This window comes from Acipenser ruthenus, chromosome 6, assembly GCF_902713425.1.
Source record: "Acipenser ruthenus chromosome 6, fAciRut3.2 maternal haplotype, whole genome shotgun sequence".
In the NCBI taxonomy this organism is placed as follows: Eukaryota; Metazoa; Chordata; class Actinopteri; order Acipenseriformes; family Acipenseridae; genus Acipenser; species Acipenser ruthenus.
In genome coordinates, this window is record NC_081194.1 from 24,253,901 (window position 1) to 24,325,989 (window position 72,089).

General features: G+C 38.5%; 2 protein-coding genes across 3 annotated transcripts; one reads left to right on the top strand and one right to left on the bottom strand.

The window, feature by feature from the left end:
* Positions 1 to 4,144: 4,144 nt before the first annotated feature.
* si:ch211-225h24.2 (uncharacterized protein LOC564539 homolog) lies at positions 4,145 to 23,129 on the top strand. Its single transcript, XM_034017558.3, has 4 exons — positions 4,145 to 4,658; positions 6,457 to 6,516; positions 13,930 to 14,033; positions 21,583 to 23,129. Exons 1-4 carry the CDS (start codon positions 4,575 to 4,577, stop codon positions 21,932 to 21,934), a joined length of 600 nt encoding a protein of 199 aa, XP_033873449.1. The 5' UTR covers positions 4,145 to 4,574; the 3' UTR covers positions 21,935 to 23,129.
* A 1,802-nt stretch (positions 23,130 to 24,931) lies between these two features.
* On the bottom strand, positions 24,932 to 40,556 carry fbxo25 (F-box protein 25). 2 transcript variants are annotated; one of them, XM_034018326.3, is made up of 11 exons: positions 40,148 to 40,556; positions 39,884 to 40,018; positions 36,550 to 36,653; positions 36,038 to 36,087; positions 35,851 to 35,943; positions 35,261 to 35,354; positions 32,026 to 32,210; positions 30,287 to 30,469; positions 29,258 to 29,401; positions 26,644 to 26,670; positions 24,932 to 26,225 (listed from the first exon to the last, which is right to left on the bottom strand). In XM_034018326.3, exons 2-11 carry the CDS (start codon positions 40,009 to 40,011, stop codon positions 26,136 to 26,138), a joined length of 1,098 nt encoding a protein of 365 aa, XP_033874217.3. In that variant the 5' UTR covers positions 40,012 to 40,018; positions 40,148 to 40,556; the 3' UTR covers positions 24,932 to 26,135. The 2 variants fall into 2 exon arrangements, with proteins under 2 accessions (XP_033874217.3, XP_033874218.3); XM_034018327.3 differs by lacking the exon at positions 26,644 to 26,670.
* Positions 40,557 to 72,089: the final 31,533 nt, after the last annotated feature.

The following is a 72,089-nucleotide window of genomic DNA, read 5'->3' on the forward strand; positions in this document are numbered from 1 at the left end:
TGTAAACTTAACATGCTGATTACTACTTCTTATCTCAATATGCTTTCACACGTCTTGATGCAGTTACTTACAATATGTTAAGGTAAAAACTATTTACTAAGTATTTACCAGTATGAACAACATTTATAACGTGCTTTGCCAACCAAATCTGGAGGAGCTGAATAATCAGGAAGATTGTGATACTAACCTTTACATATTTATGAAGAGTGAATGTAAGAACATTCAAACATAATAAACGAATGTGAAGAGGCTATTTGGACTGTCAATGCTTGTTTTTTTTCTATATCTTGCTGTGACAGGGCTAAGCATGGAAAGAGTGTGTTTTGAATTTTGTTTGGTTTGTTTGGGTTTTGTAAAAATACTTTTTTGTTAAATATGGCAGGGCTGTTTACTAAAACACGTGCGGAATGTGGCCATTCACAATTTGATTAATGTGTTGCCAATTTGGGGGTGGCCACCTGTACATAGGGGAGCTGGAAACCAGTTTATTTGTTCTAATTCAGGTTGAGCAGACTGTGGGCAGTTGAGATTACCCTTTGAAGTCCAATTCAGTTTCGCGTGTGTCTAACTGCAATCTGGAAATTAAGTTTAGTTGAAGTCAAGGGGATACGTTTTTGGTGGGGACCTCTCTGTGTCGGGGGAATAGTGCAAGGCCAAACTATTTTTGTTTGTTAGCTGTGTTGTATTTTGAATGTTTTGTTTAAAAAGAAGCAACACCACCCCGAGTTAACAATTTTCTGTTGCACTGCTACAGTAATGTGGTCACTGAGATGAGGTCTAACATGTTCCCTTTCAATTTGAAGACGACCACCAACCAATACTTTTGGGATATCCCTGCCTTAGGTAGGTATTCGCTGAGCATTTTATGTCAGAGCTGCTGATAGGCCCCTCTGTGGAGTGGTCCTCGGTCCCGCCTCCCGAGGGAATAAGTAGTTGCTCCGCGGAGCTCACTTCCTCATTTGCCTCTCCTGGTCCTGGAGGTCCGATGTCCCTCCTGGCTTTTGTTGCAACTGTGCCCTAAATTACTTATTTGGACCAATCAAGCCCTTATAAGAAGCTTAATTGGTCCAATTAATCAATTTAGTGTACAGTTTGAACAAAAACCAGTAGGCCATTGGCCCTCCAGGACCAGGATTGTGCACTCCTGCACTATGGTAAGGTAAGCAATCTGAGTCACTAAGCTTAGTGTGTTTCTGAAAGAGCTCCTCTGAGTTGACTGCAGTTCCCTTGCATTCTTGCTGAGAGCTGGCTTGCCGCTCTCATGGAATCAGCGGCTCCATTTGAGTGTCTTTTTTCTTTCTCATGGCCTGCTTCACTTGTGTCACAGGCCGTCTTTTCTTGGCTGTCCGTCGTATGAGTGTTACTGTGTGTGCAGTATTGGTGTGTGCGTGTGTTGTCTTTCAACCTACACCTTCAGGGAGAACACCGTTCCTCTGCCGGGGCTCATCTTGCCGCCCCCGCTGATGAGCAACAACAGCCAGTCAGCCGTGTGTCCTCCATCGAGGCTGTGTTCTAACCTGCCCCACTTTCGAGTAGACCTTCAAAAAAAAAAAAACAAGGTGTGTTCTCCCTTCTCCTTTTTTCTCTTACTAACAGATCTCTTGCCCACCGTGACTTCGGCCTGCGTGTCTCCCCTGGTGCATGCTGCGCGCTGACCAGGTAGCTGACTACACGCGGTTGGGTAGGCACTGCTGCATTACCTGCCCCCCGGTTCTTCTGTACCTCGGTGCACGCTCAGCCCTTGGTACTTTGGTGCCTTGGTGCTCAGTGCACGTGGTGCGCACAGTACTCGGTGCACTTGTTGCACACGGTGCTTCGGTGCCTCGGCATGCATAGCGCCTCGGTGCTCAGTGCACTCGGTGTTCAGTGCACTCCGTGCACACGGTGCTTGGTGCGCATAGCGTCTTGATGCATGCGGTGCTCGGTGCTCACGGTGCTTCTGTGCCTCGTCGCGCATAGCGCCTCGGTGCTCGGTGCACACGGTGCTCGCTAAAGCACAGGCACGGAGCGTCTACGCACTGAGGGTGCCGAAGCACCGAGGCCTCGGCACGCATAGCGCCTCGGTACTCTCGCCCGCTAGGGCTTTGGCCTGTGTGTCTCCTGTGGTGCATGCTGCGCGCTGACCAGGTGGCTGACTATACGGCGTTGGGTAGGCACCACTGCCCCGGTTGTGTGACTGCACGCAGTCCAGGCTAGACACCCTTGTCCAGTTGCTGTGTGAAACAGCTCTCTCACATTTTCTGGAGTTCCCCTGCAATTTATTGCTGGAAGCCGGCTTGCCACTTCCCTGGAATCAGAAACTCCACTTCTGTGAACTCAGTTATAAACGCTGCACAACTGCGCTACATTTAATCTTTTTCTTTTCAACAGCCTACATCGCTTTGCGATTGTAGTCTGCTTTTCTAACCTTACAGCGCTAGCTGTTTTGTGTTTTTTCCTCTGCTATTGCAGCTAAAAAAAAAAAAAAAGAAAACAAAAACAGATCCTGTGCTCGGCGGCCGTGTCCCCCCTAGAAAGGACGTCCTCCCCGAGTGGTCGGGACATGGTATTGGAGGCTCTCACTGAAGCCCAGTTTGAGCGTATACCTTCCATAGAGCTGAAATATCTCTCTTTTTATCACCATCACCTCCGCTAAGTGGGTCAGTGAGCTACAGGCCCTGTCTGTGCACAGTTCCTGTATGCGTGTCTGGGATAATGGAAACAGGCTATCGTTACGCACAAACACTGCAGTCTGACCAGCTCTTCTTTTTGCTATGGTAAAAGGACCCTGGGTCAAGCCCTCTCGAAGCAGCGACTGGCCCACTAGATTGTGGACACAGTATTGACTGCGTACAATAATGCCGACCTACCTCCACCCGGGAGGATGGCCGCGCACTCTACCAGAGGTGTGGTTGCGTCATGGGCTCTCTTTCGAGGTGCCTTATTGACTGACATTTGTACTGAGGCTAGCTGGGCTATACCGCATACATTCACCAGGTTCTACCGACTTAATGTGGTAGATCTCTCTATGCCTTCATTAGGCACAAGAGTCCTTGAGGTTGTACGCACACATCGTCCCTCATATGCTGTCCGCTCACGCTCCCTCACGACGGCTCTGGTATACTTTCCCAAAAAGTATTCATTGGTGGTCGTCTTCGAATTGCAAGGGAATGTTAGGTTACTTACCTGTAACCCTGGTGCCCTGAAAGAGAAGACGACCTTGCGAGGTTGCATCACTCGCAATCGCGGGTTCGATGCAAAAGAGGATGTGAGCTCCGCGGAGCGACTACTTATTCCCTCGGGAGGCGGGACCGAGGACGTCACTCCATGGAGGGGCCTATAGGCAGCTCTGACATAAAATGCTCAGCGAATACCTATCTAAGGCAGGCATATCCCAAAAGTATTGGTTGGTGGTTGTCTTCTCTTTCAGGGAACCAGGGTTACAGTAAGTAACCTAATGTTTTCTTCAGTCTGTCGATATCACATACAGTTTTCTCAAGTCCCATCGTGGTGGTGAGCAGCAGGACACAGCCCATTATATTTTTTATTTTACACTGGTTCAAATTTTTCAAAGCTATTGCAGGAGCTATTGCTAGGAGACAGCAGTTCACTTGAACAATCGAGACAACATTCCACCCCAAAACAATTTTCCTTTCAAAGTATGTTAACTGAACATAGATGACTAAATGGAGTGAAGTTTTCTCACAGTGCCCCAAAACGCTTCCATTTACAAAACGTTCTGAACAGACTTAGTAGGTTTGTGTTGAGCTATTATTTAATTAATGAATAATATGGTTTCTGTAATATGAAATAAAGTGTTATATTCAAAACTTTTCTTAACTGGTGTTGGTCGCTGTAATGACAATCTATGACAGTTTAATGAATATCAGACTTTATGTAATACATCAAAATCAGACTTAAATAACTTATGGATTAAAGCTTTTTGATTATGCCCCTATAGTATGTTTCTTCTGTGTTTAAAAAGAAAAAAAAAGTGTGATATACATTAACACATTCACAAGTCATATAGTAATTTCCTAAGGTTTTTTTTTTTTTTTTTTTAATCACAATTAGTACCTTTTCAGTGCGTTCCTTTCACGGCTTTATTGCATTCCGAGATTTCTTCATGCAATATTACCTCTTACCTTGGTAACCACTAAAAGCCAATAATGATCGTCGTTTGACGACAAGAACCGTGTCAGGGAGGAAGGGGATTTTGTAAAGGCCACCACAGGTGTCTCACAAACACTCGTGAACGCGTTTTCCACCCTTGAACAAAGCGATCATTTTTATTCGAGTGACTGTTGGAAGTAATCTTCCTGAGCACTGTCATCACAGTTAGTTAATCATGTGACGAGGCATTAGAACTTATGTTCCTGGAAGGTTTTTCAAGATTAGAGCAGCTACATTATTTTTGGTGTTTTTTTTTTGTTGGTTTGTTGTTGTTGGCGGTGCTCTTGCCTCTGCTGGAGAGCATTTGCAGTTTTGCAAACTCCTGGATGTAGCAGAAGCCTGTGTCAAGAAGACTACGGTACGTGTACACTGAAAGCACTGAGTGAAGACAAACACACGGGCACAACAACAACCGAGAAAAAATGTGGAAGATTAATAGAAGCAAAGTACTGATAGACGATACTTCGGAGGAGGAGAATAATACATTACAGCAACAGACATGTGAGGTAAGACCTGAACAACATTAATGTAACGTAGAATCGTGTGGTGTGTTTGAGTTTTTTTCTGGCGGTGCGGTATAACTAGTTATAAATGTTCATGCTTATCGTTGTACTGGAAGAAATATTGCCAAGTGTCTGCTAGTTGGCCATACAGTGTTTTTTTTTTCTTTTTTTCTGATTCTAACAGTTTGTTAGTCTGCTACACCTTTGTTCCCAGCAAGTTTTACTTTGGCAGATTAAAAGGACATGTACAGTAACGTTACAGTTGCATTACATTATGTATTATTTATTGTTTTGCTTGTTAAGTGTTACTTTTGATATTTGCCAGTTTCAGTGTTACTGTTTTTGCCCATGCGTAATAATAATAACAATATTAATACTTGCCATTATTTGTTTAACATGGGATTTATGCTTGTAATAAAAAGGGCCCATGCTATAGACGCAAAGAAGTAACACCACTAAATGCATTTTCATGGCCATTATAAACTGAGAATACATCACATACGTCATTAAAACCATATTGTATTAGTAAGTAAAATATATTTGTTGTAGTTTTTGTAGAAATTAGGATTATAAAAATTCAACAGATGAGGAACTTTGTTTTGTTGTCCCACCTGTACTCATTTTCGCTTTAATTCAACGTGAGTACTGTAGCTGACCTGCTTCAGATACTATCATTTTATTTTATGGTCAAATGTTAATCAAAGCTGCATTAACATTTAAACATGTTCTGACCAGCTGAACTGTCCAGGTATTGGAGTGGCCATAGTGATGGGACCATTCCAAAATGTCAGGTGTGACAATATGCCTTTGTTCCCATTGTTCCCAGCACTGACCAAATGAGTTGTATGGCATAATTAAGATCAGAAATAAGGTTTGGAAGCTATGACATAATGTAAGACTTACACTGGATTTACAACCCCTTTAAAAAAAAAAAATGTTTGTTTTTATAAAAAGTGTGTGTTTCTCAGCTTGGCAGTTCTTCACTATACACTATGTTAATTTACATTTTATGAATCATTTCAAAAATTCTTTAAATCATCTAAATGATTATTCACTGTCTTGCTCTCCAGCGAGGTGGTATTCACAAAGCAGGCAGCCCTCAGGCATGTCTTGTACCTCAAACACTTAAAAGAAATGGCCTTGGGGGTTCTAGCAACCTATTATTGATCCATTAATAGTGTTGTCTTCGATTTATTCCTTAAATAGTGACTCACAAAGCACAAGCAGCTGGTGTTGGCTTATTAATTAAGCTAACTGCTGAATGTTTAATGCAAACTGTAATTTTAGATGTCTTAAAATATGCAGCAACAGGAAATGGAGGCCGTTGCAAAAGTGGTATAATGACCTTTTTATAAGTAAAGTCAAAGTTGTTAACTCCTATTGTCAAAGCTGTTAACGCTTGTCTGTTTTAACTCATTTTGAAAGGAGAACAATGATTAAATCATGCAAAGAAACACTTGTGAGTGCAGAGAAATGTTCAATTAAACCACTTGCCTTTGTTGTTTTGTTCCAATTTTACAAACTTAACCAAAGCAAATTAACAGATGATGTAAAAAATATTAAATTACTACAAAAATACTGAAAAGAAAGACAAAAAGGTTCTGACTAGCCACACTTACAGATGTAAGGTACTGAAGTTCACGCATAAAAAGGAACATTCGACAACTGTTTCAAACTCAAGTTTCATAAAGAAAAATGTTCCTAATATGCTGCATTTCCCCCTTCAGGAAGAGGCCTGTTGACAAAAGTCTTTGTTTATATGCTGTTCAGTTATTAATTATTGAATGGCTTTTGTTTTCAGAATAAAGACCCAGCAGTTGAAGAGGAAACCACAAGTCCTGTTTCACAGCTTGCTTCAAAGGTAACCTTTTTTGTTTACTTTATTGGATACATTGACATTGACATGGCAGCTTAGTCAAAAGTTTTCACTGGAATTTTTAATTGTAACTTATGTAACTCACTTTTAATTTTTGACATTTTTAAGTACTGTTATTGGCATTTGTCCAGATATAGGAAGTCAGCTCTTGGATTGAAGCAGCAGTGTATTTCCCTTGAGTATTATAAACACAGTGTGGGAATTCGGTTATTGTTCTGTTTCAATAAAAAATGCTTTTAATAGAACATTTAAAAAAAGAAAAAAAAACAACAGGCACTGTGAGACAGTGTAATTAATGCCTATTGTTCCAATTCAGCTTTAAGGACACCCCAGTAAAAAGGCCATCTCACAATTAATGGATCTTTTTATAGTCCTGATTTACTCCTTTTGACAGCAATATAAAGTCACCATAATATTAAAGCCACCGATGCTGTAAAACTACCTAACCCCATGAAAACTTGGATGCAACATGATTGGCACATTTGGTTTAGATTTTTAAAAAAATCTGTAAAAGAGTAAACTAGAACAGTTTGCAACTAATAATAATTTGCTTATTTGAAATATGTGATAAATAATAAATTGAGAATGATATTTTGTGAATTGTGAAGTGGTTCAAATTTTGTCACAAAAAGTTCAGTTTTATATTTTTTTGTTGATGTAAAATCAATTGAGACTTGAGCTTTGTTTTCTTTTTTCTGCTTTTGGCGTAGTAAGCTGGCTTATCCAGGCCTGTTCTACATTGTTTAATTGAACCAATTAAACTTCCATTCAGACTCTAAAGTAGTTAATGATCTAATTTTACCTGTTAAACCTGGAGTGGAATGGCCCTCCATAACCATGATTGGGCACCCCTACATTAATTCATGTAGTTTTAGTCTTTTACCCCCTTAGGACAGCACTCATTACAGTATTGTTTGTATTGTAGCTGGGAGCTCCAAGTTGCCAATCCTCCTGATAACATATTCTGGTGACCTGCGCCTGTAAAAAGTTAATTTAACCTGTGGATTCAACGTCTGTGTCTACCGTCCTTTTATGGCTTTAGATAGCTTCAGGGTGAGGAACTGTCGTGTGTCCTGGGCATCAGACCATGATTCTGCCTCCATCTTCCTGCAAGCTAGTGCTTGTGCTAAGTACATTCCGGTGCCTATTGTGTGCTGTTGTAACTGGCATATGCTTTCAATTAGAACATTTCTTTTGCCAGTATACCATTGCAGTTTCCCATTGCTTGCCCCAAAAATACCTTGAAAGAGTGTAACTTAATACACAGTAAAACAAAATAAATGTTATGGTTCAGTGGTTAGATCTCAGCCTCTCCCCCCCCCCCTCCCACCTTTCTCTCTCTCTGTAGATCTGAATGTGCCTCCACCAACATCTGTTAAGTTTATTGTTTTAACAAAACAGATGTTCCAGAGCAACACATCAGAATGTATTGCCACTTTAAATAACTAGCATTAGAGCTTGTCAGTGTAAGGAGCATGCTTATCTCGAGGCTGTGCATTCTTTTCTGATTGTGCAAAAGTCTAAATATTTTGGTTTTGACTCAATGTTAGTGACTGGTTGGCACAGCCTCCACATTTCCGAGGAGCCACTGCACTGAAACGTAGTGTTGCAAGTTAAACAAGCCTTACTTATAATTGTATAATGAAACAGTCCTGGTATAATGTGTGTAATTTATTAAGTGAGTATGCCTTTTAGTGCCAGGAATTTAATTTGTTTGAAAGGAGACAGCATTTAAAAAAAAAAAAAAAAAAAAAAAAAGATCTTTATCTAGTTTGGTACAGTAAAATAAAACCCTGTTCACACTTTCATTTTGATACTGGTATCACTGAGGATCAGTATCGCAATGTCTGTTCACACTGGAGTTGTTACCGGCGTCGTACTGGTACAACTGTACGAAACCCGGACAAGAGCAAATTTCGTGCCGGTACAGTTGCGATATGACTCTGAACAGATCAGTGTGGACAGGTCAGTACAACAATGGAATAGATGAGTCTGAGACATGTGCACACTTACACCAAGGATATTCTATATGACCAACTCTGCCTTTACTTCCGTCATGCTTGTTTAATTAATTAATTTTTAAAAAAAAATATTTACAGATAAGTTATAGTAGTAAAACCATATAAAATGGATGGCTATTACCAATAGTTTTATAATTGCACCCATCTACTCTAGTACTTTGTGAAACACTCATCTATGTTTTCTGCCCATGCGCCATCGCTGGTACTGCATTCAGAAAAGTGCATTTTCCATATAGATTACAGTATACCATCATTACCACGGGTTATGTTTTTAGTCAAGACACTCTGGGCAAGATTGCAAGTTTGTTATATTTTTTAAACAGCGATAAAATAAGCTCAAAGCAGCTAAATCCAAAACACAGCTAAAGTTACAAAACATGCGACGAACAATTAGCCTACTTTTTGTAGCATTACTGTTTTTATCTTATATTCTAATGGGTATTTTCTTTGTATGTTTAAATATGTAAATGAGTAAGTGTAGATTCATGGGTTCCTTTCCCTTCTGTATATATATATATGTATGCAAAATACATTTAGACTCTCCAATTATTTTTACCCCCGATATTCTCCCAATTTGGAATGCTCAATTATTATTATTATTTTTCTCCTTCACCGCGGTGATTCCCCACACAGCTCAGGGACCCGAGTCTCAGTGGGCGTCCTCCGATCCCACGAGCCAATCGGCGTCTTTTTACACCAAGGAACTCGAGAGCGGATGTCTGCAAGCTACTGGCCTCTGGAGGACAAAGATCAGCCCAGCAAATCTTCGCCCCCAAGCTCACTCCGCACCTGGCCTGTAGGGGTCGCTGCGGAGCGGTGAGGAGAAGCAGTCAAAGCCGGATCCCACCTCCCCAACCCCGGGAGCGCCAAAGCCAATGCGGTGCCTCCCCCTAGAGTCACCAGGGAAGACTGGCTGCCTCCCACAACCAGGATTCGAACTTGCAATCTAGTTGTATGACTCGCCCTGCATGCCGCGTGGCAGTGCTTTTACCAGGTGAGCCATTCGGGGACTCCTCCTTCTGTTATATTTAAGCAGACAATATACACCATTGCCCAAAATGTGTTTGTTCAGAAAAACAGTTAAGGTGGACATAAACAACGAAATATTCTACAGTTTAGCATTTACTGTTTTTCATGTAAGCATTTGAATATTTAGGAACATTTGTTGTATAATAACTGTAGAGAAAATGATCAATTTTGAATGTGACAATAGTATTTTTTCTGTTTTAGTAAATATTATGTTTAATTTGCTTTTTATATACTGTATGAAATTAGTGTTTTCGGTTAAAAATAAAAATCTGAAACCCTACATATACTGTACAATAATGTAATATTTTCTTCTTATATGCCAGTTTAGTATTAAATAATGTATTCATTTGTATGTAATCATATGAGTTACTGACACTAGCATTACATTGAGTTTGACTACAGGACAATATGCTAATTAAGTCAATATATCTGCAAAGGAGAACCAGTTTGCTTGCCAAGTCTGCACTAGCTGTGAAATTAATGTTGAATTTGTCCTTGGACATGACAATATGCATGCATGCAAAATTGTGGCAAGGACAAAATGGCCTTCAGTTCAATAACCACTAAACCTAAGTCAAGGCCAAAGTGTAGGATGGTGTGTAATTTTGCTTAGAATTCATATATGAAGCAAAATATTGGCCACAATAAGAAACAAACACGGATCAAGTTAATAAGAACTATTTCTTTATTCAGAAAATGCTTGTGGTGGGTGGGTGGGCGGGTGGGGGGGAAGCAGGTTGGGTTGCGAGGACACAGCTCCCTGCGCTGAAGCCAGGCATTGGCTTTTATCGCTAATCCATGGGACTGTTAATGTTACATTTTATAGCATATGTTCTACTCGGTTTAACATAAACTAAACTCAGAAATCTCGGTCCCACGTGTAACATACAAGATGCAGAGTCGCTGTGTTGTATTTAGGATAAACTGAAAAACACAAACTTATTGTTATCATAAGATGGACAAATAAGGATGTATAACGCTGTAATACAATTTAGAATAGTATTTCCTAACGTTTTGGTTTCGTTGTGGTAAGGACATTAAAATAAGGGGATAAGAGCCAATGAAACATATTCAAGTTAGTTACAGAAAATATATATTTTTAAAAAACCTGAAAGAAAACCACATATAAGTATCATAAGCATTTCTAAACTACTGACCAGCAAAAATTAAGTTTTTCAATTTATTTTACAGATTGTGCAAGGCTTTCTACTTTTTTTCTGGACTCTTTTCTGAGATAGCATTATTATTCTGTGCAGTAGAAATCCATGTGCTTGAAAGGGTAGTGCTTGTTGTTTTGTTGTTTTTTTTTTCTGCTGATGTGACTTAACCAGACAAATCACGCAGTACAGGCGTCTCTAGCTGCTGTAGCTGAAAGGGCCGTGAGTAGACATACGTTTTTAGAGGCTTTGATGTAGACAAAGTACATTTCCATAAATCATCTTAATAAGAGAAAAATCACCTAATCAGCCAAGTGGCAAATCAAAGCATTTCTTGCACTACACTTACTGCCTGCAATGCAAGTTCTGACGTTTTAGAGCTCCCATTTTAAAAATAAGTGGTCCAGGTAAAGCATTTCAGACCATCTGTCTTCAGAGACATCTTGTAAGAGAACAGTGGACTTCCAACAATATCAGTACCTATTGGGGCTTTGCTCTGAGAAACTTGTAGAGTTCTCGCCTAAGTTATTATTAGCCTGGGTTAGTATCCTACCCAAGCCCAGTTAAGTAAATACCTTACTTATTTTCTTTTGCTTACTTGCTTGCGTGACATTTGACTCAGATCAATAGTAATTATTAGTCACTTTCACAATATTTTATTAATAGAAATGAGTCTGCCTTATGATGTCATTATGTTTTGCTTTTTTATTTTTAATTTGGAATCGCCAATTATTTTTTCTAATTTTCTCCCCAATTTGGAAAGCCCAATTATTTTTATTTCAACCCGGCTCACTGCTACTACCCCTATGCTGACTCGGGAGAGACGAAGATGGACACATGCGTCCTCAGAAACGTGCCGTCAGCCGTCCGCTTCTTTTCACTCTGCAGGCCTACAGCGTCGGAGGACCACGCAGCTCTGGGCAACTTACAGGCAGGCCCGCAGGTGCCCGGCCAGTCTAGAGGGGTCGCTGGTGCACGGTGAGCCAACGACACCCTGGACGACTTAAGTCCTCCCCACCCAGGCAGTGCTCCGCCAATTGTGCGCTGCCCCCTGGGAACTCCCGTCCACGGTCGGCAGTGTAATAGCCTGGACTCAAACCGGAGACGTCCAGGCTATGGGACTCACCTGTACTCCATGCGGAGTGCCTTTACCGGATGCGCCACTCGGGAGCCCCCTGTTTTGCTTTTTAAAGATGTAACTTCAAGAGGTTTTTATTAAGCAGTGTTATTTTATCTGAAATAAGAAACATTACTTTGTCTTTGTGTGCATCCTATGGAGTGAAGAGTCATAATTGCTTTGAAAGGTCATACATCCATACTGGTATATGTGGCCTCTCATTCATATTGGTAAACCTGTTCAAGCACCTGGACAGAGCTTTTTTTATGAATCAATCAAATATCTGCTCTCCACTATACCCTGTGATAGGAATTGGGAATCAGTTACCTATTTATGATTGAAATTTTGATGAATTTGCATATTCTGTGGTGTCAGTTGAAGTTTTCACATGTTGGTGAGATTTTTATTCCTGATCTAAAATGAAAATATGTAGTCACTAATTGGTGAATTAAAATATCTAAACAATTGCAGATCTTCACTAAGGACATAGCTTATTTTACTGTCAGACCAGTGTTCCATGTTTACTTTTCTTTGCCAAGAAAAAATAAGATTAAATTAAGGCATGTGAACTATGCATAAGGAACAGTCTTGACCAATCTTTTTGCATAACCACTTTAAAAGCACTCTAAATACACTTTGAATTATGTAGTTTACATTGTTATGACAGTTGACCAAGGGCTGTGGAGTTGTTTTTGCAAGTTTTACTGGTTGCAAGACCAATTTATATGACTTAAGCTGTGGTGAATAATAAAAGAAAACATGATGGTTGGGTAAAATAACATTTAGAGGGTGAATTTGATTATTTTCTTTAGGCAGCTGCCTTTTTTTACAACATAATTAAATCTGCTGTCAGTTATTGCACTCTGCAGTGTTACTCTGTAACCAATCTGACCCATGTTTCTTAACAGGCATTAGGCTTTTATATCGAAGACATATTAGTTCATAGTTTTGGAGTTTAGCCACACATAATTGCTGTTTATACTTGCAACAAAATCAGAGAGACCCTTGGTCTTTCTTCATGTTTGTTTTGCACTGGGATGCATCAAGTTAAAGAACACAAACATCTTTGTTCATGTCTGCCTTTGTTGCTTTAGTAGCTGAAGAGCCATAGGGTGAAACCAAAACATGAATATAGGATTACACTTTCTTAAATTTATTAGGCTGGTTTCACAGACAGTGATTAGCATTAGTCTTGGACTTCCATACCTGAAGTAATATTAGGTATTCCAAGACTTGTGCTAATTGGGATCTGTGAAACCTTCCCATTATGTGTGTATTTCGCACTTTGAAGTGTACTAAAAAACAATGGACATTTTAAATTTAAGATGTACTGTACAGCAGTAATTACTGTATTTGAATGAAATGGGTGAGACATTTTATTTAGTGTCATTAATATAGTACCTAGATAGCATATATGCTTTTGTAGTTTTGGTTTTGTCTCAAATTGCTATTTGTGTTTTTTTTTTTCTGGAAAGTTTATGGGATGACACTATAAATTGAATGGTTATGGTCATAGGGTCGCTTAAAGGCAGCTACATATGGGATTGTTAGAATGGTACCACAGGGGTAGCATTTTGTATTTTCATTTAAAGTATTAATGATAGCCACATTAGCTTGGGTGTAAAGGCTTCATTTTATCATTTTGAGGAACATTGCCAAATTGAGACCCATTCTATCTGATAAAGATGCTGAGATGTTGGGTCATGCTTTTGGTATGTCTCGTTTCGATTATTGTAATGCTTTGTTTGCTGGCCTTGCCGATTCTAAACTTTTTATTGTAAAGTGCCCCGGGCATGCTCCTCATGAGGAGCGCTATGTAAAAGCAAATTGTATTGATATCAATGGAATGTCTTGTACATTGTACCCCTTTTCAGTTGACATTATTACCCTGTATCTGTTTTCACACCCTTTGTTTTTGTTCAAGCCCCTTGACAGAAACAGTTAAACACAGTAAAGCACAGATTGTCATTTTTTAAAATAATTTGGCATGGGACTAAAGTTCGACATTTTGAACTTCTGCTCTCTACAAAGAAATGTCTTTGTATTCATGTATGCTATGTGTTCTTTTCTGCAGGTTCAGGGTGCAAGTTTTAGGGGTTGGAAGGAAATGACCTCCTTGTTCAATAAAGATGATGAACACCAGTTGTTGACAGAAAGTAAACCAGCAAAAGTAAAAGGGTAAGTTACTGGAGTGTGCAAAAGAATAAGGCCTTTACAAATGTAGCAACTTAATTACCAGGTTGTTCTAATTTCAGCAACTCTGGTGTCCCTTAAGGGCTTAGATACATGTAACATAGAGTAGATTAACCAAAGTGCTTTATTAAGAGCCTGTACATTCAACATTTTAAATGTGTGAATGGACATGAGTGAGTTTATTTGCCATATATCAATGTTATGACAAAAACCTCAAGCCAAGCAAAATTTCTGCACTTAAAAAAAACAAAAAACAACATTATCCAGCTAGTGTCTTCCCTTACAGTGTAGACTGGAAGTCTGTGTTTTAGGAATACCTGTACATGTTTAACGATACACAGAAAAAAATGTTGTTTTTCTGTACTAGTAGGTAATACTTTTCCATGCCCTTAGGGGCCAAATGTTTGTTAAGTGTTGTAATTAGGCTTGCCCCTGTTCAGTGTTTATTTTGCAGGAGCTCAAGTACCATAAAAAAATAACTCACCTTTTTAGGAACATTTAGAGTCAGCTCAAACATAAATGTTACTCGATTAAGTGAGTGATTGTGTGTTGTTTTTTTTTTTTTGGTTAGCCCCTGTGTGGCAATGCGGAGGAAAAACCCCTGCACATATGAAAGTGTTTATTTTTGAGCGGGTGTATTATTTAAAACAAATATATTGTATTGTTTTATGTTTATTTTAGAACGGGGTATCTCTCTGCCCCTGTATCTAATTTGTATTATTTTATATTATGATTTATTTATGTATATATATGACGACGAAAACTGTGTTTGTTATTGCTTGGCAGCGTGGATGGGAAGCCCCATCCACACAACAACCCGCGCAGAATGTGACCATCTCCAGACTGATTAATTGAGTGTTAATCCAGAGATGGTCACATGTATAAAAGCCTGCACCTCTCTGCGTTCGTGGTGGAGTGTTTAGGAGAGAGAATGAGAGCGAGAGCGGAGAATCCAAGAACAAGAACTAAAACGAAAGAAAAAGAAATAAAGATCAGTGAAGGCAACTGCCCAGCCTGACCTTAGGTCTGCTTTATTTTTGTGTTTGAGATTTGTTTTCATTTACCTGTTTTATTTTCACTCTGAGCAGTGTTTTTGTGTAAACCTTTTATTTTATTTTTGTTGTTTAAAATAAACGGTGCCGCAGCGCCGTTTGCACCGCATTATCTTGCCTCTGTGTTTTGTTCCTGCATCTGGCCTGACGTCACCACTTAGCTGCCCTGTCACACTCTGAAAAATAAACATGGAGGTATATCTCATCATAAGCAATAACTGTTTTGTTCTGAAAAAAACAGAAATGTTTGCTACCTCATGTATTTGTGTGCACAAAGCCACCAGAATTTGGAACTGTTCTGTATTCTTTAAACTGGAGTTTGCATTACATTTTGTCCGGATAGATTACAGCTATGGCCACAGGTTTTGCACACCCTATAGAATTAACTAATTTTGCTACATAAAGTTAAATGAAACCTGCTGAATAATGTTACGTAAACATTGCATACCGATTTGTAGTTTTCTTAAAAATATTGTACTTATTAAGTTTATGTTATCAGTATGCAAACATTTTTTGATAGATAAACAGCAAGGCTGAAAGGACGATGCAAAAAGAAAATCTTATTCTTTGTATACCTGCTATCAGGTGGATCGTGGAAAACTGAGGCAATTATGTAGAACCGACCACTAAATTAACTGAAAGCTCTTTGAAGATTATTTTTGAATGACTTGGTGATATCACCAATCAGAGGAAGGGTTGCAGGAGTAAGCCCTGCGACTTGAAATGGGAATTATGACTAGGAAGATGACATGCTTTCCCCTTGGCTTGCGGAAAGCCACCCTCACGGAGGTGAGACCGAACCGATCTGCCTCCAAGGCTGGGATGCAAGCGTTACTTCCCCCAAGGGGAAAAGGAAGAGAAGGACAGTGGATACATTGAAGAAGACTAGAAGTCGCCCTGACTAACAAGGAACGCCTACGCTTCGGGAGATCGGCTCGGCCAGACCTCCGAGACAGAGCCACGCGGGGCGACAGGAATTCTGAAAGAGAGAATGAAATGAACATGTAAAGAGGAACACTGGCATATTATTATTATTATTATTATTATTATTATTTATTTATTTATTTATTTCTTAGCAGACTCCCTTTATCCAGGGCGACTTACATTTGTTACAAGATATCGCATTATTTTTACATACAGTTAGCCATTTATACAGTTGGGTTTTTACTGGAGCAATCTAGGTAAAGTACCTTGCTCAAGGGTTCAGCAGCAATGTCCCCCACCTGGGATTGAACCCACAACCCTCCGGTCAAGAGTTCAGAGCCCTAACCACTACTCCAAACTGCTGCAGATGAAAGTAAGCTATTCGTAAATAAGACAGGGTTTCCCCTGGCTCAGGCAAAGCATGTATGCTGACCCCAAGGGGAACAAGTGAAAGAAAACGGAGGTTTGAGAATAGAGTGCAGGGTTGCCCCCAGGGGAAACCTGGAATGATAGAGAGACTAAGATAGATTTGGTTGGGGGTCCCCTCTGGCTCTCAGAGGACCTTCCTCTCTGAGGTCAAGGCTAGGTCGGCCTAAGGTTGGGAAGTGATTTGAGAAACACTGATCTGTGCAGAAATAATATTGTAGAGAACACATTTCATATTAAATAAGAGGTATGTGTATATTATAAATATTTTAGCCATTCATCAACAAAGAGTATGTTTTGGGGTACTAGCCAGACTGCCACCGACCTGAGACTGAAAACAAAACTAAGTTGTAGCAGCTGTAGGGCAGAATGCAGACCATCCTTCTGATGTCAGTTTGATATGGTCTTCGATATTAGTTTGAAAGATACCCAGAATGGATTTATTAATCTGCTCCAGTGCAATGCAAGTAGTGGGATAAAGTCATATACTGCAGTTGAACTGTGAACCAGTATCATGCTGTGGAAGAGATTAGCAGCTTTAATCAAGGGCTTCATATCTGTGGGCTGTGAGACAGCAGGGTGTCCTTCTGGCATTCTAAAGGAATGCCTTTTTGTGACTCATGGTGATTGAGGATTAGGGGTGTGTGAGAATTATTTGCCTGATGTTTTTTGTAAAATAATTAAAACATTTATGTGCACTTATAAACTACCATGGAAAAGACAGGTGTTAATAAGGCCTGGATGTTCATCTGATTATTCTCACTTATGAACCATAAGCTGGTTCATATACACTAGCCTTGTATTTAATTTGGGGGGCAAAGTTTAGGCCCTATTGTAAATTTCACAGCCATTTTTATTGTCATGTTCCACAGTCATAAGCAATTCTGATGAAACTACAGCTATGGCCAAAAGTTTTGCATCTCCCCATATAATTAACAAATGCTGCTACATAAAGTTGAATGAAACCTGTTGAATAATGTTATGTTAACGTATTGCATTACATACCGCTATGTAGTTTTCCATATACTTAACGAAAAACTGACAAAAATTAAAAAATGTGACCTTTCGAAATCTAAAATTAAATACTGTACTATTATGTTGGCTTCTGGTAGACTTTTGCAATATCATTTTGTAGTTTATTTGATCACATGATACTAAGTTGTTTTTTTTTTTGTTGTTTTTTTTCTCAATCTTAAAAATCTAGGTAAATCTTTTGGCCATAGCTGTAGACATTCGCACTCTTTTGTATTCAAGTAAACATTGAAGCTATCCGTGAATAAGCAGGGCAAAACTGTCCCAAGGGGTTTTGTGTGGTAGATGTTTGATATATGCAGCATTGCTGCTAAAATATATTTAATTCTTGTAAACATCCCATTTATCCTGTTATTAGTACAGAGACGGAATAATCCTCAAATCCTGTGGCAGTATATTCACACATAGCATGTCTTTCGATAGAACTGCCAGTCGTAGCAAAGATTTAGTCTGAGCAGGTGATTAATTTACCACCCAGATCCGGGATACCAAACTTTGAACATCTGCCTTTTGAACAAGTTCAAAGCACTCAGAATCAGCCTAGCATTATTAAATAAACTGGTCTCAGGAAAACAGCTCATACATTTCAAATAAATTACAATGTGTGTAAGATTCAAATTTTTGGTGCAACACAAGATATCAATCCTATGGAATGTGTTTTTTCTTTAATTTTCTGTAACGTAAACATCTGGGAAAAAAATACCTAAAACTGCAATCGTTACACATGTTTTTTTTTTGTGTGTTTTTTTTGGTTTCGAGTAGTTCAGCCTTTTATCTGAGCTTCAAAAGGACACTACAGTAAGTAAATCAACACTTTCCCCTAGTCTCCTACCCCTAGTCATTAAAGCTGTAAAACCACAGGCTTGTACATGAAAATATCCGTGTTGGTAGGTTGCATTTTCAGTGGTAGTTTCAGTACATGCATTAGTAAATGGCCTAAAGTTTTGCATCATAAAGTCAAATGAAACCTGCTGAATAATGTTACGTTAACATATTGAATTGCCGAAAAATGTGACATTTCAAAATCTAACATGAAATACTGTACTACTGTTATGGCTTCCAATAGACTTTTCCAATATAATGTTGTTGTTTCTTTGATTACATGGTGTTAAATAAAAGATCAAAATTATGTTCATCTAGTTTTTTTCTATTTTTTATTTTAATTCTGTCTCAATCCTAAAATTCTAGGTGATGCAAAACGTTTGTCCATAGCTGTAGCTGGTTGGCACTTACTTATTTTGTAATAGTCTGACCTCCTCCTTAAAACATTATACTGGATTCTGATATACTGTGTGTATAACTAACATTGTTGTTGACCAAGTTTCTGATACAGCACATTTTGTTTGGACAAAAAGAATATATTATCAAGGCCATGATTTTTGTTTAAATATTTTTTGTTTCACTACTTTTAAATGTAATAAACTGTCCTACTTGTCTTGTTTACTTCTTTGGCTGAAGTTATTCAACATTTTATCCGTTCCAGTTTACAAAGAGGAAGCTTTATTTCCAGGTTCCTAATGTTACGCAAGTCACACGTATCCAGTGGCACAGTGTCTCTCACCTCCTGGAATCCAATCTGATTACTTTTTTCTAGTCTGATTTCCCTTAGGCATTGGCACATTCTTATAAATAGCTTCAGTTTCCACTGGAATTTTACTGTTCGAGGCCCTGGGTCAGTGGGTGATTTTAATTACTAAGCCTTCTCTTAGTAATTCAAATCACCCACTGACCCAGGGCCTCTGGACTCTTGACCGGAGGGTCGTAGGTGCAATCCCAGGTGGGGGGGACACTGCTGCTGTACCCTTGAGCAAGGTACTTTACCTAGATTGCTCCAGTAAAAACCCAACTCTGTAATTGTATGTAAAAATAATGTGTAAAAAATAATGTAATTGTATGTAAAAATAATAATAATAATGTAATTGTATGTAAAAATAATGTGATATCTTGTAACAATTGTAAGTCGCCCTGGATAAGGGCGTCTGCTAAGAAATAAATAATAATAATATATTATGGACACTCAAACTTGGCACTACTTTTTTGTCATACGTGTTCAGAGGTCGTGCTGGCTTTTCTGTTCATGTGTTCCTGAAACGCACATGCCCAAAATGTTGCGTCTCATCCATAAAATACTAAACAATCAGTGGCTAACACGAAGGCTAATAAACAAGGCATTTTGGTACATTTTTATGAGCATTTAAACTATATGCTATATCGTAGTTTAAACAATCTCTGTCTGAATGGGAGATGAAGCACCCGTGGCTTGTTTATCGAGATGACACTTCTTTTTTTATGCTAGTATTATAATGGCACGATAGTGCTGTTATAGTAAGAGTTACAGACAGTTTCTTGTTTAAACATGATTTTGAGGGGTATGTTTTCTCAGCCATTTCAAAACCTATCAAGACGCCATTTGGCACGCTTGGTGTCCGTGTCACAGAGAATTCTTTTTGGTATAGGTTACGAAAATCCGTTCAGCTACAAGTTTAAATACCTCCTTTGGTAGGCTGGTAGAACTTGTTAACAAGGAGTGCCTTTTTGTGGAACCAACAAAATCGATCAAGTAATTACTGAGATATTTGGGCTTTTCTTCACACATGCGTGGTTAGGTTCTACTATGAAAATACGCCTGCGCACTTCAGTCAAATGTTAGGACATTCGGTCGCTCATTGATTCTCTTGTTAACTTATGTCTGAGCTGAGCTGAGGAGTGATCCAGAGTGTATAACTGCAGGCCAGAGACCAGCTACGCAGTGCCTCTCTTTTACAAAGCAAAGGCTGCATTAAAAAACAAAATAATTACAAACTACAAACCTGTAATAAAAAATAAAGACTTATCAATTGTTTATCCAAGTGTAAGCAGAAGTATAAAGCTGAACAACGTATAGCAGCAACGTGTGTTTATGGTAATAGATGATTTGGTGATTCACCCACCCTTTTTAGTATGATGTGGTGTTGTACATTTTATAATGGCTTGGAATTGCTGAAATATTTAAGTAGTGTATTGTACTTCTATAGTAAAACAAGTTGGTTTATTGGTAGTATTAATATTACAAATACATAATGCGTTATTTACTTACTGTTTCTGCAGTTGAGAACTCAATGTCAAAATGAAAATATACATTGCTGTCTTATCATATTGAAGTGATTTCATGTTGTATTCAGTCTGGATATAAAACTGATAAAACAGTTATATGTTTTATCAGTTTTATATCCAGACTGAATACAACATGAAATCACTTCAATATGATAAGACAGCAATGTATATTTTCATTTTGACATTGAGTTCTCAACAGTTATATTTTATTTGTATACTGTAGATTAATTCATATGTTCTTAATTTAATAAAACTCATTTACAACGGCTAAGTTTTTTTAAAATAAAATATTGAAACAGTTTTCATGTTTATAATAATGCCATTGAAACATGTTACAGTTAGTACATATGGCAGAATTACATTATCTTGGCGCGATCTTTTCCTAGCTGATAATATTGTCTAAATACAGGAAAGGTAGGTATCACTTGGAGACATAACTAATATGTAAGGTAATGTAAAAAAAAGCTGCAAAATGTCAGATTCTCCAGCAGCAAGCTTTATAAAATGCATGTTCAATTGGATGGTTAAAACTTGAGCCTCTGGTTTGTGGTTTAAAATCCCTTGTGGATTAAATCTGAAATACTTGCAGTAGTAACAGCTACAAGGTTTATGTAGCTGACAGAGTCATCAGAGGAAGTACAAGTATTACTTGACTGGCTCCAGCTTGGACCTTTTAGGAACATTTCATCAAATCTACCAGCAACTTGTTTTCCATCATTCTTATATTGGTAACACACATACCATTTTAATGCAATGGCCCATCAGTTTTCGATAAGTCCCAATGTTTTCTTAAGCCTTTTTTTGATGGGCTTTATTTTAATAGTACCATAACTACCGGAGGGGTTTGACACTTGATGCTTAAGTACTTCCAAAACTTTGTATTTCTCATGTTCTTTTTACTTTAATATTTAAACATTTTAGAAATGTAAGTCATAGTATTTCACAATGTGTAGAATTAGCATTTTATGTAATTCCACTAAATGACTTACATCACTTCTGTCTTGCAGGCCAGGCACAAAAAAGTGTAAAGAAGAAGTAAAAAGTGAAAGGCGTTCTAGTTTCTGGGACAGCGTCGGTATAAAACAAATATCACCTACCAAGAAACCAGATGAGAGTGAAGGGTGGGAACCTCCACACGTAACTGAAGAGGACACTGCTAAAGACAATTGTAGCAATTTAAATGACTCTGCTTCCTGGCCTGGTTGGGAGGATGAAACAAGAGCTTCTTCTAAATACACAAACTTGGCTGCATCAGGAAACCCTGGCTCTAGGTGGAGTATAAAATCAGCAGGGAAGCTGGTTAGCATGAGGAAACGAAGCAAAGGAAATCTTACTGACAACTGGGAAGAACTAGAATAAACTACTGCTGATTTTAGAATTCAAATTTCAACACCTGCCAATGTTTTGTTTTTTTAACCTTCACAATTTATATGGATACAGCAAGCTTCACCTTTGGTTGTAGATTTGATATATGAAGTGTTGTTGCAAGCTTCAAGAGAACAGATATATAAATGCAGAATTCAATAAATGCCTTATATGCTGTTAAGTACTGTAGTGAAATTGCTGTAGAGTGAAGATTTATATTTGATCATGCATATTTGCCACTGGAAATACTTGCTTAAATTGTGTGGAAATGAACATTTTGGCTAAAGACACTCGCACACACCTAATACTGTAAACTTTATAGTGTTTGTTTTCTGTTTGTGTTCTGTCATGACCTGTTGCCTTAACTAATTTCAATTTGAAATGATCATTTTGCTCATTTTATTTAAAAGTAAACTTGATTTTTCTCTTGCCTTTACGGTAATGAATTTTGAATAAAATATTTAAGGGTAAATGTCATTGCTGTGGTGTTTAGAGGTATAATGGAACTGAAGAGTCAGTAAAGCAATGCCATTACCACTATTATACTACAATGTTTTAAGGTTATTTATTTACCTTTGTTTATCGGAAATCATGATTGTAGTCCACTGGAAGAGGTTGTTTTTTGCAAGTGTGGCTCAATCATCAGGGATGAGCATTTCATCAGTAAATGGTGGTTTTATAACAGGTGTTGTTAATTAGTGTCACCATCGCTGCCCTCATCCGTGTTTTATTTGTTGACTGTTTTTGAGAAATAGCAGCACAGCTGACCTCCATATAAGACAATGGGAGAGTAGTGTTCGGTTGTTGTGTGATTAGATAATACAAAATTAAAATATATAACCAGGAAAACTGAGTAAACATGAGGTGCATCAGTAACATTTTCTGATATAGCTGCACACCGGCTCTGGGGCATTTTGTCATTCCTGCAATGAGTTTGTTGTATTAAATGCTCCAATGGATAAGATGCCTTGTTTAAGCAACACCAGTGCTGGATCTTTCCACAGCCTTCCATTGCATACTTTATATACTGTAACAATAAGCAGTACTAACTTACCTTTGAGCAAGAAATATGAGTTTCTTGTTTTATTATAATTGAATAGAAAAGCAGAGTTGTTTTTACTGCAATGCCTTTCCCTCTTATCTCTTCATTTTCTCAGGTTTGTACCAGCGATAAATCTAGTTAAAAGCTTTCTATTGTCCATTTTTTTTTCACATTTCAAAAGACTTTTTATACCTTTGCAAAGTTTCCAAAAGGTAAATAAATTGCTACTGTACTATGTCGATACCATTGCGCTATTTAAAACACAATCTTGTGGATTTTAATACTGAACAAGATTGAGTTACAAGATTGTCCATTTTTCCAGTCACGTAGCTTAGTAATATTCATAGTTTACTTTTTGCAAATATAAGCTTATGTATCTACTTAAAAATCCACTTATGTCAGATATAGGCATACATGTGTAGGAGAGCTACAGCAAATGAACCAAATACTTTGCATAACAAAATACTAGAAATGTGAGTTTCTGTGAACAAAATCAAACCCCAGATAGCATAATCTAATGGGTATGTCCTATCAGATAAAAATGCTTTGTAAACATGAAGTGAAAAAGATTGTATCTTTGTTTTGTCCAGAGGTTAAAAAAACAAATTTGGCAGTGAAACAATTAATTTCTGCTGGACACCGCTGTAATGAAACTGAGATAATCCTAGAATATATTAAAGGCTGTCTGAAAATTAGTGGACTATGTCAATAATATGGTCAGATGTTAAAATAATTTGGCACTGAAATGATTAATGTTCACTGCAGCGGTGGCAGACTTGTGAAAAAAAGACAGGAATGGGTTTTTATAGTATGACACCTATGATCAACAAAGCAAATCACATACTATATAATTGTACCCAGTAGCAAGCCAGTATCTCCAATAGTTACCATCCAAAAATCAAAGTCACATGACCCTAATATGGCAACCATCTTGGGTCACAGGACAAAGTGAAGGGTACAGTTAGATTTTGCCTGAGGAGTTTTCCCAACATTGAAAATATGAAGTTTAAATGTCCGATTAAATATTTGAGATATTTGCAGAAGCAGATGTGGTGGCAGGTTTGTAAACTCGTACAAGCTCCTTAATTCATAACAATCAATAATTTACTGTGGTGTTTTGTGGGGCGAGTCGAAAAAGTGCTTTTCGCTCCGGTGCATATTCGAAATGCAGTACTTACTAAACACTATATTTAATGTATTAATCGTTCCAACAGAAGTATATTATAATAGCCTATATCTTAATTCTAAGTTATAACTTTGTTACATTCTGCATTTCATTTACAGGCAATAAAATACTATAACTGTAGTCGATGTACATTGATTTAGATTATCTTGTTTTGCCTGACTTTCGTAATCAAGTCACAATGCGGGTAACTTAATTAAATATTAAAACACCACACAAATAATGCAAGAACAAATACATTTGTTGTTCTCTATCACTGAGGATAGTATTTCTAATGCAGTCTTTTGACTAGCTGCTCTGCCATGATTTTCAGCAAACCTATTTATTTTCATTGTGGGATTACTATTGTCTCCTGCATTCATCTTGTGTTTAAGGACAGGCTAGAGCAAAGTTTGAAAAAGTGCAGAGCAAATCACACAGAACATTCTTTGATGCATTCCATACATCCATCTTGATCTTCAGTAATATGTAAACAAAATTATAAGATGCATGACCAAACATTACATATGTAAAGCCAATTCAGTTTAGTTTCCATCATAGGGAAGCTAAAACACATTATTGCAATAGGGCAGAAATACAGTAGGAGTAATGATGTCAAGGGCACCAGCACATTTTGGCACAAACTCAGAATATAGAGTAATCTGATTAGAATTCAGGGCATTACCAAATCAAATAATATATTCAACTTGTTTCTGAAATATGAGGTATTGAAAGTAAGTACAAATAACAAAAAAGTCAAAGCAAAAACAACATAGGACACTAAAAATGGAACAAACTATTTTAATACACAATATAAAGCAACAAAATGGGCTACATGTTATTGAAGCTTCTATTGCTATACATTATTAAGTGAAGCAAAATCCTATTTCTCAAAAAAAAAACAAAAAAAACACAAAACAAACAAAACAGAATAACACATTCTGTAAATGAAAAACAATACTGAAATTTTCCCCTGTAACTTGCATGGGAATTATGATGGAAATCTTAAGATGTGAACCCTGAAAAGAGGTGTAGACTATGGTAAGCAGCGCCAAAGTTACAGGACATGGTGTGTAAGAAGATATTAAACAGAACTTGAATTAGGGTGAATATCAAAGTGCAATATACTCTGCTTGTATAAACAAGGAACAGAGACATAAATAAAGCAAATGCAAAATTCCACATCTAATAGTATAAATGAATAACTTCAAGTATCTTCAAAGCATTTTCCCTTGTATGCTCTTAACTACTTATTTGATAAACTACTCCCTTAATACTACATTTCTGTGGTGTATTGAAATGTCCACAGGTTATAAAACAGAGATGACTCAAGTAAAACAATTAGGAAAATCAAATTAAATAAAAAGCCTCAGAAGTATTAAAACAGAAGCAAGACCCTTTTCATGAAGTCCTTTTTCATAATTGGCAATGGTATCGCTCAATAAAGCACTCACTTACTGCCATTACATTATCTGTTGCTAGAATTATACAGGTAGGATACAAAATATTTAACAAAAGGATACAAAATGCATTTTCATAAATAATGGATTATGATTTTTCTTTGTTCCATTTTTTTTTTTTGCAGTTTTTTATGGTAAATTAATAACATCATCTTAGTGTTAATGTAAGATTTAAACACCTCAATGAAATACACAAAAGTAAACATTTTAAATGTGTAAACTGTGCTTCAGTCTACGTGCACTCATTACGAAGGAAATAAAAGCCCATCCTTTGATCGCCACCATTTACCCCCCCAAAAAAATCTTTTTCAACATCACTTTAAACTGGATTTACTCTTCACACAAATGTTTGTGTGTGTGTTCCAGGGCCCACTGCTCCACTGCCTTTCTGTCACTTGCAATTACCTTCACAATACAACATATTCACAGAGCCCTTTTATTTTATAAACAGAAATATTGCACATAAAACATGACAAGCAGCCAACAAGTTTGCCTTTTTCTACAACAATAACAAAAATGTAACAGAATGGACTAAAACTTAAATAGGTCAATGAAGTGCTGTGGTGAAACTGGCATAAAGCAGTTATCTGGATCATTAGCAGTGCAGGGATGTCCCGAATCCTATAAAAGAAACATACTGCATCGTAAATCTGTTCAAGAGTTAGAAAACACTTCCAGTGTATATCAAAACAGTATTGCTTTAGATTTAGGCAAAATGTCAAACCACAAAACTAAAATCCTACAGTGTGTGTTCAAGTATTTTCACATTTGAAACATTAGGCAGGGAAAGCTTATTTTGATTTCAAGGATGAGGGCTGGCACTGTAGAGAACGTTATCAGAAGCTTTAGAAGCTGTGTACGAAGGATAAGTTCAATTTCAGCACCTTTTTTCGTGTTTGTTTGTTTTTTTTACAACAATATAACAAAATGCACACATGTATAAGCTATAACATATTTCTAGACAGAAGTATAGGACAATAGGATTTCTCAAAATTCTAAACAGATTTAAGATGAACTGTGATGAAAACTGATAAAGTACCTTGAATAATAAAGCAAGATGACAGTCCTTTGAGATCAGGGAGAAAGGAAAAGAGAAAGCATGAAGGGAAAACAGGAACAGGTTAAAGGGAGGGCAGCTTTTCTGACATATAATAATGTTAGGAGTATAATATTTGTATGTTACAAATATGGAGACCTAAATGATCCTTAGCAATCCTTGTAAAAGATTTGTATTAATTAAAAGCAGGTGTGCTGTGACAAAATCTACTGGGATAGTAGAGTCAACGCCCACCTCCCCTGTTCTGAATCTTGTTAGAGGTACCCGAGAATACTGTGGCTGTTGACAAGCGATTGCTTAACATGCTGTCGTACTCAGAAATCAGAGAATGTAATTCCACATAATTACCTCTATTTTAGGAATTGGTGCCTTCATCGTACCCTCTGAATGCCAGTTCTTGCTTGCCAAGGTAAACAGAATCAATCAAGCATTTTTTCTTACTTGCCCATTGTGATGTATTGTACCCCAACACTTCTGCTCATCCAGTTGATCATCAATCCGAGTTTGTCCAAAAGGTTTTAGTGTTATAGTGGCTCGCAAGTGGCTTTGGGTATGCTCGTGTTTTTGTGCTGACTTTGTTAAGACATCCTAGATTTGCTGTAGCCAGTGCTGTTCAATATCGCCTTTTCTACACTGAACAAAAGACAGTTCCAGCAGTTTAATTTTTTTAATTGACAGCTACTGGTAAGCCACGGATACCTTTCATAATTAGAATTTTGGAAGTGCCGAGTATCCCTTCCCTTCCTATGTCAGTTCGGGGATACCTGTGGTGTATACCTGCCTTGTTAACAATCTCCAGTTTTTTGGAGAAAGTTCTTCTTGAAAATTGATTTGTAGCCAAATTGACTACGATGTCTCTGTTGTCTGATGACATTTAAATAAAAGAAATGTGTAAAAAGCAATTCGAAACATTACTTCGAAGTTTAATATAATTTTTAATAACAGTCTCTATAATAAGCAATGTCGTGCGAAATTCAGCTATTCTTACACCGCTTACCCTATCATATTTATGTCCCGCCTCATCACTAATGATAGGACTGCCACGGAGAAAATGCAGTTCTTCTATTGGTTGATCGCATCACAGGCCCTTCAGGAAAGCATTAGAGTATGTTGCACAGCATATAAGTAAGCACTTTAAATTGACTGCTGTTGATGGTTTAGCTGGTGCTGTCTGGTAAGCAGAGAATACCTTGAAGGCCCTGATGGCACACCCCTGATTATAAGCAAATTCAGGACAGGTGGAAGGTAAAATGTGTTTGGTCCTTTCAGGTAAGTCATAAGGCTGTATGCAAATATATTTGTTAATAAGTAAACACAGACCACTATTTATTTAGAATGCAGTAACTTATCTTACGGCCCATAATATATCTGACCTATGGATTTTAGAATCAGAAGCAGCAGTTAATATGCAAAATAATAAAGTGGCAGGTTTAAATGCTGCACACTGACTGTTCAATAGCCATGTTCTGATTTTCCTACACCTACAGGCAGATTTATTTGAAAATTACATACTGAATGTATTTGGATAATACAGTATGTGAAAAAATTCCTTTAAGAAGGATTTATGGAAAAGGGATATAATTACATGATTTAATTCTGCTGGAGTAGGTTACAAAGAGAACCCTTAACTTGGAAACAAAGCACTACCTTCTGTCTATGTACGATGCACTTTTCACATGTTACACACACAGGGCTGGTCTGAAAATGCAAGTTGTTTTCTAGGAGAGTAGCAGGCTGACCAGCAGGCGAAATTGCTGTGGAGGCAGGTATGCTCTTATTTGCACTGCTTAGTCATCCATGCACAGCAGGTAAAGCTATATAATTGAAAAAATCTATACTTTTATAAAAATGGACTATAAAAGATTATTATGAAAGTAATTTAAACAGGAAATAGGATCAGAGGCTTTATGTAATAGTTCAGAATCTGGGATGTAATAAAATTGAAGGGCAACCAGAGTAAGTTGGCAGGGCATGGTAGACTAGCAGGAATGCAGCACAATGGAAAAAAATACAACTAGACAAGTAGGGGATAGTGGCATAGTAAGAGCATGATGCCATATTTTCAAAAAGTTAAGCAATTTGTTATTTGCAATCAAATGCAGAGAGACATTAAAATTGTAAGTTTGCTGCAAACTCACGATTATGAATGCATTATTTTCAGAAAGAAAGCAAAGGCTGCTATAAACCAGATGCTCTCGTTTAGTTGTCCTTCATGTGACAACTAGGGAAATAAGCAACAGGGTGAAGCAGTATCAAAAATACCCAGAACTTTATGACAAAGATCATTGCAATTATAAAGATACAGAGATGAAAGATAATATATGAGAGTCCATTTAGAAGGAACTGGATAAGCCTGCTATGTATGATTTATTGCCATATATGTCGAAATACAATCAGAGAAGACACTCAAATTTCCACATCATACTTTTGTCAATTGCAAATTTTAATAGTTTTATAAATCTGGCAGTTTTCAAACCTCTCACATTGCGGCTGGCATGTAGCGGCCTTAAGAATGCAAAAAGCACCACTAAGGAATAAAAAGGCACTCCTAGTATGACACTGCTGTTCCTCTAATACAGCATTTCATTTTACCTACCTTCCAAAAGAGAATGCTACAATGTCTGCAGAACTGCAACGTGTCACCATACTGTTCCTTCTTTGGGTAATATTTCTGAAGTGTGAAGTACATCAGTTTCCAGTCCACATGTCCCTTTTCTGACAACATTAAGTGCCTGCAGAACTAAAAAATATTTTCAAAAGGCATTACCTATATGAAAGACCAAAAGACAAAACAGTTTATATCTAGACTAAGCTATTTGGCCAATTCATACTGTGATCATTATATTGTTTAAATTTAACAGCTTAGTAATGTATAAGGAATAAAGCATATTTTCAGGCCACTCTTGTTCCCGATTTCCTAAGTAATTTAATAAGCAATCAACACCAATAGATGGGGGAAGAAGTTTTAACATTGAAGACAGTAAGTATGGCAATTGTTGTCATTTTAAATGTATCATGCAAATTTGAACCAAGCACAATATGTATATGTATTACAATATTACAAGTTACATGTTAAGTAGTAGCCGATGAAGATTACAGCCCTGCAGCTTCTCTAATGAAATGTTACAGTTAAAAGGTTGCTAAAAGAAAATAAAAAGGTTTTACCTTGCAATTTTTAGAATGTTGCACTCTATAATATGCCATGATTTCCCACATTCCAGAAAACACTTCTGTCCAGAGACAATTACACTGGTATGTGATGATGACTTACAAACATCTTAGTGGTGAATCTCTTGTATAGCTAATGGATCATTTTACAATGGCAGATGTCAGATCTGTCAGCTGTGACTTTTTTTTATAAAAGGGTGAATTATTATATGATCTTCTGGATACCTGGGATGTTATGTGATCCAGTACTTGACAGGTTTCACATTTGAAATGCACACTTTTCTTAAAGAAACAATCCGTCTGCTATGCTATTTAGCAGCCCTCATGGGTTCAAAGCACTACACGTGAAGTCTGATTTCCATTTTGCATCATTTCTATTAAACCCTTTATTCGATTGGTAAAATAATAACAAAATTAAAAAAGAAACACAACATACTGAAAGGCATGGTGAGCTTACTTGTTTCTCTGCAAAATGGTACTGGCAAAGTTTTTTCCACAGATGCCAGTCTTCGCTGAGCATGTGCAAAGTTGACGTCACTTGACCAAGGTTAACAATATCCCAGCCATCAGAAAACTTGTACAAAATGTTGTTTTGCATATGGAGTGGGAGGTCGTCAAGTGTAACACCATTGTTTACTTGCTGAATTAAAAAACAAAAACATGAAAATGAATGTAGGCAACTCACTGGTGGGTAATAAACATATACTACATTTTTATAGATATGTTACAGAAAATATTGCAATTTTTTTAATCGATTATGTAGCCTTTGTGGCTTTTTTTGTTGTTGTTTTTAATTCTCAGACCACAAAACACAACACCAAAAAGGAATGCAATGTGCAAACTCAAAAGCCCTTGTTTTGCAATTTTGAACAGAGCAAATTATCACGACTTGGTTAAGCCAGGCCAATCAATGGAAAATGGGAGGCAGAAAGGGTTAGCAAATTAAGAGAAACGGATTTCCCCTTTAATGTGGAATATTACTGTGCATGCATCTTCTATGTTTTTTTTTTATATTAACCACTTGAGCCCCAGGACAGGTACATCAGAAAAGAAAGTATTTGCAGTGCCATGCCGTACCTATACGTCAAGACCTGACATCTCTTTCAACCTGGTCTGTCAGTGTACATGCTGTATTGGCTGTGTTGGCACTGTGGAATGTTTGTTTTGCAGTTGGGGGGGGGGGTTGTCCAGTGACATTTTTATCCAATAGCATTTCATGCAAACATCCCATGCATATGTGAGTGCACTGAGAAAAATGGAAGATACAGCAGCATACCAGCAGCAAACTAAATGTGTCTATATAGTATTTAATTTGGTAGTTTATTTGCAGTATTACTTGTTTACCTTTATTTAATATTGGTATAACTTGCTTGTTATTATTGCAAACGACATTGTATGTCAGCATACAAGTTTGACTTAGAAACCGTTAGTAAAGAAGAGTCTGATGCATGATTAGGGGAATTTGAAAGCAATTGCCTACTTTTTTATTTAGTGAAAATGATAATGATGACGGCAAAGACAAAGACATAGAGCCAAAACCATCATTTGGTAACCACTCACACCAATAACAAAAATGGGAGTACTTCACAAACAGACAAAATAAATGAAGTCAAATAATGTAATGCGTTTTAGCTGATGTGATTGTATAATAAATCATAAATACTGAAACCTACAAGCTTTAAATGTGTTAATCTAAAGAAACGTATCTAGTAACAAATGTTTGGACATTAGTCTTCCGTGTTATGTAATATTTTTTCCTAGAAACAATGCTTCTATTTCAAATAGTCCACTTATATGCAGTATTCAATTGTTTTACATGATTTGTAGTTATTTTTACATTACAAAAAAAAAAAAAAAAAAATGGCAAGTTAAAAAATGGCAGAAGTCCAGTTCGTAAAGCCGATTTATCGGCTAATGGTGTTTATAGAGTTAGATGATTAACTTTTAGTCTGTCTTCAAAATCGCTTAGGTGAAAATAATAATGGGGCTACTCCCAACATTTCTTTGATGACACCAGATGGTAGAGCAGTCGTAAAAACTCAGGGATGTCTGATTTGCACCATTTGCACACACCCAACACCCCATAATTGGGAGCTAATAACCTTCAAAACTGTGCCCAAGTCACATTGTATTTTAGAGCATTCAATATATTTATTACCAAATTGACCAAAATTTAAAGTTTAATGAGTTGGGTACCTTGGGTATCTGAAAGTTGCTCAGCTGTTGCTGCCAGTTGAGTATTGTCTCTAAGCGACAGATCCATATATTGATGTTGCCCACCAACACTGACTTGCCTACTTCTCTGATAAGAATACAGAGTGTGGAACCAAGGTCTTGAAGGAGGTCTTTGATCAACCTAGGATTCTGCTGGTCTTCTAGGACTGCAAAACAAATAGCACATGCACCATGATCAGATTTTCCTGAACAAGTCCTGACCAAATTTTACTTCCTTTTGAATTTATAAGAAAACACCCTTTAATGCAAGATGTCTCAATGGTTTGGTTCTGGCCTCTCAAACTGTGCAAAATGAGGTCTCTTATAATACAGGATACTCTTCACACAAAATAACAATATAAAATTAGAAAATTGATCAGAGATTTCCTTTAACCTAACTTGTCAGATTAGGCGTTCCCTAATCTCAAATGTCATCATTAAAATTATGATTTATCTCTGTTCCAATTCAATCCACTGGTAAATATGCAAATACAACAGTTATGTAATTTACCTATTTTCTGCTCGATTAAAGAAAATCTCTGTTCTAGTACACACCCTCTGAACATTGTCTCTCAAAGTAGACTAAAGTCTTCTTCTCGCAACAACAATAGTGTTAATACACTAACCACAGCAGCAATAGCAACTAGTCTCCAGTTTGAATGGCAAGTTGTAGAAATCAAACAACTGGATGCAGGCCGATTACTTTCATCAACTTTATTTCAGCATATCACAATGACACAGGCATTTGTTCTCTAACAAAGCCAGGTGGCTTTTACGTGTTTCACATCTAAGAGGTAAATAAAAACAAATAGATCACAAAATATGTTCATATTTGTGTACAAAGTGCCTGAACCGATTTTTAAAATATTAACTTATTATTTAGGCTATTGGAAATAGCAATGATGGGGCATTGTCCACTGCTGGTAATTAAAAGCTTGATACAGCATATAACCCAGAGATTAACAGTCTCAGAATTAACCATGTCAACTGGTATAATGAAGCCTGAAGGCTACCAGACCACAGCTGGAATTCTGAGCAAACCGTTACTTGTGGAATATTGAGGAAAACATTTGCATTCATTAGGAACTAAAACTAGTACTGTATACAATTACGAAAAAAACAAAAAGAAAAACTTTAAATCTAAATTTGTTTGAACACATTTTCCTCATAATAGGGTTTTACCATCTGTTAAGGCCCTTCTCATTGCATTAAATGCCATTGCCTTTGGCTCGGGCAATTATTGTTTAATTACGAAGTAGACAGGAACTACTCAGAAAACACAACTGGTTGCTTTGACAATGTATGACTCTTGAATACATGGCCATGACAGGCATGTTTTACCTCGATAAAACAAATAAAATGGCAATCTAAATTACAAATGTTGGAATTGGGCAGGCTGGACCTATGAGGGCAGTTAAATCCTGCCCACATGGAAGGTATGAGTACAACACTCATCTCAAAGCATGCTGGCCTGCAGTACTGACCTTTCCAGAAGTTAAACCAAAGTGGAAGTGAAACAGTTAATTTTAACTGGCCAACACCTGTAATGGAACTTGACAGAGGATCATGGAATACAGCTGTTTATCAAATACAAAGACAATATCCATCAAAATCAGAGGTAAGCATCAGGGTCACCAACATATTTAGGGGCCGATGTAAAGATATGTTCCAAGTGATTTGCGGTTGCAAAACACAAATATTGCTGCCAAAAAATGTGTTTACTTTAGCAGTCACAAAAAATGCGGTGTTATGTAAACAATGTTTTTCACCTGCTGTTCTGTACCCGCTATCAAATTAGCACTTTGCCATCATTAATCCATTTAAATGGTATTGAATTACATACAAATGAAGAAATGAGCACTAAATTGGGTGGAGGTCTGGAATACTAAGTGGGCACAAACATTATAATGAGATGTAAGGACTTAGCCTTGCACTTGGGCAATTGCTGACCCTCCAAAAACGTATAAGGTGCAAACCATTGTAGAAGCAAGTAATTAAGAGCTCACACATTCTGGATTCTCTAAGCACCTGTAAAATAAATGCAGATAATTCACTGCAAAGAACATATTAATTAAATTAGGACGGGAGAGGGAAAATCTTCAGTGTTTTGCACCGCAGTGATTCTTCATGAACACAACGCTGCTACAAATGCAATACAATGACAACATATGTTCAACAAATCGCACTATTTGAACCTGAACTACATGCAGGACTGTTCTGTGTACTTGTTCATTTACACTTTTGATAGTTCTGCGAGATTTGTAGGCTTCAGACAGTCTCAGCTGAAAACGCATAACTTAAAAATAATAATAATAATAATAATAATACAAATTTTAAAAAAAAGCCACAGCGTTAAAATCTTCCACCCCAGGTGTATACTGTAGATGTAAGCAAGCCAAAACTAAATGAGTCGTTGCACAATGGAGGACATTGTTCTGGCTGAAAAACAACCGGACTGCTTTAAAAAATCCTGCAACAGAACTGAGAGGGTAAAGTCAGCAACGTCGGCTGGTGTCTGATCTATTGCAAAGTACTGTTTAACATCCTTGACAGAAAGCTTGTGAGATTTACCTTAATGAGTAACGTTTGTTTACTAAAACAAATTCTTTATTTCAGTTTTAAATTTCCATTTAATCAAAGCGTATCTTAAGGAGACAGTTTTAAAAATGCACCAAAACATTCAAAATTGTTATTACAAGACAATATAAAAAAAATGTAGACACATCTTTTATATGGCAAAATGTCAATTTTCTATGTTGGGATATAGTGGCTATGGCCTGCGACACTGGGTGATGACACTAGTGAGCAATGCAGAAACCGAAGCTCAAGTTTGCTACAAACAAGCCCATGTAGCAACGCAACGTGTCATCGAGAGAAGTTTTGGCAAGCAGAAGAGTCTGTTTTTCTGCCTGGACCATAGTGGGATGCCCTCATCATGTATGCATGTATTAAGGTCTGTACAATCTCATACAGTGCCTACTGCTCTTTGTACTCTTAACTCGCCTCACCTCTGGGCTGTAAATGTGGCCGCTATTGCGACCCTCATTATCATGACTGCGGCTCATTATTTGTGCGTGTCGAGTAATTAATCCAGTAGATATGACGCGAAAGTTTATGTTGAAGTAGTGATTTACAAAAACAAATATAGTAATGGGAAGCAGGGAATCAAAATGTATCGATCTTTGATGCTTTTTTTTTTTCTTTTTTTAAGTCTTACCCTTTCGAACAATCTTCTCCAGAACATTGAAGTAGTTTTTTTGAGCAGCTCCACTCAAAGATGTTAACTGGGATTTTGCAATTAGCTGCACCAACTAAAAACCAAACAAAACATATGTTAAAACAGCAGGCTCGGCATCATGCAGATGTAGCACTAGAGATTTCAGTATTTTTTAAAGCACTGGTTATTGTTGCAATTACTACCTTCACAAAGTACTGACTTGAGGATTCCTCATCTGTGTTTGGGGGATTTGCTGTAAACTATGTTGAAATATACTGTATAATATTGCTTTAAATGGTATTAAAAGTTCTATATATATTTTGACCTGTCCTAATTAAATAAACAAAAATAAAAGCAACCTGTTATATTTAACATAATAATAATAATAATAATAATAATAATAATAATAATAATAATAATAATAATAATAATAATAATAATAAAAAATTTATTATTATTATTATTATTATTATTTCTTAGCAGACGCCCTTATCCAGGGCGACTTACAATCGTAACAAATACATTTCAAGTATCACAGTACAATTAATAATACAATAATACAATTAAGAGCATAATAAATAGCCACTTACTTTAACAACATAGTTGAACCTTCGGATATCTTTTATAGCACTGGAAAAATCCAAGCGGTTAAAAGCTTCTCCTAATGTACAGTAACCATGTCTCTGAAAACAGGATTAAAGCAGAATGTTTGACTTCAGAGACTGGATTTACATTAAAATAAAAGCTTGGAAAATGTGTTTATATTGGAACACTCACTTCTCTCGTGCTTTCCTTTTGAACATAAATCCACTTCTCCTGATAGTAAACTTAGGCAAAAAAAAATTATGTTAACAAAAAAAAATATATATATATATAATAAACTATTAAATGTATCAAACAGCTGGTAAAAATAAAATGTTTCACCTTGAGAGAGCTACATATTTCATCCCTTTCCTATTTATAGTAAATACAATATTAAGTCACTATCTCAAAATGCTTCTGAAATATGGTGGTGGCAGCTTTGTAAAGGTCATTTTTCTTGCACGACAGTCCTTGACCATGAGGACCGCAGAATACAAGCGAGTCCCAAGATTAAAACTGAAATCTCAATAGATTATTTTTCACAGTGTTTGTTTATTTTCATTTGTTCATTTGTAAGAGCCGCCAGAAGAGCAGCACTAGAATTAAAATGTATTCCTACAGAAAGTGTTCATTGAATGAACCTGTGTTTTTGAAGGAAGTTTGCTCCAACTCCTTTAAAAATAAAAAAAAATAAAAAAAATACTTACATTGGGATTTTGCATTGTTGTTGAAATGATCTTTTTTTCTTTTTTTGGCTGCAACTTCACAATCTTCACCAGTAAACAGATTTTCCTTATTTTCATCTTGCAACCTAATTGGATACATAATACATTGAACATTGATCAGTCCATGTAATTTTAAATATCAATACTTTCCAGCACTTTGAATTTTGAACTTTAAAACTGCATCAAGTTCTGAAAATAAAAAAGGAATGTGTGAAACAACCATGTGATTACCAAGCCCCCAGTGGCAGCAATCTCTTACCAGAGATCTACTTTAAATTACGTAGCTTGCTGTGGAGTTTAAAATGAGTTACCAAGGATATTTTATCCAGTTAAGAGACAAACTAATCTTGGTTGACATTTGATGAAATCTGTATTGTTGAAGATACAACAGCAGGGGAGTTCTAACTATCAAAATGTAATGGACAGCTGGCAGTAACGAATCTAAGAAGCTAAACAGATTTCAGAGATTCTTTCTCTCATATATAAATATTCAATCATTAAAAGTAATTGACCCCTGTTGTACAGGTCAAAAAGCACGCAAGAATACATATTATGGATTTGCCACAATCTTCAAAACAGACATTTGTGGATTGATGAATTGTATGGGATACTTCACACATGCAGCACTACGGACAGGTGCATCATCTTCCTGAAACAAGCTGTCATCTTAAATGTCAAAATTATCCATAAAGTAGTCATTTTACCAGCCAGAGCTATCAGTCCATGACAGCAGAATGTTGTTACCCATGCTAATTGCTACTGTAGACCAGTACAAGAGAGATAAAAAGCACCCTCTCCACAGCCATTAATACAATTTATTTTTCAATATATTCAAACAAATATATACCCTACTGTACGGGTCAATTTGCATGAGAAATATCCACTTTTTTTTTTTTTTGACCAATTCTTTATTTCTGTTCTGTACCACAGGTTAAATACAATCTGTACCCGTTGCATTAAAACAAACATCCTTCATATGGACTGTATTAACATTTTCAAAGTTGATAAGCCTATGAAGGTGTGGTAATAATTAAATGGAAACACAGTACATGTTCTATCCCCATTCATCAAATAAATTACATGAAAGGCATACCATGCAAATTATCAGCATTCTGAAGATCAAAAGTGTTCAACAATATGCAATAAGTCAAACACTGAATTAAGTGCAGCTGACTGATGCAGTAGCAGCTGTTCTATTACATAATGAACTGGCTGATCACTAAAATCTGACAGTGATTTAACAAATTTCAAAAACAAACCACAGTGCTAATCCAAGCCTTTATTTTTATCTGCAAAATGAAGGTTGAAGGACTGTATAATCCTGGTTTGGACAGGAACCAAATCCCTCAAATTAAAATGTACTAGATAAATTTGATTTTCAAAAATGTTAACCAAATATATTAAACTCATTAAATAAGTTCCCAATACCATAATATTGGGGGGGGGGGGGGATACATAAAGGATGTTATGTGGGTTAAAAAATGAGTACACCGTAAAGCGAAAGCGAGATATACTACATTATGTTTTTATTGTGTTTTATCATTAACAATACCAAAAATCTAAGGTGAACCGTGATGTGTGTTTCGTTTTGGAAACAGAAAAGTCATAGAACAGTTAATAGCCCAAGTCTGTCAGATTAAAAATAACAAGCAAGATGCTAACCATGCTGCCACAGCTCTAAATACCCACGCCATTTGGGCTGCCACTTTCAAACGTGTAAAACTAAAAAAAAGTTTGACACACAAGCTGCTGAAAAGTAAGAATCATTTAACTGTAGCTGAATGTACTTACTCAATGGCATCCAAATTCCCATGTTCCCTTTTCTAAAATAAAACTAGGTTAGTTAAGATTAAATAGTGTAGGCAGCATTTAAAAAACAGTGGTGTAATGCTGTAGAAAGGAACTCCCAATAATTACAGGTTACAAATATACAATTTTATCAAATTGTATCTGAAAGTGAAACTGATGATGTGGTTATGTTTTTCCTGTACATCAACACAGAACCCCCTGGTCTGAGATTAATTTTAATTTAGAGTATAAACATATATAAAATAGTATACCCTAATCCAAAAATAATTTTCCCAAAACAGTGAACTGTACTTTATGTTTTTAAACATGACAATACTGCAGTTGAGTATATTCACCAAACATAAATTTGTTTAAATTTTGCATTAACGCAACCTGTGTTTTATGCTTATTTTATAAGTTAACTATCTTTATGTATGTGGGGTGCATTTGCACCCCATTACGCCTTCTGTGTGAGCTCAATTTTTGTCACCAACAAAGGGTTAATCTAAAAAGCTAGGGACTGGACACATGACCTTGAAATACAAAGGGCACCTTTGGCAAGCATTATGCTAAATCTTAGAAAACATATGTTTTGTTTGACAAATTATTTATCCACAAACAGTAACAGCTGAACGAAAAGATAAGTAACCTGCTGTCAGACCGCTTCCTTGTTTTTATTTTAGGTATGTATGTTTCAGTGATGTGAAAATATTACCCATACAATTGCAATGGATCACATTGTCAAAGTGTTTACAAAACTAGAACTACCAAGTAGTACCATGAAAAAGTACTCTCAAATTGGTTGTATTTAACATGGTTTTGTTTTCATTTCTGTACTTTGTAGCACAAAAACTGTTCATGGCCTTTAACATCAACCACTTGATCCTTATTCTGTACAATATGAATTACTTTCTCAGCTTTTATGCAAATAATTCCTTAGCCCAACAAATTGCAGCCTAAAAAAAGTTAGCCATTATGACCTAAATCCTGATACTCACAAAACCGGTGCTGTATTATGTCTATAACAAGTTTTAAAGGTGCATGGGTATGCATACCGAGACAGTGGATAACTACATCTGAATAGTACTGCTAACGCAAGTTACAGTGATTCTGTTAATGTCTATGGATGGGGGTGCAAGTAGAAAAGGAGGGGTTATTCAACCTAAAGTCAATGTGACAACATTGCTGTTTTTGGCATCTTATGGAGGTGTGACTACATACTTTTCTTTTGGTGACAGCCTCCATGTGCAGATTTCCATGTTGCTGCTTGTGTACAGTACTTTATGCACCCCCACTTCAAGATAACTTTGAATGTCAACCCTAGGCAAAGGTCAAGTGGTGTTCAATGGGGGCTACATTTACAACAACTGAGTTCACCTTGACTCCTTAAAGAAGTGTCTCCTATTGGGTGAATATAACATGCATTTAATGAGGCGTGTATTTTAGGAACTCAAGAAAAAATGTGCACAACTTCATTTTTAAAACAAGAAATGCATCAATTATTTCTGATCACACGGTTACTACTTACTCTTTCAGTTCTAGCTCGGTATTGTTGTCTTCCAAATCATGGTTAAAAAACTCAAAGCGTTTCCAGCCATCCTCAGTTTTTACCCAGCTCCATCCAGGAGACCTCCAATCCTGACCCAAGAATGGCATTCTTCACCTACGAATACAATTTACACGAACACAAAGGAAAATAAATAAATAGCAATCTTTATCTCCGTGCACAGGAAATTACAAGTTTAGGTGGACACAGTAAAGCCATTATTAGTAGGAAGTTATTTTGCCGTACCTGTTACGTTATAAAGCTTTTGTGATGACAAAATTGTAATTTGAATCAAATTTTGCGAACAGATTCAACCTTCTGGCATATAGTACTTAGAAATACACTGGTTACAGTCGTTCACAAAAACATCCCGTCTAGTCTGCAAAAAACTGAAATTATATCATTAAAAAAAAGACAGCATTGGCGGACTAAGAAAAACAAAAACGCAAGGCAGCACCAACCCATGGGTTGTCAGCATAAAGAAAACTTTATATTACGTCTTATTATAAGGTAACGGTTTATAAACTATTTGTGATAAATAACACTACTGTTTTTAATACCACACTATCTATCTTTGTAGTTTCTCAAACACTTTGTCTTTCTCCCACAATTGTTGACGGAAGTAAACATATCTGCAATGGAATGTGTAACGCCTACTCGCTTATTTTTATTGGCCAGGGATTCCCTATTTACGGTGTTGCTACCCGATTTCGAAGTTCTCATTGGGCGGTGGGGTTCTCAATCATGTGGCGTTCAACGGGCAATGTTTTGTTAAGAGATCCGTGGCACACGTGACTTCAAGTCTTGCACATATCACTGTGTTTTGGTTGCGTTATGGGGAATTAGAGTGATCTTGCGATTTGGTAAATGTACGATTTCTTGCTGCCTATATTCACATGCACAATAAGACATTAACAAATGCAAATGGTTTACTTGATTGCGGAAACGAGTACATACACAATCATAGCAGCCTTTCTTTTTGTTTTAGTATACTTAAAACCACCATTTTGTTTCCCTGTTTCGCAGCACAGCAACAACGAAACCCAATCCAAGCTTACTAAAGTTTTTTAAAGTAATATTTTATTATTTAAAAAAATAACTAAGACAGTTTAAAAACATACTTTTAAACATATAGTAGTTTTAAATTAATTATATTTAATTTTAAAATGTAATTAAAGCTACCATACCCCCACAAGCCAGATTTTACAGATAAATAAATATACCGATGTCATTCACAGGCATTGTAATCCTTGGTATTTATTTATTTATTGTTTTTATTATTATTTCTCTAAACAGTGACTCTATTAAGATCCAATATTCATTTGAACAGACCACCAAACAAAGATCTAAATACTCTGTTACAAAAGGGAACTCGAAAAGGAGTGATAAGTCCAACCAATGCTTTTAAGAGTCTTTATTAACATTGTCACTGGCTCTTTGTTAATAAGTTCATAATGTGTCTTGGAGGTACATGTTTCAGATTTAACGCTATCCTCATAGTGTACTAGGTCACGTGGTCTGATCAAAGAAGATCCACAGGGATATTATTTCAGGTAACTATTACTATTATGATTAACATTGTTGATCATCGCTTTATCGTGTGGGACTTTGATTACCAGTATCTTTCAGAATGAGCTGCCTTGTTGAACTATTTGAACTACAGATCTGCCTTGTTGAACTATGTTGAACTACAGACCTGTTTTAATAATGTAGACACTGCCCTCTTGTGGTAATTTTGTGTATGAAGTTCAAATCCCTTCAAAGCAAGATGAAATTACACCAGGAATTTAAAAAATGAAATAAGTGTGTTTTTCTGTCAGCTGTCAGTAAAAGCTGATGTAACAGTCAAGGCGTATGATTTTATATTGGGATTGTCTGAATTTATAAAAAGTGTTGTGTACATGCTTAACTGATTCATTAATATACTATATGTAGTATATGTATGATTGATTCCACTGGTATTATTCCTTGCTTTACCCCTGTAATTTTAGCATACCAGAGCAGCGTGCTTTACGAGAGGAGCATGTTTTACAAGGGGTAAGTATTATACGAAGGGGGCACACAATGCAAGTGATTGTAAACTGCTCAGTCACGAGCACAATGTGCACTGTACTAAAAAAGATGGTACTGTAACTCAGGAAAGTATTCAACCACCCATGCTGGTTTGGGATACTTGATCTTTATTTTACTTGCAATAATTGTACAGGCCTTCCGTCATCAGATGCCTGTGAATTTGATTTAGTGAAAAAGGTTTGTCTCTCAGTGGACAGCAGTCCGAATCACAAAACCATCACACAATTTAAGACTGGGTACTGACAGGAAGGTTTAAAAAAAACCAAAACAACAGTGATGCATTGGATGGATGTGGAGATTAAGTTTCACCAGGGCAGACTTATTTGTGAAATAGTGTAGGGAAGTTCACCTGGCCACTGCTTGTGCTATGCCTGTTCTTTGGGTTAACAGAATGGACTTCACATTCCAGGGCTGCCAATCATCACAGAAGTCACTTAAATAGAGTAACACTGTATCAGTTAATTCCATCACAATTAGAAGGATAACATTTTAATTCGTCAAGTCACATCACATAATTAGATCATAATACCATTATTATTAATCACATTAAAAACATCTCTTTAATAATTAAGCAATGACTAAAGGTAGTGAACAAAAAAGTCACTGACAAAAATCAGTTCATAGGATCAATCACATATAGGACGTAATATCATCTTCAAGTATACGTTTTGCAGTTATTTACCCAAATAGTAACATCTCTTTAAAAAAACTGATTAATCTGTTCTCATAGTGTCACACAATTCCGAGCAGGAGCCTCATTTTATTACTCTGTCTTATTGAATGATATGTAAAAGCCACAACTAGAAGTAATCATTTCCATCTACATGGTAATACATACCGGTGCCTGCTTTGACCATCAGCTAGAAATGACTTTTAAATCACCACTGACCTCAAAGTAAATTATTTCATACCCCATTGCTAATCCACTGAGCCGTCCGTCTCCACTTATATGCATTTGAATGCTGAATGCTGAGTTACAGAGGGTGCTTCTTCAAGGTCAGATACCACATGTGCTATAACAAGTTAAGGCTTTTTTTGCTGCTCAACCATTTGCTGGGGGTTTCTTTTTTCATTTTATGTTGTTGTAAGTTGTAGTCATATGTTTATATATTAAGTAAGCTAGAATACTTAACAACACTCAACCTCAGCAACTCCTAAGTAATGGAAATCAGGTCAAAGGATCCAGCCATTGTGGTCATAGTAATATTTTTTCACATGGAACTTTACCACTGCCCTTGATTTATCCCAGCCATGTTGAATGTCCGTTGTGGCCCTTTGTGCGATTAGAACCTTAAACTTTAACAATAACTAATACCTATATTTCCATAATGGATATTATAGGTTAAATACTAATTATATTACAAATTAAGCTTTAAGAGACATGGAATTTGACTTTATGCACAATGTACACTGTCACCTTCAGTCGTTTGTACGCATATAAAATGTTATCTTATAATACTGTAAGTGTTCGGTGGCTACTTCTATTCATGTTGAGTTTATTTATCACAGAGGTGAGCAAAGAGTACCAGAGAAAATGCATGATTAGAGGAATTCACCGAACAATTCATTACAAACAAATTGTGTATTGGGTAGGACAGCGGTTCCCAAACTTTTAATTGTCACGTACCCCCTTCCAGACCTATCAACTGTCTGCATGCCCTTAGGATACAGCTTTATATTTTAATGTTATTTTTAATATGTGCTTTATAGGAGGCTGTGTGGTCCAGTGGTTAAAGAACAGGGCTTGCAACCAGGTGGTCCCCAGTTCAAATCCCACCTCAGCCACTGACTCATTGTGTAACCCTGAGCAAGTCACTTAACCTCCTTGTGCTCCGTCTTTCGGGTGAGACGTAATTGTAAGTGACTCTGCAGCTGATGCATAGTTCACACACCCAAGTCTCTGCAAGTCGCCTTGGATAAAGGTGTCTGCTAAATAAACAAATAATAATAATAATAATAATACACATACACAATAACACATACAATATAAATGACTATAATAATATAATGAGCTCTTCTAATTTTTGGTTTTAACTGATAAAACCTGATAATACAAGTAAGCTGTGGCAATATATTCTCCCGAAACATCGCAAATGACTAGTGGGGTTTAATTTGTATTTATTTATTTATTTATTTATTTTAATCCGTGCTGCCTGATTTTTAATTGTAAATCAGCATTTTATATGTGACGAGTTCTAAATAAATGTACATTCTGCATGACAAAAGGCACACTTTTAAATGAAGTTTACAAATTATACACAACATACAGGTAGTTAACAAAAAATGGAAACACCAATGTAAAGTCACTTAATAGGGCATTGGGCCACTATGGTATCCTGCTCTGTGGAGTTCTCGGCGGACCGTTTTTGATGAAACTGGCTGTTCGCGCCCCAGTTTGAAATTTGCAGTCAATTGATCTGCAGTTGCTCGCCTGTTTTGCCTTGCCCTTCAAATTAATGCACGGATATCACGATCCTGGAGTATGCGTTTTGCTGATGATGTCTTTCCCTCGGAGTTACATGCCGACATCACCTTAGACACCGTTGCTCGTGAAACATCAGCAAGTTGAGCTGTCTTTTGTCACTGAAGCTCCTGCCAAACACGCCCCAACAATCTTTCAAAGTCACTGAAGTCTCCTCTTGCAGCCATGCTAGCCATAATTATAGACAACCAGGCCTGTCCAGCATTTTTATACATGACCCTAAGCATGTTGGGATGTTATCTGCTTAATTAACGCAGGAGCCACACCTGTGTGGAAGCCCTTGCTTTCAATATACTTGGTGTCCCTCATTTACCCAGGTGTTTCCATTTTTTTGTTCACTACCTGTAGATATTCCCATTATTTCCATTTGGCTGCTGCTTGCTGGTGGGAGAGCCACCTCCCTGTACACCAGTAGTTTCCATAACAGTGAATTATGCTTCCATTCATTTTTCTTGATCTCGTTAACATGCATTTTGATTTTCTAGTCGTTGAGACAGGAAGCGATGTATCCTAGTTGTTATTGTATTTTAGTAGTATTATTTGCACTTGCTGTAAACTACACTGTATTTAAATATTAAGCTTGCAGACCTCATAGAAGTACCCTACTTAGCTCAATCCAGACGGTTGTCATGCTGATGCGCTGGGGAGACCGCACTGTGGTTGATCCCCAGAGCCAGCATCGCAGTCGTTGTGTGTGCTGATGCGCTGGGGAGGCAAAATAAGCTGATCCCTGGAACCAGCATTACACTTCAGCCATCAACACAAGACAGAAGGATATCTACATCATCATATGGAAGGAAACGCAAATGGATGGAGACGCAGATGGATCACATTAGTTTACTGTACAGCTAAGTCTTAGTTGCTGCTTATCTTGGCGAGAGCCGAGTTCAAATCAGCATGAAGTTTTAACATCTACTCTCATATAATGGAAATCATGTAACCTTTTACTGCCCCGCAACACCTGTAAGCCACCTTATAATAATAACAACAACAGGGAGCAATAAATTTGCAGACATACAGAACTTGCCACGTTTGAACAGAAAACACAATTACTCATGAAAGATTTACCATACATAAGACAAAGTTGATTGACATTTTGACAAGAACACCAAGTTTTTCAGGTACAGTAGTGATGTTTTGTATTGTTATATTATTAAAACTATGTGGAACAAATGGTCCTATTTGTATAACTTAAACTTATGTTATTTAAAGGCTTTTTAGATTTTTTTTTTTTAATAAATTAAATAAGGTTTGATGTTCAAACTGTTCTTGTGTTTCATTAACAACAGTCTCAAAGTTTCATGAATATCAAAACAGACTTGATTAAATTACTCCCAATGATAAAATGTGTTATACAACAAGGAACTGGTGATAATTCCATTCAATTCAAGTATTGCAAAAATCTCTCCTTCTGATTGGCTACATGTTCAAAAGAAATTATTATTATTTATTTCTTAGCAGACGCCCTTATCCAGGGCAACTTACAATTGTTACAAGATATCACATTATTTTTACATACAATTACCCATTTATACAGTTGGGTTTTTACTGGAGCAATCTTGGTAAAGTACCTTGCTGAAGGGTACAGCAGCTGTGTCCCCCACCTGGGATTGAACCCACGACCCTCCGGTCCAGAGTCATAACCACTATTCCACACTGCTGCTCCTAATTGAGGGGTGTCCTGAAAAATGTTACAAAAACAATCTATAACTATTAAACACTAAATAGTGCTGAAATGAAGACTTAATTTAAAAAAAAAAAAAAAACAGTGCTAGGTTATATAAAGAAAATATTTTTTAAAGATTTATTATCCATGTACAGTAATTCGGTTTGCAATTGCAAAGGAAATATGTGAAATGTGCTTGCCTTTACATCTAGCTATACCCATGATCTGACTGCTGTGCTGCAGGTACCCAGCTTGTTGTGCCATTCAGCTCACATGTTGCACTGCAACTGAAATCTGGAAAGGCAAGATTTTTATATTCATTTTATTGGTGAACTCTGCTCTCTGCCACACTACATCATTTTCCAGTTTGGCAAAGAGAAGCAAGCAGCTCTTACTCGTGGCAGCGAGCAAGCTCTCATTAGAGGCTGCACAAACTGAAAACACAGAGGACATGCCAAGATCTTTGAGACATCCCCTTCACATAGCTAATGATTGAGCGATGCACTCTACTATAACATTGTGAGTTTCTTGAAAATCACTATAGAAAATATGCTAGAAAGGGTTTACAGTACTTATAGGTTCAACAGAGAAATAAGAAAAAACAAAAGCTACTAATTACTGAGATCTGTTCTAGGGGCTAATACTGTGTATTCCATCTGTTTTCTGTGATTATAGGAACTCACTGGACCAACTATAATACCTTCCATTGATTCTTTCTTTGATGTATTATTTTTTGATGGTCTATAATAATCCCTTGGCTATAATTAATTAAGATTAGATTATACCTCCCACTACTTCCTTCACATATTTGCAAAAAGAAGATCAACACAACACAGGTTGCTCTCACAGGCACACTGTGCTCACCTCAACTACCTGGTGGCAAGTGACTCCTCTCCCTTTGCAGGGCAACCTGCCTGCTTATATGTCCACCCACCTAGTCACATGACTAGGAGGGGCCTAACACAATCAGGTTTTTTAACCCTGTGTGAGCAGGATGACATCACTGGCAAGTTGTTTCGACCAGGAAGAGACTCAAACACAAGAAAGCTGCAGGTTTAAATGCGTTTCTGTGCAATTTAATTATAAATTATAAAACAAGCAAACAAAACACTGAAACAAAACAAACAGTTGAACATAAAACTTTACGTACCCTCCTGTGGTTTCAAGCCAAGCTGCCACTTTCACTCACACACGACTTCACAAAAACACTAACAATACCTCAAAACAAAACAGCACAGCACACATACCTTCACCAACAAACATAAATTCTCAACACCAATCCTCTCTAACCCCGTGAACACCTTTTTTATACCACCGTGGCTGGACCCTTAATTAATCATTTAAACATTCATTCAATTGCTGGCACCAGCCACATTCCCACATGTGTTTGCAGGGAGGATTTTAATTCCTTCCCTGCCACCCAAGACTCCCCACACCACACTCACCAATGCTCTGGCAGGGCTTTCACCCTGCCATGCTGCCACACACCTACACCAATAATAACTCACAATACACCCAAACAATAACAATAATAACACCAACAATACAAAACTAATACAAATGAACACAGAGGCGGGGTCTATGAACTATTGAAAATAGATGCAGAAACGTAGTTTTGGATGCATAATAAATTACATTTTTATTGAACATATTTTCAATTTTTTCCATTGCTTTATATGGGGATAAAATGACACCCTGATATATCTGTCCCTATATGAGGTCGCCATGCATGAACGGATTAAAAACACCATTTAAATATACCTGTTACATTGCAAGGGTGGTATTGCTACTTTATGACATAAACAATATATACCGGTAATACATATTTAAATCATATTTTAGGGGGTTTAATTATTATTATTTTTTTACAGAAACAAAACATTTGAAACAAAGAGAAGTTGTTTGAATGTAGGCATATATATTTAAAACTCAGGAATGGAGTTTGAATGAATGTGTGCCGCTATTTTTAAAATAAATTGCCATCAACAGAACACACATCTATATTTACACTATACATTTTTATCATGTTTAGAGTCTTCATCCTGTCACAGTATTAAAAAAAAAGTTAAAAAGTTGACCTCTTATCTCATCAAATACCAACTGACGAGGGATGGCTTTACATTTAAACAAGACATTATTTTTTTGCATGTCATGGCCTGCTAAATTGCCTGAATGTAGAGCTGTAATTGTAGTCTGACAGATGTAGGCTGTCCATGAATGAATGGTAGTTAGTATAGAGGAGCTGTCATCACATTTAAATTAGTATGACTCATGATTCTTGTGAAACACTGTATAATAAAGAGATTATAAGGCAAAGAGACCAAATTCAGCTGAAAGGTAACTGTAAACAGAAACAGCAGTTTTCCACTAAACTTTATTTCCATAAACCCCCCTAATTTATTGTATTTTATTGTCACAGATGAATATACACACAGGCAATGGAAAAAGAAAAGGTAATCCATTACCAATCTGTCTATACACTTTAGTTAATAATAGGTTCTTCAAGGTGAGAGGAATTTAATTAACCAGTGAGAACATAGTGAGAATGGGTGTTCTGTACAGGTCGATCGAGTTTGCAAACTACCTGCAGTTTGTGTTTAGTTATTGTACACTGTAATTAATCATTTTACCTTTGCTGTATCCTGTGTTGTGGTATGTTTTTCAACTAAACTAGTGTGATATTTATATTCACACATCCAGGGCCATGCTCTAATTCAGCCAGGGAATGAAATCAAACACATACTGTATGACAAATTATTCTCAGCACGTGAATACATGCAGAGATTTCTCTATGACCAGCATGTCCTTCTATGGCATGTTTGTATGGAGCAAATGCTCCAAATGTTTCCAGCAGCATGTACACATAAAGCTATTCCTAAAATGAATCTAACCCCAGCGGAAAGACTGAAATTCTATTGTCAACAGATGATATTCAAAGTGGGGAGGTTTTAGGTGCATTTTACCACAGTAAAGGCATACTGTAGCAAAGTATAAAGCATATGTAAGCATGGTAATGCTCAGAGAGGTATGGGAAAGCAACATTTAAAACATGTAAACCATGGTAAGCTATGGTAATGACTTAGTACAACCACGGGAAAACTGCACAGTTACTGTGCATATTTACTGTAGTTAACTTTTATAAGAGAAATCAACCAGCTTTTGTAGCCACATCAGTACTCTCTCCTGCAACAATGCTGCTGCTCGCACTGTATGTTATGGCAATGTGTAATTGAATAACACATTTGTGTTTTTTAAAATAAAATTATTTTAAATAAAGCTCAATTTATATAAAAAATGAAAGTTCCATACAGTAAAAATTAAACTACCTGTTGGCTGACTAACTGACTGATTAACAAACAAATCCATTACCTTAAAGACGTATTTATTTCCAGTGATTTTAATTAAAAAGTAATATATACTATTTAAACCCACCCTAAAAAGGCCCCATTTTCATGGATTGTAAATAAGTTCAAGCTTTTTGAACATTATAATGTGAATGTTTTAACCATGGTGAAGACGCAGAAAAGACTAATGTTTATGAACCATCTTTCCTTTTTGCTTTTTTTTTTGAGGTTTTGAGAAACCATTTATTTCCAATTTCAACAAGTTTGTGTTTTGGAGAAACAACATTCTAACCAGTAGCTATTAAAGGGGATGTCTCAAAGATCTTGGCATGTCCTCTGTGTTTTCAGTTTGTGCAGCCTCAAATGAGTAAGAGCTGCTTGCTTCTCCTTGCCAAACTCCTACTGGAAAATGATGTAGTGTGGCAGAGGGCAGAGTTCACCAATAAAAAAGCCTAATCTTAATTTGACACCTGTGCTGACCTGTTTTTTTTTAAATTTAGTAGTCACCAGTTGTTTATTTATCATTCTCTCCCAATTTAGAGTAGCCAATTATTTTTAGGCACAGCTCACCACCACTGCCCCCACGCTGACACAGGAGCGACGAAGACCAACACACGCTGTCCTCCAAAGCGTGTGCCGTCAGCCAACCACTTTTTTTCACACTGCAGACCCACCATGCAGCCACCTCAGAGCTACAGTTTACAGGCAAGCCCGCAGTGCACCCAGCCAGACTACAGGGGTCGCTGGTGCTCAGTGAGCCGAGGACACCCTGGCCGACTGAAGCCCTTTTCCCCCAGGTGGCGCTCAGCCAATTGGGAGCCCCTGCTGTCCTGTTTTAATTCCTGTCCTGTTTCCTGGCCTGCATCATCAGCCACTCCCTCTGTGTGTGTAGTGTGTGTTGAGCAATACAGCTTGTTCCGATTCACTGGCCTGTTTTGTGTAATATCTCTAATAGATATTTACTAGAATTGTGTATCTCATAGAATACCACAGTGGAATTTGAGTACCCCTTGGGCAATTGTTAAAACATCAAAATAAGGAATAATATGAGTACTGGACCTTGTATAATACCAGATGTACTAACTATTACAACTGAGTGCTACTTCCAAAAAAGAATAGCAATACTTTCCTGTTTTGACAGCCCAAAAAAAAAAAAATCTAAATTTTATGGAATGTAAATATTATGGAAATTAAATGAAAGTATATTTTAAGTGTTTTAAAATGTTATTAATTTTGAGGGTCTTAACTGTAAATTAAAGTGTGAAGTACTGTAAAAAACTTTAACAGGGCGGGTCAAGACCCGAACCAAGTTCTCTGGTACTGGACCATGGATGGTACCATTGTCGGAACTGGGTCAGTGACCGAGTCTGAACGGTATTGTACCGGGATGGAACCAGGTGGTACCAGAATGCCGTAAGTAACCAGTACTCACATGTCTCTATGGCTCTTCTCATCTAGGTTCAGTCCTCTGAAAGGAAAAATGATGCTGGTATAATCTATTCAGGTTCAGGATTCTTAGGAGGTAAACACCCATACGGTAATGGTTACATTTCGTACTTAATAGGGAATCAGTAATGATTTTTGGGGGGGTTCTGGTGTGTCTGTCTGTATTACGGATTATATTTCGTTTGTTATTGGAGATAACAGGCCTAGCCTGCCCTGATTTAGTTAGAGACTTTGTTTAGTTATTGCTCCAGAGGAGGTAGGGTTTTGTTTATGTTTCTGTTGTTTTGAATTGTAAACAATACAATTGTGTCTAATACACTGAACACAAGATTGTGCATGAAAACCCTGTTATTCAGCGGTGTTTTAATTGTGTGCAAATGAGAGCCATCCTGACAGAACAACTCATTTTGCCACATATACTTAACCCATTTATTCCCAAATTGTTCCTTGACATGTACCTATGAAAAACATGTTCCATTTGTTACCCTTACAAAACATTTAAATGAGTTTCTTGAAAAAAATGATTGGACGTTAGTGAAAAGGTATGTTTTAGTGTCACAATTGTGACTGGTGGGAACAAGCAGTGTCTGTACCATGATTAGTGCAAACAAATATAAAATGAGATTTAAAATATCTCTATAATGCAAATAACAAATTCCTTAATAAAACTAACACTATGGCAAACAGGAGAGAAAAACGTTAACAATGTGTCAACATCAAAACATGGAAAATGTCTTTGAATTAACTGTTTTTGAGGAACTTTAACACATTTAAAATTATGTAAAAAGTCTCTATGGATCAAAGTTCTCAGCTTATGCCCCCTTATGTGACCTTTCATATATACATTGCTCATGCTGTCTTTGTGTAAGTTCACCAGGTTAGTTACATTTATGTTCTCAAAGTTTTTAACATAAATACTCAACATCATTAATTGTAAGGCCTAAAGACAAAAGCAGTGTTTCAGTTCAAACATACGGTTTCAACAAAACATTCTCAAAATGTATAGTCACCATGGTCAGTGCACACAAAAACTGTATAAAGCCAATTATTTGTAATGGCAGGTAACACTTCTCACTAGCCAAGGTTTAGCTCCAATCGCAAATATGGCACATGAAGAATAGGTTTCCTGAGTGGATGGTAAGAGGTTTCGACGTTACAGTCAGTAACAGTTAGTGATCGACATGATGGTCTTCCATTTCTTCTTAATTTGGCATTCTAGCATGTAGAACCGCTTGAAGCAGTCAGTGTGCAATGGCATGTTACACTTCTCACAGGCATAGGTTGTACGACAGTCACACATGCTGCATCTCAAGAATCAATTACATGAGTTAGTCGGCCAGTGAGTTGTTGTCAAACCTTGCAGACTCAGTTACTGATGTTGATAGTGATGATCTTCTTCCATGTCCTCTTGGTTTGGGCCCAAAGTGACGTAGCAGACTCTGTGCCACAGTCTGTTGGAATCGCAGGTGGTCATAGTGATCAATTATGATCACTCTGTAGAACAGCCAACTGTTAACTGAGGCACTGTTGATGGACCAGGCATAGATGGGGCACCACCATTTCTTTGATCTAATGGTGATTTGGTAATATAGTATCTCTGTATGCTAGACCCTTTAAAGATTCAGTCCACAAAAGAAAAAAAAAACACTTATTACTTACTGTTTTTTGGAGAGTTTCTAGGCTTATATGTTAACCAGGAAGTAAACGCATCTGATCACATGACCATTTGCACCAATTATATGAAGCCATGCCAATTTTTACCTGACAGCTTGATAAATGCATTCTGTATGGAGGAGCCAGTGTCGATGAGAACCGTGCAGGTGACCCACTCAATGAGGACAGGGGCTTGCAGGAAGGCCCTGTCACCCACCCAATCCCAGCTGTACACAGTGGGCACACACACCAATCATCCCACACTAATACAGTACACAATACAAGGGACACCTGACAATGTGTTTATCCCTCACTCCCTCCCCCCCAGTCCAAATCAGTCTTTGATAGCCGCTCCACCGCTTCAATATATATCTCGTGCAAACGTCTTACTATCTTGTTGCCACGAGATACCTATGTTGTGCGCACAAGATATTAGATTTGTTTTCTCTCATGTCCACTCCTGGGCTCTGTAGTCTTGTACTGCAAGTCAGGGCAGTTTAAAATATGTACATTCCACGCTCAGTTATTCTTGAGGCAAAAATACACTTCCTTCAGGAGCACTGCAAGTTGTCAAGGAGGTTATATGTAATTACTTGTCCTGAGTGCTTGCAGGTTTTTTTTTCATTATTAGCATACATTGTTATTGCCTTTTTAATTAAAAAAGGTTTGAATGACAATAACTGCATTTGCATGGTGGCAGATGTTAGCACATGAGTGATGTATCAACATGATGCATCTTTACTATACATAGGCTTGCCTACTGTTTTGTAGTTTGTGTATTTTATCCCCACCCCCAACTTGAAGTTTGACAAATCGCACCCTGCATACTGTTAACATATTTAATCAAATTTTTCATCATACTGACAGCTCTAATTTTTAATTTACAGCCGTGTGCTCTAAAACTGGTGAACATAGAAGTAATTTCCGTAGAGAAAATATACTACATTTTAGCTTCATATCTTGACAAGCTACAATTATTCAGAAAAGCATTTCATCATCATTTATTTCTCAGCAGTTTTTTTGTACTGCATATTTTGCATAGACTGACAAAGTTCAATGTTCTATCACTGCTGACATGAAAGCACATGCTTGGGCACGTATGTGCCCATTACACAGACTCAGGTGACTATTAACAGCATATACTGAACCCTGGGAATAAGTCACCTAAACAGAATAAAGTTTTGGATTGTAGCGGAGAGGTTCAGCACCTATTACTTATTCCTAGCTAACAGAAAGGTAGAACCCAGCTTATAAAACACTTTTGAAAGTCTTTCTCCTCTGCTTTCTTGCAATTGTATCTCCCTTCTAGGTGGTTGATGTCTTCCATCACCTGGTCATGGTTGACCTTTGACTGTTGTAGGTCACATCTCAATTGAGCGAGGCTCCTCTTGGACAGGGTAGATAAACTGCCTAATCAGTTTATACTACATTAATCTTTTTGTATCTATCAAAGTGCCACGCTCATTGAATATAAGCCTGCAAAACAATTATAAAAAACTATGTTATTTTCATAAGTAATTATCATCACCCTGAGAGGTGTTGACCTACAACCATTCACTCTTGGGTTGTGTAAGCACAAAATATAGCTTAGGTTGAAACAATTCTACTTAATGACATACCTTTTGACATAAAGGACCCATAAGAGCTTCAAGAACTGAAGATAAATAGTTTACATTCAGAGTAAATATGTGTGTGCAGGGTTTAACATTGGCAAGGTAAAGTAATGCCTTTCCTTTGAAAAAAGTGGCCGTTCTTATCTTTTTGAACTGCCCCTTGCTTTATAAAAAAAAAAAAAAAAACATTTATGGCCTTAGTCCTGCTTATTTAGCTGAATGTTCCTGTGATCAGCAAAGGTTCCCCGGGCTGCCCTAAGATTCTAATTAAAGCATTATGCAGCCAGGGTGTTTATCTTCCATGCTCCACAATCATTTTGTTCCTTGTGTCATTTAAAGAACAGTATCAGTCAAAACAATTTTTTTTAGGAAAAACATTTTCTATTAGTTTTGTTTTTTTTAAACTATTCATGTAGAGCTTGTTTTGATTTTTAATACATATGAGGCTTGTATGCTAACCCTGAAATTAAAATAGATAGCATAATATAAACAGTACCAAATGGATCTATTTTTCCAATATATTGCAATATATTTAATTTCAATAAGGGATTCTATCTACTTAGTATCATACTATTTGTTCACAAGTTTAATTTGCCCCTAAGTCCCTTTTGGGGCTCTAAGAAATATCTACTATTCTAAATCAGAGATTCATACTCTTTAATACCAGCACTGTCTTGTTTGTGCACAGGTTTCATCAAGTTTAGATTTGGCACTTGGGAATTAAAAGTCTGTGGACAAGTGTTTTGCAGTACGCAGGTGCAGGAGTGAAGCGGTGATCAATAGCAAACAGATGATAATACCCAGGTGCAATGGTTGTTTATTTTTAATCCAAAGTCACTTGACAACTGTAAATAATAATGAATGGTAGTACACAATGATGTGTACTACTCAGTATAACCCAGGGGTTCAGTCCCGAAATAATATACACAGTATAAACACACGAAACACAACACAGTCACAAGTCCAAAGTGAGTGCTTTAAGTGCAAGTGGTGAAATACAATTTATTCGTGAACAAAGGTGCAGTGTTGTCCAGGTTCGTGCTGGCCTTTAGCGACAGCTCCAGAATCGTGTTTAGCTGTCAAATAATCACAAACAATCACAGTATTAGACAAGACAAAAACAAACAAACACTCACAACATTTTTACACTCCTTTTCCGCTTAGTCCATAACCATAACAAAGGAACAGAACACTCGGCCACGTCCCCGTAAGTACCGTCAGTCACGCCCCCTTGGGTAACGAGTGCAATCGCTTTCTCCAATCCGCGATCGTCACAACGCTTTCCATCTGGTGTACCGTGGCTCCGCCCCCTTTCCAGATGGCCAACTTCCAACTTTCCCTGGAATTAATTGTCAGACCGTCCAGTCCGTGGCATGCTGTTCCTTTTCCATAGCGCCCTCACAGTTCGGGAGGGACATTTTCTCTCTGTCACAAGGTCATAATGCTTTTATCAACGCCTTAAATCACACTTAAAGAGTTTACCATCCTGTCTTCTTGCTTGTGCACAGCTGCAACGTTTTGTGATACAAGTAAACATCTAGGCTTTTCATACACTGACTTATGGTTTGCCACAATAGTTTTTATTAGGGCTGTCAATCCATGCACATTTTTAATAATGGTAATGATATTATGGCGGTCGTAGTGCATAGTAATACTGAAAAATCATTAGAATCTAAAAAAAATAAATAATAAGCCCAATGGGAATTTGGTCTTTTTAAAAGCATTTATTATTATTATTTTTATTTTAGTAAATGTAACACATTTTCACAGAACAACCGTTCTTTTGGGCCACTGTCAGTCACATACCTGAAAATACAAGACAGCTGAGCTGCGTTTCCAACATCGGTTGTTGTATCTACCATTACAGCTACGTACTTGGCTTCATTCCTGAACTTCTACATCTAGCAGAACCTGAGGCACCAAAGAGGCACCTTTTGGCATCTTGTTAGAGGTACCAGAGAATACTGTGGCTATAGACAAGTGATTGCTTAACATGTTGTCTTAGTCAGAAATCAGAGGAACTAATTCCACATAATTACCTCAATTTGAGGAATTGGTGCCCTCATCGTGCCCTCTGAATGCCAGTTCTTGCTTGCCAAGGTAAACAACAGAATCAATCAAGTGTTTAAGAACCTCACAGGTTTTTCTTACTTGCTCATTGTGATGTATTGTATTCCTATGCTTCTGCTCATCGAGTTGAACATCAATGTGGGTTTGTCCAAACGTTTTGAATGTAACGGTGGCTTTGGGAACGCTCATGTTTTTGTGCTGACTTTGTTTGACATCCTAGATTGCTGTAGCCAGTGCTGTTCCATATCTCCTTTTCTCTACTGAACAAAAGCAGTATACTTTTTTTAATTGACAGCTACCAATAAGCCACAGATACCTTTTAGAATTTCAATTTTGGAAGCAGCAAGTAGATCCCTTCCTGTGTCAGTTCAGATATTTGTGGTGTATGCCTCCATTTTTTCTGAGAAAGTTCTTCTTGAAAATTGATACGTAACCAAATCAACTACAATGTCTCCATTGTCTTATGACATTTTTTTTTTTTCTCAACATTTTGAGGTAAACATCATAAAATACCTTGCCAGCCAGCACCTTGACATTTCTTGTGTGCTACCCTATATTTAAACAGAATGGTATATAATTATTTTGTTGGTCATTTATTTAAGTTTAGCAAATTAAGTCGATAGAATGTGCTTGATCTTTGCAAAGTATGTTAGTGACGTGGTCTTGAAATCTAAATGCTATAATAATGTTGCATACTGTGCATTTTTTAAACATAAGCTGACAGTTAAGTTTTATTAGACTAAGTTATGATGGGCTACCGTTGGCTATTGGAGAAAATGCATTTAACAGCCTAATTGGGGTAAAACGTTAAGAAGAGATTAAAAGTGTTGTCAGTCAGAAAACAATAATATGATTCTACAGCTGCTGGGGGCTTAAGGGGACCCCAAGCCCTCTGCCTTCCTGCCTCTCCATTTTTTTTGGCCACCAACCACCATTGGTTTGGAGCATATCCACTGCAGTTTTACAGAAAGAGCTAAATGTGGGTTCTCACCCCCTGCAGCTTGCTACACAACCTGCCATGTTACTGACAGGACATGCAGACACAAACGGGACGTACTGAAGGATTGTTTGTTAACAGAACCTACAAACGATTATACAACCCATATACTAAAATGAAAATAGGTTTAGGTCCAACATTGTTCTCATTCATATTTTTTCCACATTGATTTGATGAGTATTTTATTATTATTATTTTATTTTAATCTAGTCTCTTGATACTACTGAAAGTTACCATCCGTCAATGTTGTTTCTTTTATGGAGATATGAACAGGGTGTCAGATGGGGCAAGTCATTCACACATGTGAACTTGTATGTTAAGACTAAAAGATTTATAAATTAATAGCCTTGGAGGCAGAATTATGGTGGATTAGCTATCCAGGTTTTTCTTACTTTTTTTCAGCAACAATTTGCATTACTGATATACACTGACTGGCCACTAGACCTATATATGCTGTGCGACAGTTCTGTGCAACTATTCAAAAACAAATATGACGGTGGGTGCAGATGAAACTGGTTCATTACTCAATGATGTGGCTGCATTGACCCATGTGTACATCAAGGCAGTACCATGATTCTTCTGCAATGGCAATGTTTTAAGAGGGAGGTACTGTAACACATTCCAGTTGCTCAATAGCAGGGGTGGAGGCAATTTATGCAAGCTTTCTTTTTAGTACCAGTACTGTGTTTGATTTACTTGACTGTACTTGCTGTTTCTAAGGCCTGTAGGTAACATTTCTTTGATTGGTGTGTTACATCATTTCTAAATTACATTTCAGTCTTTTATAAATTATTCTAGGTCCACTAGCACTGTCACACATAAAGTTATTCAATTTGATTAGATTGGATGCATTAAAATGGCCTACTGTACATATTATTATTATTATTATTATTATTATTATTATTATTATTATTATTATTATTATTATTATTTAACATTGTAGTTTTAAAGAAAACATTTGATTTAATATGTAAACATACACTACTTGTACAAAATATCCACTGTAACTAAAACAAAAAAAACATAGACTTTTAAAACTTTTATTGCAAATCTTTTTTGTATATTTTAGTTGTTTAATGTGAGACACTGTGGAGTATCTTCTCTTGCCATTCAAACTTTTGTGGCTATTGGACCATGAACAACAACACAAAGAACATTCCTGTTTCATAATTTTGCCTGCAGTGACTAAAGTTCTCCAATGCATTTTATGGGACATTAAACCCTAGTATAACATTCTCAACTTTGGTAAGACTCTGGGAAGAGATTTTTTTAAACCTTGGCACTTTTGCCTTTACGGATTTTTAAATGTGAGGTGATATATAGTAACTTCACAAATGAGCAAGGTCTAAAAAGGGAGAAGAAATCAGATAAGATTACATAGTCCTTCATTGTAGATATCAAACTGAAGTTAAAAAGGAACCTTTAGCACCTGTAATACACCACACATGTCTGGTGAACCTGACATCTGGTGTAAACAAAGCATGCTTTTATGTAAGGATTACCTTTGACAGTGGAATGGAATCCATTTCATCACAGACTGATGGATAAGACAAAGGCCAGGTGAATGTCTAACATTAAATTGTTATAATGTGAAGGCTGTTGTAGGTGGCATATGATCTCATTGTCTTTGAAGATAACATGTCATTAAGCCAATGAACACAGACATGATTATATTCACAATATACATCTTTGTGGTCATTATACTTTGTTTCCTTTTTATGTAACTAGAATTAATTCTGGTGATTGTGGTTTAGCTAAGGTTTTTATTTTTTTAGCATAATAGTATTAAGGGTACAGTATTAATAGACGTATTTCAAGTAAAAATGTAAATTTCCATATACAGTTCTTTAGGTACAAGTTTAATAGAAAATATTGTACATAACACTGCTTGTCTGTGCGCACTAAATTATCATTCTGCGTTTCTTGTCAATAGTTTTGTATCATTACAGATTTATTTTCTTGGTGCATATTTCACCTTGGAGTAAAGACATTGATAACTTTTTAAATAAAATGTAAAATTTCTGCCTGAAACAGTGTGGAGTAGTGGTTAGTGCTCTGGGTTCAATCCCCAGTGGGGGACACTGCTGTTGTACCCTTGAGCAAGGTACTTTACCTAGATTGCTCCAGTAAAAACCCAACTGTATAAATGGGGAATTGTATGTAAAAATAATGTGATATCTGTATAATGTGAAATAATGTATAATGTGATATCTTGTAACAATTGTAAGTCTCCCTGGATAAGGGCGTCTGCTAAGAAATAAGAAATAAATTAATACTATAGCGCTTAAAACGCTTTGTGAAGGCGGTCCACACTGAAAGGCGCTATATAAAATAAAGATTGATTGTACCATTTACATTGAACAGGGGTGCAAATCGTTTTGAAAACTGGTGCTGAACCTTCTCTCCTGTGATTGTGGAGTGTGGGTGTGTCATGTGAGTAGTCCAGACCCAGTGAGAAACTGTCATCATCTATGGTTGCTAAGCAATACAAAAAATATGTATATATTAAATGTTGCTGGCGTTATATATGAGGTACCGTGGTGCAAGAATTTAGCTCCATAGCGCCAAATTTGTACCCCTGTTGAATCTATAGTTTGTTCATTATAACATGTGTAAAGGTGTACCTTGCGTAGAATGTGCTGCATACTGTAGTTTTAAAGTTTAAAAAAAAAAGTGTAATAGTAATTCGTTAGCATATTTGTTTTAGTGATTTATGGTATATGTTAAGTTGTGTAAAGGGAGTCTCTTATTATAGCAGTGAACATTTTGCAGAACTGCACACAATGCATCTCTTTTAGCAACATGACATTTTCCTACACGCCATATTAGCTTATATTAAAATCCAAGGAAGTAGTATGCTTTACTGTGGGAAGCGGTGGTACCATCCAATGTACAATTGTAGTGTGCTGCACAATGGCAAAATGTAGTATAATAGAAATCAGATGACACATAGCATTGTGTATTCCATCCTAAATAATTACATTTTTAGCCAATAACAGACATAATTAGCTGCCTATAACCTGGACTATATAAGATCAATGGTTACGCAAGACAGATGATAAGTACAATTTTCATAAAAGACCAGGTTATGTCTCGTGCAGTTAGACTCAATAAAGAGCTCTTTGAGTTGATGACAACCAGGACAGGATAATGTTTCAACATGTATGAGATATCAAGCATAGCAGGGCAGGGGAAAAAAGTAAAAACATGTTGAGATTTCTCAATAATGAGAGAAAAGAACAGAGCAGTGTGAGATAACAGCTAAGCTTTAGTTCAGCAAGCATGTATAGGTAAAGCAACACGATTAGTCATAGTTAATTAGACCATGGAGTATTTTGTGGTTGTTAAAAGCAAACGTTAAAGCTGAAACAAAGCTCTATCTTGTGGAAACATTTGTGAGCTAAAAGTTGATAAAGACAGCTTTGCATCCTATGTACTGTATTTACAGGCAGCCTTTAACCAAAAATAAATAAATCTAAAAGAGAGGCATTCAAAAAAAGTTGCTGGTAATTAAGAGCAAGGATACAAACAAACAAAAAGCTACATATACAATTATACAGGTATTCCCTTGTCCAAAAAATATAAATAGGCTCTGAATAATAGATCTTTAAACTCTACTCTAGATCTTGTAAAACTATTTTATGACCTTTTATCATTTTTGTATTGAATAGGTGAAGTTAGTGATGGAGTCAGTAATCACCAGCAGGGTTTACATAGTATTTCAATGAAAAAGTACCAGTATGTCAGTAACATACACCCCCCACCACTGTAAATTCTAAACTATAGCCATCAGTATAATAAAAGTTAATGTCAATTCCATATATCAACAAGAAATGGCAATTAAATGTTTTAACACAAGTTTCATGACAATCTCCAGATATTTATGCAAAATGTAAATGTGACATACAGGTGGACAGATGTACAGACAGACAGCCCCATATATCCCCATAATCTGATATTCTCAATAATTTATGCTAAATAATGGTAATACCAAGTTTTTTTTACTAGCAGCTGTATAAGCGGTTCTACATACATATAGGGTTGGCTGTGCTCTATCTTTGCTTGCTCTGGCTCCGGAGTGGCTCCAGTAGCTCCAGCTCCAGAGCTGATGGAGACCCCATGATCCAGCTCCAGGCTGGCTCCAGAGCTGATGGAGACCCCATGATCCAGCTCCAAGCTGGCTCCAGCAGCCCCTGCTCCAGCTCCACACTGCTGCTCCAGCTCCAGCTGCTTTTAGCTGGCTCTGGCTCCAGCTCCGGCTCCAGCTCCAGAGCCACTAAAACCTCTAATCAGTAAAGTCAGTGACTATCATAGATAGTAACATCCTATTTACATTTCTTTTTATTATTGTTGTCTGCAGCCCACAAAATGGGCAGTGGATACTTAAATGATGCTTTAATTTTTCACACTCTATAACTCGCAAACTAAGTAGGTTTTGGAGGTCATTGTTACACAGGTTGATTAAGGCAGGGGTAGGCAACCCTGGTCCTGGAGTGACACTTCTGGTTTTTGTTTTACCCAAGCCCTAATTGATTCAATGATTGGCTTAATTGGTCAGAATTACTATGTGTTCCAGGTATTTAGCAATTGATGATTAAGAGATACCTACAAAACCTGCAGGATTGTGGCACTCCAGGTCTAGGGTTCCCTGGATTAAGGCATATACAAGGACTGAAGGATTGTGGGAAACATTTGACTTTTGACCTCCAGGTCAACGTCATAAAATACCAAGCTGATTCACTCTTTTTGACTTTTTCACAACAGCAGTACAACCAATGATGGGATTTGGATACTTTTTTTTATTATTATTAAACAGCTAGGTACTAACTTGAAGTAAATCCACTATTCGCAAATAGGTTAAAATAGCCCCTGTTTTCAACTTTCTCAAAGTACCATTGACCAAAAACCAAAGTCACTGATCCAACAATGGCCTGCTAAGGATTCACATATATTAGACAGTTCATTATGCAAACCTCATGTACCAAAATATAATCACTTTTCAACACACGTGCTGCCTCCCTCACACATTCGTCGTGTGACTCTACCAATGTCATTTCCAATCGAACCTTGGCGCACTTAAATTTCTCGGTTAGAGCTGAGACTGGCAGCTGCAGTATCACTTTACCATACAGTCCCACTCTGCTAATGAAACTCCTAACCATTTCCTGATGTATGAACTGATTAACACTTCCAGCTTCTCAACTGTTGTCAAGGAAACTGAAAGCACCAGAGTTTAAGTTTGCCTGGTAAAGCGCTGCTGTCTATGCTCTTCAACCCTTGCACTGCTTGTTGTCTCACTTCTCTCACAAGAACTGTGTTCTTTAGGTCCCCGTCATACCATCTTCCAAGACTTTTCACAGGCTTATCAGATACTCTTGGTATTGCCTCACCGTTAATGTAGAACCTCTTATGTACTACTTTACCTTTAATTATAGATATGCTTCTTGACTTTGTGGGCTTGAATTGCATTTGTGTCCATTCAATGTTATTGATTAGTTTGCCCAATAACCGATTAGTGCAGGCTACTGTTGTAGTCATGATTGTCATGCCATCCTAATTGGTGGCAGTCGCATTCCACAAGCCAAGCGTTCTCCTCCCACTACCCATTTTGATGCCACAATAATTACTTCCATTGCCATGGTAAAAGCCAGTGGAGAAGTGGTGCATCCTGCCATTATTCCAATTTCTAGACATTGCCATGTAGTGGTGAATTCACTAAGTTTGTTGTTGTCCTCGGTATACTGAAAAAATCAAATGCTGCCCAAAGAAGTTCATGTGGTACTGAACCGCATGCATTAGCTAAATCCAGGAATGTCACAAGGAGCTCCTTCCTCTCCTTTTCAGCTGTTTGAATTTGCTGCCAATTCACACAGATGTGCTCTAAGCATCCAGGGAAACCTGGAATACAGGCTTTCTGTACTGAAGTGTCAATGAAGCAGTTCTTCAATAGGTAAACTGACAATCTCTGAGCATCACTGCTGAAGAAAATCTTGCCTTCCAAGTTTAAAATGTTTCTCCCTGGTGAATAACTTCTTTGCAAATTTCAATGGGTCTTTATAAAAGTTAGTTGTCACACACTCTTTCTTTTTGCAGCGTTTCTGTAGGTGCTCAGCTCTGCGCAATGTTGCAAGCTTATCTTTTATGAACCTTTTTAATGATTGAGTGCCTCCTTTTGACTTTGTTCTACTCTCCTTTGCTTTCCTCAGCTGCCTCCTTTCTCTAAGCGCTCAAACTCCTGCTGCCGTCTAGATTTTACAGGAATAGTTTGTACTTTCTCCTTTCTTTTTTCTTTTATAATAATAATAATAATAATAATAATAATAATGATGCAATATAAATTTACATTAAAGCCCACTAAGACAAGAAAGCCATTTCATAAAAGTAAGTTTTCAGTCTTGATTTAAAAACTGTAACAGGCCCAGCTTCCCTGACAGACGCAGGCATAGCATTCCACAATTTAGGAGCATTACAAGAAAAAGCTCTACCTGCTATGGTGATTTCGTTGACCCTAGCAATAACCAGTAGCCACACATCCTGTGACCTCAGTGTGAGATTCTGAAGATACGGGGTTAGTAACTGTTGCAGCTCCCTTATATGGTTGGTCATGTAACCGATCCTACCACAGACGTGCTTCTTACGTGTCTCAATAAAAACTACACGACCCAGCAGTGTCACTTCCTATAGTTGCTGTCATGTCCTCACCACCTCATACAGCCCTGTGATAAAGGCTGTGCAAATTATAAAGTGAAGACAACAACTATAACAAAAATACATTTATAAAACATGCTCCAATTCATCATATAAATCAAAAAGTGAAGAAAAACAAATACAAATATACACCCAATTAATACCATGCCAAAATGAGTGCTTCATTTAATAGGACTCTATGAGGTGGACAACAGTCACCGTGTGACAAATGCATTAACAGCTGTGAGTGTTTTTGGTTGGCTGGCTACACCAGTGTTTTGTTCAGTATAAATGGCTTTGAACTATTCTTATCTTGTCACTGAGGAGGTTAGTAGCTCATAATTGTAAGAATGGAGTTTCTTAGTGAACTCGCCACGTGAGGGAGAGAGCACTGTTCATTTGAAAATCAGCTTCCCCCTGGCCCCTCCTGTACTTCTCATCCAACAAAGAGAAGTCATACATTTTTTAAATGCTCATTCTTGCCCATTGTGGGTGTGCCCCTTGTCGTGAGGTTAAGTGCAAATATAGGTATTGAGAAATCTACTTAAAATATCTCTGGATAATCCTATGTAAATAGAAATTTAAGATGATGAAATTGGAACCATTGAACGGTTTTGTTTAAAATTATTTTACATCGAAATTGCTTAAAGGTGTAGTCCCTAATTTTCTTCACTTTTAAAAGTCTCTAAAGCAACAAAACCAAAGAACAGATCCCTCATCCGTGTTGGTCTGCATAACTACTATAACAACTACTATTTTGCTTTCTTTTTTAACGTCACATGGCATGTAGTCACAGCCAAGTTCAGTATCTTATTCTTTTCATCAACTTTAAAAATCGTCATTTAAACAGTTTTTTAACAAAACACACACACACACACAAATACATATATATATATATATATATATATATATAATCTCTAAAGATAGATATATATATATCGAAAGATTCTTTCAAACGTATGTTCTGTTTAATCCTGTTGACAAAAAAATTCTTAGAAATCCTTTGTAAATGTTTTGACAAAGTTCTCTGACCTGAGTACTAATAATCTGAATAATTTACAACATAGTTTTAATATAAATCTTTATTAATTATGTTTTTACATATTAAATAAACATTCTTCCCTGCAAATGTTACCAAAATAATAAAAACACTATTTGGAAAAAATGGAAGTCCACTTTTTTTCTGTTTACATTTTTGTTTAGTTTTTCTGAAGTAGACATATCATGTGTGCTTGCAGTAACTACAGTGACATTGAACATGACTGTGGGACACTGCAGGATTATCATTTCCAACTGAACAGTCACTGCAGCAGTACAATCACACTCAAGGTTGCATAAAAACACAGTCAACATTGAAAGGGTCATGCTGCCGTTGGTCATATAACGATAGGTTGCGGATGCAACCCCGGTTCCCTGAAAGAGAAAATAACCATCAAGGTATGGGATATTGCCGTCAGGCAGTAGCGATTGGCTGAGCTTTTATAGCAAAGCTGCCGATAGGCCTCTGCGCGAGCTGCCACGTAAGCCCGCCCCCTTGGGAGCTTACTATACGCAGCGCGCAGAGACTCACTTCCTCTTTTGCTTTTCAGGCCGTGAAGGCTTCTGAAGCGACCACGCGGCTTGATGGTTATTTTCTCTTTCAGGGAACCGGGGTTGCATCCGCAACCTATCGTTCCCTTTCAAGTCGAAAATAACCATCAAGGTATGGGAACAGTGTACCCAAGCCGTCGCGAGGGAGGATTCTCGGCAGTAGGACAGACTTACGTCATAACGCAACTGCGTAGGCAGTACATCTAGGCATATGCGGAGCTGCGCCTCAGCGTCTATGCTCGTAATGACACCTGTCTTAAAGGTGGAACAGTCAACACCATGCTATCAACCACTCTATACGTCCGCATCCTGAGGCGTCATAGAGTGCAAAACAGATGCTCCAAAAAGTGGAGCAGAGGAATCCAGTACATTTAACCTGTAAAACCTCATGAAAGTATGCGGCGTAGCCCAACTGGCTGCCGGAGATCCGCTGCGTAATTGACTCTGCCCGGCAGATGAACTGCACGCAGAGAGGCTAAACGCGGTTGAGCCCAGAGCAACAGCCGTGTTACCATCTGGTGAAGACTGGGGGACCGCAATCCGCCCTGGCGATTGATATACGCCACTACTGTGGTGTTGTCTGACCGCACTAACACGTGCTTGTCTAGAAGCACTGGCAAGAAGTGCCGGAGGGCGAGGTCCACCGCTCTGAGCTCCAGAGCGTTGATGTGGGCTGACCTCCAGGGTCCTGACCACACTCCACGGGTCCCTGTCCCGTTCCAGACTGCTCCCCAACCGTGGTTGGAAGCGTCGGTCGTGATGACCTGCCTTCTGAAAATGGGACCCAAGCGTACGCCTTGGCGGAGGTTTGACGGAACTCTCCACCAGCGTAGCGCTTCCCAGCAGGCTTGGGATACCCTTAGCCTGCGGTGTTTGTCTCTCCGCGGATGCAACGCGAAGGCATTGAACCAGGCCTGCAGAGGTCTCTGGTGTAGTAAGCCCAAAGGAAGGGCTTGTGAGGCGGCAGCCATCAACCCCAGCATGCGCTGACACAGCTCCATGCTGACTGTTTGTCTCAACCTGAATAGGGAAAGACACCGCTCTATTGAGGCAACTCTTTGTGTCGACAGGGTCGCTTCCATGGACACTGAGTCCAGATGTAGACCCAAGAATTCGGTCTGTTGGCTCGGCACTAGGCGGCTCTTTTCTGAATTGATCTTCAGACCTAGCCGCCGAAGATGGTCTGTAACCATCACTGTGTGCTGTGCCACCTGCTCCTTCGACTGCGCGCAGACGAGCCAGTCGTCCAGATAATTCAGCAGTCGGACACCTTGAGCCCGCAAGGGAGCTAGAATGGCATCCATACATTTCGAAAAGATTCGAGGAGCTAGTGACAGGCCGAATGGAAGGACACAAAACTCGTATACCCTGCTCTGGAATGCGAAACGCAGATACTTCCTGTGACCCGGGCAGATGGGAACTTGAAAGTACGCATCTGTCAGGTCCACGGTGGTGAACCAGTCGCCGTGTCGGACTGACTGGATGATGTGCCTGTGCGTAAGCATCCTGAACGATAACACCCGCAGGTATTTGTTCAGTACTCGCAGATCTAAAATAGGACGGAGCCCGCCGTCCTTCTTGGGCACCAGGAAGTATTTGGAATAGAACCCCTGGTCGATCAGAGCAGGGTCTACTTGTTGAATGGCACGCTTGCTGAGCAATGCTTGTATTTCCACATTCAGAGCTGAGGACTGAACCGAGTCCTTCACTGCAGTTACGACCACTCCCCGAAAGGGGGGAGGTTTTAACTGGAACTGAAGGGTGTACCCGGTGGATATAGTTTTGTGCACCCAGATGTCGTTGGTGCATTGTTGCCAGAACTGGAGCTGGGAGACAGTGTAGGGGAGGGTTAACAGCTGCCTGGTGTTCTCAGGGCTGTTTGGGCTGGGCTCGTTCGCGAGGGGCCTGGCCAGAGCCCCGAGGGCGTGGCTTGGCACCACCTCTAGGGCGCCACCCTCCGCGCTGCGGTCTTGAAAAAGGAGGTTGACCGCGCGCTGCTGTGCTTGAGGGAGAGGTCTTAGTACCCCCTGGCCGTGGCTGGTGCTGCGGTGGTGCCCTGCGCCACTGATGTTCCTGAGGCCGCTTCGGCTGGAACGACGGTTTTGGCCACATTTTCGCCATTTGCTGTGACGCCTCCCGCGCCTTGGCGGAGCGTTGCAGCATCTCCTCCACCGCTGGACCAAATGTGTGTCCCGGTGTAATTGGGGCATCCAGCAACGGGGCCTTATCAGGTTCCTGCACTCTCGCCTGCGAGAGCCAGAGCTGCCTTCTGGCCACCACCAGAGACGCGATGCTCCTGCCCTGAGCCCGCGCGTTGAGCTGGGCCAGCTTCACCAGCAGTTGACTGACGGTCCCCAACTCGCTTCTGAGGGCCGCCGAAGGGCACTCAGGCAGGTCTTTGATTAGTGCCGCTTGGTAGACCGTCAGCAAGCTGGCCACATTAGAGAGCTTGACCGCCTCTGTGGCCGCAGCGTACCCCTTCTTGAGGTGTACCTCAGTGGTCCTGCACTGCTTATTGGGGCATGCAGGATCTTTCGTCAGCCCCGATAATGTTGGCGTCTTCACCAACGCGGCGAACGCAGCGTCCACAGGTGGGAAGGACGCCAACCCAGCCTCACTTGCCCCTTGCATGTTAAAGGCCGAGGCCTTGCGAGAAGTCGCCGGGGCAGAGGCCGGAGCCCCCCAGGTGGACTGTACCTCCTTAATAAAGTCTGGGAATGCCGGAAGCATCCTGGACTGACTGGACTGGGCTGAAGGCGACTCAAACAAGGAGCGCCGAGGTGGTTCCGCCATCGGCCACTCGACGCCCAAGTGGCGGGTTGCTCTGTCCACCACAGACCACGTAGGGTCATTGGTGTCCAGCACGTGGAGCTCGTCCTCAGAGTGCTGGGAGGCTACCTCAGCCTCTGTACTGTCCCCCTCTAGGATGTCAGATGCGTCTCTAGACAGCGCATCGATATCCCACTCCCCTTGAGACTGCACTGGAGGAGCGACGACCGGTGCAGGTTGTGGAGGGGCCACTGGCTGACTAGCAATGGGCCCAGTCGGTTGTCCTGGGACTGGAGGCACCACATTTGCTAGGGACATGAGGATGGACTGCTGCCCCATCATAACCTCCATGAATTGAGACATTTTGGAGGTTAGCTCTGCCACCCCCGACCTGTCTCTGTATCGCCTGTCCCGACGAGGGGAACGAGAGCGTGCTCTCCGTCGAGGCGATCTGGAGTGCGACCTAGACTCCCGACGGGGGCGTACCCTACGAGGGGAGGGGCTGCGCTCCCGAGCGCGTCTGGTGGGGGACCTCTGACCAGCCGTTAGCTGGGAGGACGGGCTCCTGGAGAGCTGCAGCCGCCCTGGCGGCGTCGCCGTAGATGATGGCGGGGCAGAAATGGTGTGGGACGATCCAGTGGAAGGAGAGCGCCCACCCACTGCTTTCTTCGCCCTTTGGCGGAGGGTGCGTGTCTGGAAACCAGCACAAAGATGGCAAAAAGCCCTATCCGCCAACGCGGATGCGGCGTGCTCTGGCCCCAGACACGCCACACAGTCCTCATGGGGATCGCTCGCTGGCAATTTTGCCTGGCAGGTGACGCAACGGTGGAACCCGGACATGGTTGCCGAAGCGTGGACGTGCACTGATGGTAAAGGCGTCGATGCTCCAAGCGTCGAACGCCGAAGCGTCGAGCGTTGAGGTGCGTGCACCGAGCGTCAAGGCGTCGAAGCGCCGAGCGTCGAGGTGCGTGCACCGAGCGAGTGCCGAAGTGCGTGCACCGAGCGTCGAGGTGCGTGCACCGAGCGTCAAGGCGTCGAAGCGCCGAGCGTCGAGGTGCGTGCACCGAGCGTCGAGCGTCGAGGTGCGTGCACCGAGCGTCGAGCGTCGAGCGTCGAGGTGCGTGCACCGAGCGTCGAGCGTCGAGCGTCGAGGTGCGTGCACCGAGCGTCGACGCGTCGAAGCGCCGAGCGTCGAGGTGCGTGCACCGAGCGTCAAGGCGTCGATGCGCCGAGCGTCGAGCGCCGAAGCGTCGAGCGTCGAGCGTCGAGGTGCGTGCACCGAGCGTCGAGCGTCGAGCGTCGAGCGTCGAGGTGCGAGGTTTTTTTTTTTTTTACCGCAGGCAGTACGTGGGAGACAGCAGAGCAGGCTCCACACACACGCGGTCTAGCCAAGGCAAGACCGGGGCTGCAGACACGCGCGCGGCCAAGGCCAACGCAACGTGCGTCACAAATATATAAAAATACACACAGAAAAATATATATTTTAATACAACCCAAAACACAACACAATAATCAAAATTAATTAATAAAGGAAAGACGGGAGACCACGAGACAACGCGATGCAAGCAAAGCGTGAAGGAAATATATAAAATATATAAAAATATACACAATATATAAAATCCTTAAATAATAATAACGACTCCGAAGAGTGTAACTGAAATAAACTCCGAGAAGGGGCAAAAACCAGCTTCTCAAGCTTTAAGCTTATTGAGTACAATCAGCTACGGGCTCTAATACCTACCGCTACCAATGCTGAAGACAAAAGAGGAAGTGAGTCTCTGCGCGCTGCGTATAGTAAGCTCCCAAGGGGGCGGGCTTACGTGGCAGCTCGCGCAGAGGCCTATCGGCAGCTTTGCTATAAAAGCTCAGCCAATCGCTACTGCCTGACGGCAATATCCCATACCTTGATGGTTATTTTCGACTTGAAAGGGAACCAAACTGTGGGTCAGGCTATATTCCAGGAAGTAAAAGCAAATAACAGAAGGGTCATTCTACCATTAGAGTGCCCTTTGTGTCCAGAGGCCATATTTTGGATAAAACAACTGATATTACTCAAACTACTTGATGCATAATAAAGTATTATGTGATTCATATTCACATGTTTTGTAAAAATAATTACACTATAAAGCATTTAATGTGAAATTATGCATTTAGCAATGTCCCTATTCATCTTTTTACTAAATCCATAAAGAAAAAAAAACACTGAATCCTAATAAATGTATAACATTTTGCTATTATAGTAGAAAACAAGTCAGTACATTGTTTTTCATTGTTACACCATCTACCCTGTTACTCCCCCTGCAAAACAATGGATTATTCCACAAGTCACATGATCTTCAGCATGTGACCTTATCATAAAGGAAGAAGATACATGAAAACACCTGCAAGCATGTCTAAGGGCACGTAGGGTACTTTATGTGTCAACCATGTTACATGAAGTAAATCAGAAAACTTACATTTTTCCAAAAATATATAATTTGTTTTATAAACCCAAATGAAGCCCTTTACCAGAAGCACAACATGTTTTCCCATTCTGTTGACCTCATGTGACATAAAGGCCAAATTGTGTTATATATTTCAACTATGTTACTGGTCAACTATGTTACCTGTTTAGAGTAACAGAGTTGGCTCTTTAAATACAAATATACTGGTTTACAACAGTGCACCGAAAGGACACGAATTTCCACCTCCCTATTCGTCCAGCGCACAGGAAGTATCTCTGCTTCGCCTTTCAGGGGAGCGTCTTCGAATTTTCCGTGCTGCCATTTGGCTTCTCCTTAGTCCCCCGCACGTTTTCAAGTGCATGGATGCCATCCTAGCTCCCTTGCAGCTGCAAAGGATCAGGGTGATGAACTACCTGGACGACTGATTGATCTGTTCCCAGTCGCTGGAAGGAGCAGTGGCCCACACAGTGATTGTGACGGAGCATCTGTTGCGACTGGGTCTACCCCTCAACAATGTCAGAGCCAATTAATACCGGTGCATTCCCTTATGATGCGAGCCTACCTGTCGGACGACTGGCCCTGTTTCAACAAGGGTTCACAGTACAATTGGTGTTGTGTCAAAAACTGTTGGGTCTGATGGCCGCAGCTTCATCAGCCATCCAACTGGGGTTACTCAACATGCGTTCGATCCAAGTGTGGATCTGTGCCTTTCGGCTACACCCCAAGCGCAACAGAGCGTCGGCTGACCGTGACTCACCTATGCTGAGAAGCCCTACGCTGGTGGAGGAAAGCCTCTCACCTGAGCGAAGGTGTAAGGATGGAGTGATACACAACCGTCAAGTGGCGACGACAGACGCATCCAACCTGGGTTGGGGTGCAGTCTGGACAGGCAGAGAGGAAAGAAAAGCACTATATGCTTACAAGTGGAGGTATTTTCAAAAGTGGTGTATTACCAGAGGTCATGACCCCATTTTACAGTTTCTGCAAGATTTGCTAGAGGCGGGCAGGTTCCCCTCTATGCTGAAAGTGTACCTGGCAGCTATATCTGCATGCCACGTCCCCATAGACTCAGTATAACTGGGCACCCATATTCTTTCAACCCGTTTTCTATATTCACCAGGTTCTACCGACTTAATGTGGTAGATCCTTCTAAGCCTTCATTAGGCACAAGGGTCCTTGAGGTTGTACGCGCACACCACCAACACTAGTTGGCGGTAGCGAGGCGTTCCTCGTATTCTGTCCACTCAGGTTCCGTCGCGACGGCTCTGGTTTACTTTCCCAAAAGTTTTGGTTGGTGGTCGTCTTTGAATTGAAAGGGAACATTAGGTTACTTACCCATAACCCTGGTTCCCTG

Excerpts from the sequence above, each read along its gene's own strand:
- si:ch211-225h24.2 (XM_034017558.3), top strand. The coding sequence starts at position 4,575 with ATGTGGAAGATTAATAGAAGCAAAGTACTGATAGACGATACTTCGGAG. Across the intron at positions 6,517-13,929 it reads TTTCACAGCTTGCTTCAAAG|GTTCAGGGTGCAAGTTTTAG; the intron begins GTAACCTTTTTT and ends TCTTTTCTGCAG. Across the intron at positions 14,034-21,582 it reads AAACCAGCAAAAGTAAAAGG|GCCAGGCACAAAAAAGTGTA; the intron begins GTAAGTTACTGG and ends TCTGTCTTGCAG.
- fbxo25 (XM_034018326.3), bottom strand. The coding sequence starts at position 40,011 with ATGCCATTCTTGGGTCAGGATTGGAGGTCTCCTGGATGGAGCTGGGTA. Across the intron at positions 35,355-35,850 it reads GGTTCAACTATGTTGTTAAA|TTGGTGCAGCTAATTGCAAA; the intron begins GTAAGTGGCTAT and ends TTTGGTTTTTAG. Across the intron at positions 26,226-26,643 it reads ATCTTGCTTTATTATTCAAG|GATTCGGGACATCCCTGCAC; the intron begins GTACTTTATCAG and ends TTTCTTTTATAG.